The following is a 62,580-nucleotide window of genomic DNA, read 5'->3' as shown; positions in this document are numbered from 1 at the left end:
TGAATGTAGCTTGTTTAAAGCAGAGATCGGACCATTCCCTTTAAAAGGGCCATTCGAACCATGGTGGAGACACATTGTTAGTCTAAAACATGCATTTCAGCTCGAACCAAAAGATATTTGGCAAATTGTTATCAGCTCAATTCCAGATGTTCTGAACTATAAGATACCACAGGTTTTGATGACAGGCACCATTGTGCAGTCAATGCATCAAAATGAGCCTGAGAGCGAAATCTTGAATAGACTAAAACAATGCCTTCGCGAGCTGCGTGGTTGTAGTCCTGTTGGATGGGAATTGATTTTCAATCGGAAACAGAGTACTGAAGAATCGTTTGAGACATATGCAGAAAATATGTTTGAACTTTTTGAGGAGTATTCTGGAATTGAGGGTGTTAACCACAACAACTTAATTGTCCTTGAATTCCTGCTTACAAATGCAGGGCCGCGTGTACAGCAATCACTCATGTGTGGTGCTTCTCCAGCACAAAACACATTCGAAGGTATTGTTAGTTGGGCAACAAGAATTGAGTCACGAAAACAAATGCATGGTGAGGTAGCTGTGTTAGAATGTCATGAAGATCCTCCATCTGCAGGAGAATTCAGAAAGCCACACTGTGGCAAACTGAACAGATTTTGTAATTCCTGTCACAAAACAGGCCATACAGAGGAAAAGTGTTGGTCACTGGGCAGAGGCAGACCTCCACCCTATTTCATAAAACGCAGACAATCACAATCTAATGACAAAAACCAGCACTCTGCAAGTAACCAAAGCTCAAATGCATCTAAAACTCTTACTGACCTAACAACTTTGGACGCTCAAGGCCTTCAGCTATTAGCGTCATTTGCTAGTCGGGTAGCAGCCCAATAGCAAATAGCTTAAATGTTTAACATCTAAATTCATTGAACCTGTCTGCATTTTCAAATTTGAAATTGTGCTTAACGCATCGTGCCCTACACATCGTGCACATAGAACACAATTTGGTTGTTTGTGCTACAACATGCACATAGGCTAATTTAAAGTTTATTCTTTAAACACAGGATTACTTTACTGTAAGTGTAGTTGAAACACTTAGGCAAAGGTGATATAGATGTTGTATTCTATTGTTTTGCTGTGGGTGTATTTGGAACACTTAGGTAAAAGGGTTGTAGATGTTGTATTCTAGGCCATGTGTCCTGTGTAAACTGAAGTAAACGCGTGTGTCTGTGCTGAATTTGATGGCTATAATGTGATTCACAATGAATTTGAAAATCAGAAACAGCGAACACATCTCATATTTAAGGCTTCAGAGAACTAAATATTTTTATGTTTGAATGTATTCTGAATTACTCTGAGATTTGTTTTTTCCAAAATAGATTAACGGATTCGTATGTTTCCACAAGATTGTGTCAGAGATTGGCGACGGGACGGCTAATAGCTGATATCAGGAAGTGTGCGGGCGACTTGGATGAGACGATGGGTTAGTCCGACTAGGATCAGCTTTACGCTGGTTGATTAACCTAGCTTGGACGCTTCCGATGACTTCTGTTCTAATTTAATAGTTTTGGAAAACGGTTGAATTAAGTTCCTGAAGGGCATCCAAGGGGGCTATTGTATATATCTTTGGTTGTTGCGCGTGTACGGCAAAATCCCTAGATATTTAGCCAACTGCCTCAGCTTCTGATCTTCGGGGCTGACCACTTGTGTCGTGCATCCTTGGGAAGGACTGCAAAGCGATATAGTTTTCCTTATCTATAAATGGAAAAATATAAAGTAAGAGTAAATAGAAGAATCAAACGTTATAATGGCCATTTAAAAAGACTAAATGAGAAGAAAAGGTACTTGAAACCTAGCAAAGGGAAAAAGAAAAACAGCGAATGTACATCTTATCAGCCCTGAGCCAAAAGGCCTTTTAATATTCAAATGTATTGACATGAGAACCAGTAGAGATTTGACCACGCGTTAAGTTGTTCCAGAGACTCTTCAGAGACCGAAAACAATATAATTTGACTTGTATTGTTAAAGAATATAATTATATTATAACTTGAATTATAATAAACATTATATTACACTCGCCGAGCAGGACAATAATTGGAGAAGTGCGACTTTCGTCATTAAAATTGAATTTCTGAAACAGAATTTCATTTGTGTGCTACCCAGTGCCAAAAAGGGGCGGAGTATGCCTTTATTTTTCACCGTTAGAAAACACGGCTAGGAGTGTGGCACAGGTAATAGCACGCTAAATAATCCTTGACTGGGGTGCACCAACTGAATTGAATCTGATAAGATAAGTAAATTTACGAGGAGGGTGTGAAATGCTAAACAGCAGACAGAAGCACCACAGTTTTTTGCAGGTCAAAAAATATCTGCACAAATTAAAATGTGTGAATGCATTGCACATGCAGCAGACTGAAGGCTGAACTGAAAAAGCAGCTTCAGGTGTCACAACACACTGAGACAACAGCAACAATTCAGACGTGGTCAATGAAACTCGGTTTCATGTGACATCTGGAATTAAAATTGCTAACAAGTAAAAGAATTCTACGCGTCTGAATTTAATGCTTTTGAAATATTGGAATTATCTGTGGTTCGCTCTCCTCTGTTTTCTGTCTCAGGCTTAGGCTACTTCTGCAAAATGGTGGAGCCCACCTGGAGCAAATCCAGGACAGCGGAATTGTTCGAACATAACCTGAGACTCGGGAGATGGGTGAAAAGACATTATAAAAGGCCTTTTCACACGTCACACTATCACATTACTGCATAAATATGGCCTCCCAGTTTAGAACTGGATCGAAATTTGCAACACAATTGTTATAGATTAGATTCCACCCATCTCCTAGACATGAACACTGAACACACCCCTCCATCACTATACCCTCACAGCAACTTCACCTGGGGTAGATGGTCTATCCAGGCTGAACACTGCACATCAGACGAAGATGTGTCATCTTCACACTAACAGATCCAGATAGCTTCACACACACAGGGTGGAGCTGATCTCATGATCATGGTCTAACAGAGACACAGAGAATATTCACAACAAACTGCTAACTTATGTAACACACATGAACAACTGAATGGCTACAGTCACAAATCAAGACAAATTCTAAGGCAGACCTGCCATTACATTTCAAACTATATGATTGTTGGTGGGAGTTGGAAGATCAGAGGGCCCCTGATTTCTCAACTTACCACTAATAACAGAAACATAATTAAAATGGATAAATCTGAAGTGAGACCAATTCAATCAAGTACAAAAATGTACAATTCAACTCTGTCATCGACTGTGACTTAGCCAGATCAATACACACACTCTCAAACACACTCTCTCACACACACACACACACACACACACACACACACACACACACACACACACACACACACACACACACACACACACACACACACACACACACACACACACACACACACACACACACACACACACACACACACACACACACACACACACACACACACACACACAAAAACACTCACAGACAAAAACACACTCTGACATTCTAAAAAATTCACACACAAAACCATTGATTGGTTTACACCGACCTCTTGCTGCACTTCTGAAAATTATTTTGATTTCTGCATTTTTTCCTTTGAGTAATTCAGAAAAACATTTCTGAAACTTATTTTGATTTTAATATCTGAAACTTATTTTGATTTCCTTTGAGTAATTCAGAAAAACATTTCTGAAACTTATTTTGATTTTAATTTCTGAAACTTATTTTGATTTCCTTTGAGTAATTCAGAAAAACATTTCTGAAACTTATTTTGATTTTAATTTCTGAAACTTATTTTGATTTCCTTTGAGTAATTCAGAAAAACATTTCTGAAACTTATCTGCATATTTGTATATTGTCCATTTTACTTGCAACAATGTATTTGGACATTAATTCAATTGAATCTCTATGTTTGGTTACACCAAAATAGCACTGGTTGTTTTGTTAGAATGCCATTTATTTAAATGTTTCTAGAAACAGGGTAAGAGCTTGTAAGATCTTCCTTTGTCCTTCCTTGACCCTCTATAGGAGTACTATTGACGTGGTAATTAAAAATCAGGTAATTAATGAGACCAAACGTACCACTCACAATTGCTGACATGAACATGGTATTTTACATTGAACATGACATGATTTTTCCTTATTGCATTATGCGTTCCTATGCATTTCCTTACGACTGTAAGTTCATATGTGCTCAATCGTGAAGCGGACATTTAAGATGCTTTTCAGGTGTCTCACACAAAGCCGTGTGGACCAAAGGAGAAGCCCTTCATCCACTGAGGTCTGCCCAGACAACCGTACCGCTGGAGGTGACAGGGTTGGTCAAGAAGGGTCAGATCATCATCGTGGAGAAGGTGCCAGGGAAGCGGAAGTTTCTCCATGAAGGAATGACACGTCAACTGAACAAGTCACAAAAGGTCCAGATTGACTCTATGAACTTTGCTCACGTCACAGGATTACAGGAAGAGAACCTGAATGCATTCATCCACCCGCTGGACTCAAGCTATACACCTGGTGAGAACAGGTGTTCTGCAGGTGAACACAGCCCACTGAGCTTCTACAGATGCCAACATTGCAAAGACAATTTTTGTGCTACATCTTCAAGGATTATAACAAACGTCTTACTGTGACCCCGTAAGTGTTCATCGGAATGTGACCCACGGGATCAAGGAGGGAAACTGTAAGACTGAAAATACTGGTTGAGGCCTGATTTATGGGACAAAAGGGCCCGGCTGGCTAATTAACATTTGAACTCACAGAAGCACGAACTAACAACAAAGAACCCACACAAGAGCATGGTTTAATGTGAATGTTTATCATTGACTGTTATGCTTTTGGTGTCATTTGAAATGTCTCAAAGTGAGTGGTACAGATATCTCATATCCAGATAGATAAAATAAAAGGAAATAAGGTTTATAGAAGTTCATAGGAAACTGGTTTAGAGATAATGCCAGATAAGGCAACCCCCCTTCTGTGGGATAGAAGCCATTTGAGGGTGGTCTCACCCCATCCCCCTTCTCACCTGCTCAGAGGATAAAGGAAGGTGTTCTGGCTCTCTCTGTCTCTTCTTCTTGGCTGGACGTGGAATTGGATAGGTGGTTTCTCTCTCTCTCTCTCTCCCTCTCTCTCTCTCTCTCTCTCTCTCTCTCTATCTCAGGTACAAGCTGGGTAAGATTCTTTGGTGTAACCAATGTATAACCATGTTCTAGATATTTGAATTGATTGTGGAATTGATCTCTGATATCTGAAATATTAAATTGCTACAATGTGATTATTCCTACTGGGTTTGACATTGTTTATTTAATGGTTAAAAGGAATAGTCAAACATTCACTCACTTTTAGTAAGGCACAGATATTATTAAAACCTTTCATTTATGGAGTCAGATGAATTAACGAGTAAATACATATGATTAATGTATTGCAAATTTAACCAACAAATACTTTGCATGAGTGAGGACAGAACACGTGACAACCTTCCCCGTGTATTGGCGAACCGGAGATTGGGCCGAATATAGCGGGCCTTACAATTGTAACTGTACGGTGTTATTTGCTATTTTATTAAAACATATTTTTAATGTACTAAGTTTTAACTTCATCATTACAAATGTGCAATTACATATATTTTTAAATACATAGCATATACATTTCTATAGAAATGACATGAAAGTATATTTCAGTTAACCTTAATATATACTGTGCGTATCAAAAGGTGGTGGTAGCGCAATGGATAAGACACATGCCTTTGGTGTGAGAGACCCGGGTTCGAATCCACTGTGAGACACCAATGTGTCCCTGAGCAAGACACTTAACCCCTAGTTGCTCCAGAGGCGTGCGACCTCTGACATATATAGCAATTGTAAGTCGCTTTGTATAAAAGCGTCAGCTAAATGAATAAATGTAAATGTAAATGTAAAAGCACTCAAAAGTTCAGCTAATTGCATTTAATATAAATTTAAACTACAACACATTTTCATTTAATAGCAATTAACATGCTATTAAGTGTCCAAAAGCATTACATTCATCTTGCACTAAAGTACATTCTTTAAAAGTGTATTATTTCTGTAATAAGAACTCTTTTTTTAAAAAGTATGTTACACTGGAATAAAATTGTGTGAATTAAGAAAATAGTTAAAGAGAAATGTTGCAGTGCTCCTCCTCACCAGTGGGGGTCCCTATGCATTTAGAACATAATGCATATAAATGCATATAAAATGTAAGTAAAGACACTGACTATTTTTATTGATCACTCCATCATAATAAATAAATGGTAGCAATATGATCATGGTCATGAAGTAAGACCATGCAAACAATGACCAGTGAGTCACTTCTGACCTGCTCTCAGCCTCATTCGACACACCCAGACCACACACAGTCTGTTCAATAACGCCTGATGTGTACTCTGCTTTGTTCTGTGAGTATTTCTGTTAGATAACCTGTACCTTTTAACGTTTTGATGGACAGAATGCACGTTATTTTTCAGTTTCACAGTTGACCAGACTTTATGCCTACAAAGTCTGGCTGTATGAGGCTACTTCTGGTCTTCTATACCTCAAAGTTACCACAGAATCCTATCAAACGTGTGTGTGTGTGTGTGTGTGTGTGTGTGTGTGTGTGTGTGTGTGTGTGTGTGTGTGTGTTTCAACATCGCTCCTAAAGCACACAAAAACACAATTTTATGTATTGCATCAAATGTCATTCCTACCTTTCCAGTTGTACGCCCCTGGCGCTCCAAAGATGACATAATGGTAGTCTTTAGTGAAGGTGGCAGCCAAGCCTTGCTGACAGGCGCCGAATCGTTCATGACCCCGAGTGTGGCCGTCACAGAACTTCCAGTTCCCCCCATCCTCGTCTGATTGGCTGTCGATGCTCAGGTCTTGACTGAGCATGTAGCAGCGTCCAGTGATGTCACGCGCCTCCTGGGGTGTGTTCGGGAACAACAGACGCTGGTAGCGATGGGCACATGTCTGACACAGAAAGAAAGATAAGTACGTGTCATTGTGACATTGTGTGACACAAATAATAAATCTAAAATGTCAAAATGATGACAATGTAACTGAAAGTCAATTAATGGTCCATTAGCATTCAACTCTGTTCTTGACGTACCACAATCTTGCCTCCAGGTCCTTGGCTCTGAACCGTTACACCCTGTTATGTTCTTCACTTACATTAACAGCAATAAATGATGACTTGAATCACGAGATACAGTGAACAACTTCTTTACTGTTCAAGTGCAAATCCAATCATATCAATGCGCCAAAGCTGCACTCAACCGGTAACTCTTAGTATAATGACAGTTAACTCAAATACAGAAAGTAGTGCCATTAAACTTATATAAGTTTAGGTGTACTTCAGACATTTTGTATTATGGTTCCAAATACATAACAATTCCTCCCTTCCAGCTTTGAAGTACTGTACGTCAACAGTGAACAAAATATTCCTGCATGTCAAACATAAATAGGCACTTTTACCATTATCCAATGTAAACAAAACCAAGTTACTAAATAATAAAAAAAAATTTTTTTTCTTATTTCCAAACAAGTAACAGTTCCATCATCTGTTTTGGAGTCAACAATCAACATTCTCCTTTTAAGCAACTATAAGTCAAGTCTCTCAGGAGGTCTATGGCTCCTCTGAGGGTAACGCCGTTCTGGCGCTGCAGAGACATTTACATTCTGACTTGTACAGTCTATAGTCTCTGTGTTCTGAGTGTCACTGATACCAGCAGCATAACCTGGTGCTATGGCAATGTCCTCTGAGTCAGGGAGAGCATCTGACTCTTTTGGTTCTGTGATAACTTCGCCATCTGATATGTCCAAAAGTTGGTCAACGTGTCTACGCCAGACCATGGTAGGACCTACACTCACAGTGTATGATAGTGGTCCTGTCTTTGAGAGTATCTCACCAGTCTGCCATTTCTGGGTGGTACTGCGATAGTCTCTGGCAAGTACTTTCTGTCCAACATCAAAGGTTCTTAGTTTCCTTTGTAGCTGACTGGGAGAACACTGTTTCTCTTGAACATGTTTACGTATGTCCGGTTTTAATAAATCCAAGCGTGACCTCAAGCTCCTTCCTATGAACAACATTGCAGGTGTCTGTCCTGTTGTAGCATGTATGGTGTTTCTGTATGCCAGAAGGAAGTTGGCTAGTTTATGTTGCAAAGGTACATCCTCCCTCCTGCTTGCTTTCATGGACTGTTTAAATGTCTGCACAAAGCGTTCTGCTAGTCCATTTGTAGCTGGGTGGTGAGGAGCTGAGGTGATGTGCTTTATGCCATTCCTCTTGAGAAACTGTTGAAACTCCTCCCCCATGAATTGACTGCCATTGTCACTCACCAACTGTAGGGGTAAGCCCGTGCGAGCGAAGAGCATCCGTAGGAGGTTCACAGTCTTCGCGGCAGTGGCTGTCTTGACTGGAAAGATCTCAGGCCACTTTGAGTGTGCATCGACCACAACGAGGAACATGTGATCTAAGAATGGGCCTGCATAGTCAACATGTATGCGTTGCCATGGTGTGGAAGGCCACTCCCATGTGTGAACAGGTGCAGGCTGCGGTTGGCGCTGGTTTTGCTGACAACCCTCGCAGGATTTAGCAAGGCATTCAATTTGACTGTCCAAGCCAGGCCACCATACATAACTTCTGGCGAGGCTTTTCATTTTAACCACACCAAGATGGCCTTCATGCAGTGCAGTTAGTACTCTGGAGCGAAGCCTCGGCGGCACAACAACGCGTGACCCCCACATGATACAACCCTGGCACACAGAGAGCTGGTCTCGCCGGTTGGCATAGTCATGGAGTGGAATGTCTGTGTTTGCTGGCCATCCATTCACTGTGAAGTCATAAACTTTAGCTAGGAGAGGGTCATTTCTTGTCTCAGTTTGAACCTGTGCACTGGTAACAGGAAGCGGTTCCATCTGTGACAGGTGCATTACCAACGCAGGATCAATAACCTCCTCAGGAGTAGGCTGTGGAAGGCGTGAGAGCCCATCAGCGTTTCCATGACACTTAGTTCCTTTATATTGGATGGTGTAAGTGTGTGCTCCCAAGAACAAAGCCCATCGTTGCAAACGTGCAGCTGCCATGGCTGGAACACCTTTTTGGGGGCTAAAGATGGAAAGAAGGGGTTGGTGATCGGTAATCAGGGTGAAATGTCTGCCATAAAGATATTGATTGAACTTTTTTACACCCCACACTAAGCTCAAAGCTTCCCTGTCAATTTGCGCATAGTTTCGTTCAGCAGGTGTTAAGGATCGGGATGCGAAAGCAACAGGTCTCTCTGATCCATCAGTCATTCTATGTGATAAAACAGCTCCAATTCCATATGGAGATGCATCACATGCTAGACACAAAGGGAGGTTTGAGTCATAGTGTGTTAACACTTTATCTGAGATTATCAGCTGCTTGGCTGCTATGAAGGCCTGTTCACAGTCCTTAGACCACCTCCATTTGGTGTCTTGTTGCAGCAGTGCATTCAGTGGGTGTAACACAGTTGACAGGTGTGGCAGAAATTTGTGGTAATAATTGACAAGGCCCAAGAATGAGCGCAGCTGACTCACATTTTCTGGCGATGGAGCCCTCAGGACGGCATCAATCTTTTCCTGTGTCTTGTGCAATCCATGTTTATCAATCTTGTGTCCACAGTACTCAATGGAGTCTTCGAAAAACTCACATTTGCTCCTCTTAGCTCTCAGTCCATACTCCTCTAATCTTGTCAGAACTGCATCCAGGTTTGCCAAATGTGTGTCATCATCTGGCCCGGTAACAATAATGTCATCCAAGTAGCATTGTGTACCTGGTAGCCCTTGTAGCACCTGGTCCATAGCCCGTTGCCAGATCGCTGTGGCACTAGTGATGCCAAACACAAGCCGACTATACTGGTATAGGCCCTTATGAGTGTTTATGGTCAGATATTTCCGTGATGATTCCTCCATTTCCATCTGCAGGTACGCCTGAGCAAGATCAATCTTTGAGAAGCGCTCACCATGTGATAACGATGCGAAGATGTCATCTATACGCGGAAGTGGATATTGGTCTGGATGTATGACAGGGTTAACTGTCACCTTGAAGTCACCACAGATGCGTATTCTTTCAGTGTCCTTTTTGCCTACAGGAACTATAGGCGTCGCCCATTCCGACCAATCTACCTTTGACAATATTCCTTGGTCCACCAGGTGCTGGAGCTCTGCATCCACTTTGGGGCGTAAGGAATAGGGAACAGGGCGTGCCTTGTGGAATCGTGGCTTTGCATTGTCCTCGAGTTCAATCCGTGCTTTTATGTGTCTCAGGGTGCCGATGCCCTCATTGAACACTTGTGCATGTTTTTCCAGAATTTGAGTCAGACGTTCATCTGCACACTGTCCGTTCTGTTTTTTAGCAATTTGCATTGCTTTAATCTCATGCCAGTTGAGATGGATGTGCCTCAGCCACTGTCGTCCAAATAGTGGTACGCCACCATCCTTCAGTACATATAGCTCCAAGTTGCATCTCTGATTTTCATATTTCACATTTACTTTCAGTTTTCCCAATGGAGTGACCCTCTCGCCTGTGTACGTTCTCAGTTTCACATTTGTGTGCTTCAGTTTCAGTTTTGGGAAATTTTCATTGTAGTCTTTGAAGGATATGATAGACAGTGCTGAACCAGTGTCTAGTTCCATTTTTAATGGTACTCCATTTACTTTAGGTTTCAGCCATATCACACTGCTGCTGTCATCATCCTCTGTTGAGTACAACTCTAAGCATGACAGATTTTCTTCATTTGAGTCATCAGAGTCCATTTCTGCAACTCCATATACTCTTCTGTCCTTCTTTCCCATGTACTGTCCCTTTTTGTCACTGTATTTTGATTTACACATTTTCTGTATGTGTCCTCTTTTGTTACACTGTCTGCAGTCTTTATCTTTAAACCAGCAATCTGCAGGGTCATGTGACTTTTTACCACATCTGTAGCATGGCTGTGTTTTATCCTTTTTCTTTGTGTGTAACTTGTGCACAGAGCACATTTCAGTGTTTTTACCTTGTAACTCGCCTGCATCCTTTGCTGCAGTTTCCACTGATATGGCGATCTCCAGTGCACGAGTTAATGTTAGATTTTCCTCTGTGAGAAGCCGCCTCTGAGTGCCCTCGTTGTGCAGCCCACACACGAGCCTGTCTCTGAGTGCGTCCGACAGCCCCTCCCCAAACTGACAATGCTCTGCCAGTCTCCGGAGTTCTGCCATATACTCCGACACGGATTCAGTCTTCAGCTGATTTCTTTTATGAAAGCGGAAACGCTCCGCAATAACCAGCGGCTTTGGATTTAAATGCTTCTGTAAAAGTTCCGTTATCTCTGTGAACGTTTTATTAGCCGGTTTTGCCGGTACGATGAGGCTGCGCAGCAAGTTGTACGTTTTAGCACCCATAACACTGAGGAGGACGGCCACTTTCCTCTCATCCTCTATTTCGTTTGCCACACAATACTGTTCAACTCGTTCCACATAAGTTGTCCAGTCTTCTACGGTGGTATCAAAACTGTCCATATGTCCCACACTCGCGAACATTTTGACTTTGTGCCAGGTGATTTACTCTCGTCACGTCCTCTTTTTACCTTGGCGTTGTGTGTACATACGCCCCCACCTCCCGGGTAGCTAGTCCAGCAGACACGCGGGCAGGCCGACGATATTCCACAAAAAACAGGACAATAGAGTTGACTTTCTCCACATGTAGTCCGTCCGGACACGTAATGGGTCGATATAACCTCGTCGCCAATTCTGTTATGTTCTTCACTTACATTAACAGCAATAAATGATGACTTGAATCACGAGATACAGTGAACAACTTCTTTACTGTTCAAGTGCAAATCCAATCATATCAATGCGCCAAAGCTGCACTCAACCGGTAACTCTTAGTATAATGACAGTTAACTCAAATACAGAAAGTAGTGCCATTAAACTTATATAAGTTTAGGTGTACTTCAGACATTTTGTATTATGGTTCCAAATACATAACACACCCATCCACTGGTTCTCCTTATTCTCCACAAGAACATCAACTGTGAGAGTCACCGTGAACAGAAACCAAGTCACGATTAGAATTTCAAGATCTATCAGAAAATCCTGGCACTGCTGACTAGATGAGCATTTAAACCAATAAAACAAGAAATGATATTCACGATAGCAGTCATCTACTGCGCCTGGATTCTCATGTGATATTGTTCAATCTCGGGTACACAGATTTTTTGAAGCTATAAGATGATTTTTCTGCTCACCATCATTGTCAAAGTCCACTCGAGTACAGTCATCAGGATGGGTGGTGATGTCACAGCTGTACAACCCACCTGTGATGTTTGCTCCCTGATTGGATAAAGCCCTGGCAGTGGGAGCACCAATCAACAATATGTGCAAAGAAAGAAAGCAAGAATATATGAATATATATATTTATTGAAAAATATTGACTATAAAGATAAAAATATAATTAAAACAGACTATTTATGATATACATTTTTTGCACTTGCTAGAATATTGCATCATGCTAATACAGTATATGTCTACTGGAATTAAGGGTGTTGCAATATACTGGTACTGACAAAAACTGAGATATTTAAAACTTAATTACTGATACATCACATATTCTAATATCATAAATAAACCAGCGACAAGTAACTATCTACTTGATCCTCCAACACAGTAGGTGGCGGTATTGCACATGTCGCTGGTTGTCACTCATCATAAAATAACAAAAAAGTCGACAACGCAGTGGCTGCATCCGAAATCGCATTTCCCTACTTTATAGTAGGTGAAAAACAGTATGTGACAAAATAAGAATGTCCAATTTCACCATACTCACAAAAGAGAAGCAAAAAAGTACCCTGATGACTAGGCTGAACGATTTTGGAAAATAATCTAATTGCGATTTAGTTTTACCAATATTGCGATTGCGATTTAATATGTGATTATTTTTTAAGCTCTTTATCTTTTCTATTAATCAACAAAAACAAGCAATAAATCATTGTAAAATAGGGAAGGGAATCTTTAGGCACCTCATGAGCCCATCACATTTTCTTTTCTTTAACTGATCTTATTAATAAAACTTAAAATATTTAATTACATAATTATAAGTAGGCCTGCTTATAATAATTACACATTAAAAAACTAAATTAATACAATTCTTAATAATTTTAACAAATATAGCTTCAAAACAAATAACAAGGAGGGGAAAAAAATATTACAAGCAATAAACAAAGAGTGCTTTCAGTATTTAAGAGTAGGCTGTCGGAACGTTTTCATCTCTTTTGAAATGATAAGATGTGGTTTGTCCTGTCTGTTTAATAACTGACTGTGTCACATTAATTTCGCATCATAAAAGCATTTTGAGATGCAAGTACATTTAACCACGTAGACGGAGTCGCTCACAGCCGCATGATCTAACGCTCTTCGTAAAGCGCGCGTGAGTATTTGAAATTGAAAGCAGCTTCTGTCTGTGATTTTATTTTTTTAATAAACCAAATTTTAATTAAGCCAACTGCATTCCAAGATATATGATGCCTTCGTAGAACATTTGTAAGTAAAATACCGGCGGGCGAGACTGCGCATTACAAAAGTAACATCACGCAGACCGCGCGTCTCTCATATCTTGTGCAATGAAGCCCGCGAATGTCCTTGTAATTCGCTTCAACTTTTCCGAACTTTATTAAAGATTCACGAGTTCACACTTACAAATAAGTCAGATAGAATAAATGCGTATTTGGCGTGCTGTCCGAGGAGAGGGCTCCGGGCTCGGTATTCGGCCCAAACCCAGAGTGCTCCCCCCGTATTCCTGGCTGTGAAGAAAGAGCCAAGAGTGAGGAGTCGGGATGGTGGAGGGATGCTGGAAAACTGTCAAGGAATGTTAGGTGAGTTGACAGAGTGGATATATATATATATACTTCTTGTCTAGTGATGGCAAAATCGAGGCCTCGTGAACCAATGAAACAGTTGAACCAAATGTGCCATATTGTTTCGAGGCTTCGAATCAATCCGACACCCGTCTCAACGGTGACACCTAGTGGTCACTTGCAGGTGTTGATCTGAAACAACCTTGACGAGCCATTTAAAAAATGTGTTGTTTTTTTATTATTATAATGTTCTAATATGTGAAGCTTGTAACCTATAGGCTCCTCACTGTGCATAATGTTATTTTGGTCATGAAAAATGAATATTAATAAAAGAAATCAAGCCACAATGTCTCACTTTTTTAGAGATTTTTATTCAAAAATATTAATTTATCTGCTGTGGAAGGACTTAGCCTACTTCTTTTTTTACAGATAATTTCTCCAGCCTTTGAAAAAATCCTCTCACAAGGGACACTTGTTGCTGGCATACAAAGATATTTTTTTGCAAGGACATACAAATGAGGAAAGATTACTGCTCTCTCTTTCCAGTAAGTTAGTGGATCATGAGTTCTGGGCAAATACGCATCGTTGATGTATTTTTTCACTTCCACTGTGGCATCAGCTGTAGCATTGTGTATCATCTTGGTTTGATGGATGCGAGTATCAAAAAGTTCCCATAAACTGTCCTGTGTTTCTACTGGTGTTGATGGTGATGGTGATGATGATGATGATGATGGGTGTGATGTTGACATTTCTGGGTCTGAATAAAAATGAAAACAGCAATTAGTAACAAATCCTAAACTGACGGCATATATGAAGGATATATTATATTACATGATTCAGATTACATAACATAACACAGACTGAAACTGTCACCACCATGTTTATAAGAGCCTCATCCAATTCCCTCTGTCTGACTTTTAAAAGAGAAGATAAAACATACTTTCAGACAAATACATTGGAAAAATACAGCTTCAATTAGTGCACATCTATTAAAAGTATAGCCTACTGGTTCATTATTTGGAAACCTTCCAGTGTTTATAATCAGTGCTTTATATAACTTATAAACTTTATAAACAGTGTCCCAAAAGGTTGTAATTATATTTCAATTATAATTATATTTCAAACAATGCATACCTTGCTTAGATGGCCCAGCAGAGTCAGTAGCAGGCCGAGGTACAGGGGGAATGCCATCCTCTGCACTCTGCAAAATGGCAGGATGAGTGCTGCTCAAATGGCGCATCATGGATGATGTATTGTTGCAGTAGGCTAGCTGCCGATCACAATACACACATCTCACTTTATTTGGGGTTTCTAAATGGAAATGCTCCCACACCACTGATGTACGGCATCTCTTCTGGGGAGCCTCCATTTTATCTATCTATCCAAATCTATCTATCTATATATGAATCGATCTATGTATCTAGATATGTATCTATAATCTATGTATCTATATATGTATCGATCTATAATATATGTATTTATGTATCTATAATCTATCTATATATGTATCTATTAATCTAGCTGTCTATATATATTTATATCTATGTATCTATTAATGTGTCACTATATGTATACTCTGTCTGTCTCTAGCCTATCAGTCAATGTGTTGTGTAAATTTAAATGTAAGTCTAAATTGCCTATAACTTAACAAATCGCACTATGTCACTATATCACCAAAAATCCGCTATCTCAAAGTCAAACAAAAACCCACGAGGTCAAAATGCGTTTATTTAACTTTTATACAGATGTGCGATTGTGTGGTCTGTTCCCGACCGTTCCAATCAAACGCTGATTCGGCGGACCACACCTGATGAAACACTTAGTGAAACACTTCGAGGCTTCGTTTGGTCATAGTCACGTGACATGGGTGTTTCGAATCACGCTTCGGATCAGTGTTTCGACACATCTGCGCTTCGGGATCTCGCAAAGCTTCGGAACGACTGTTTCGCTTCAGCCATCCTTATTCTTGTCATGCTGATTAGGGTCGACGTAATTGTTTGATGACAAGTAGATTTGGATTGATTATCTGAACGTGCACCTCCCGAACTTTGTTTATAAAAAATCATTTATTTCTCGTAAGGTTCGAGTGGTGTCGTGTGTGTGTGTGTGTGTGTGTGAGAGAGAGAGACAGAGGAATTAGAAGCAAGCAGAATACGGTTGTTTATAAAGCACACGCGTCATCACGTATCTGTGTTTAAAACTATTAAGCTCAGACATAAATCTGAAATTATCTTAATCGATACAGAATCGTTGGAGAGAATCTATAACACAATATCACATAAATTGAACAAACTGTTATTTCCTGTAGCCAGGCCTATATGCGTAGCGTGCCAAGTTGATGCTTCATCTGCAATACCCAGGGGGGCAGGGTTTCATATTATTTTGAAGTAGCCCCGGGCGCCGCCATTGGCTAGCTGACCATCACCTGCTGTTAGCATCCCATTGACTCCCATTCATTTTGGCGTCACTTTGACAGCGAATAACTTCACATCTGAGGCGTTTAAAGACTCCATTTGTCCATTATTTATTTCTAAAGAAACACGAAAATGTATAAAAGGCTCCATTACCTTGTATCTTACGTTATGGCCCCGTAGAAGCAGTTTTTGTAAAAATAGGCTAACGATTGCGTCATAACATGCGACTCTCTGTCGCACAGTAGAGAGATTACCGTATGGGCAGGAGGAGAAGCTCGCGGGCAGTCGGGGGGACGTGGAGGCAAAATGACAAAGTAATTAATCAGAATACTTAGCAAAAGTTTCTCCTGCTTCTAGCTCATAGACACCTCCTACTCACAATCTCCGTCTCTGCAAGTTTCGGAAGGGAATGATTCAGATTTCTCTTGGTACAGCTACTAGTAGATAGACGGGTTGCTCACGTCACATCTACGTCGTCAAGCTCAGTTTGAGTCTGCGCAGTACGCTCAGCCATCAGGAAGTTAGTGCTTCTAATTGACTTCACTTGTCTCCGTTGAATCCAATGGGGTCGCTGTGTCCAGTTTATATACTGTCTATGGCAATACCGACGCGTGTCACGTGACCAGACTGTAATCGCAGCTTTGCTGTTAAAAAATCGCATTTCATCATATCGCAATATTATCGCAAATGCAATTAATCGTTCAGCCCTACTGATGCCCTCTCACTATTTCGAGTGAGATTCTGAAGTGTGCATACGATGGACACGTTACTTTCCCATGAGGCCACAGGAGAGGATTTATGATTGGAGGAAAAACGAATACAAACATTTCGGACTCAGTGTGCAACCTTAAGCTACGCATCTTAAGATCCTTGCACACTGAGTCCGAAATGTTTGTATGCGTTTTTTCGTATTCGTCATTCGGTGGCTCTGAATTGTCAAAACACCTCTCAAAATGCTTGCATTTTGAATGCGAATCCAATTATTTTTATGATGGACAAAAGTGCACCCAAATATGCATACCATTTATTATCTGACTTATTTGTAAGTGTGAACTTGTGAAATGGTTATCAGGAGGTCGGGTCAAGGAACAGTTCAGGAGTGTGGGAGGCGTGCGTCCGTGACCTTGGTCTGGTTCTTGCCTGTTCGAAGTGGTCAGTGGACAGATGGTCTTTCGATTTTTTTATTCCCTTACCAGCCCGTGCGTCCGACTAAGAGCTTCGGGCTGGCTCGGTTCGGTCTTTGGTTGCGGCGCACGCTAGCCTGGGAAAACCCAGACAACTTCCGGCAAATTTAGATTTGCTCTGCAAGTAGTCTGGCAAAGAGCTCATTCAAGGCCATTTCCATGCCGTGGAAATCGCGGCACCAATCAGAAACGTTGAGGCGGACTTTACACGATGACGATCGCTCTGATTGGTTTTAGGTCTAGCCTATCCAATTGCGCCCAGAGGCATTTGAGCGACGTCCACTCCGTTGGTGAAGCGCACCAACTTTTAAATGCATTATTATATTCAAATTGCAAACACATGAGGACAGTCTCCATGAAAGACCCACTGGCAGATCAACGTGCTACTACATTTCTCTCCGAAACGGTAGGAAATTAAATTCGATTTAATAGAGGATTTTATCTGTGACAAGATGATTGACAGGGCAGTTTACATGACGGGATGCACGTGACAGATCCGTCCGATAAAGATGACGAAGTAGTATGTCCAAAAGTTGCCTACTTTTTTGCTACACATTCAAAAGTAAATACATTTTCTTCACAAAAAGAGTATACTTTTATGGCGTAGTGTAACAAGGCGAATTGGGACGCAGCATATGGCTTTACACATGACGATCGCTCTGATTGGTTTTTGGAGTTTTAGGTCTATCCAATTGCGCCGAGAGGCATTTGAGCGACGTCCGTTGGTGACGCCCCTTTGGAAATGATTTGTCTATGGAGCTTTGCCAGACCATAACTCAGTTACTACTGAGAATGGTCTGGTTTTAACCAGGCTAGGCGCACGCCCTTCTCACCTTCAAATGTATGTATGTACCGTACGTATATATATACAAATACAAAATCATAATTACATTACATTTTACATTACCATAATTACATTTTCACTCTGGAAATGTAAAAAGACAGACATAAAGATAAAACATAATTTGGTTAATTTCTGACATGTGCAATAGATGGACTAACATAGAAATTATATCATAGCCTAACCCAAAGCTTTGGTACACAAAATAAATAAATAAGTAGATATATTATACATAAATATGTTCATATATACCATCCAATACATGTGGTCTTAACAACAAATATTCATAAAAACTTTATTAAGTTAACACTCATGATAGATTGATGAAGTATCTCATAACCCAGAGCTTTGGCACAAAAGATAAATATATTAGTGAATTGTGTATTTTATTTTATATTCATGTCAACCTCACATCATTCAATACACTGCCTAGCCCTAGAGTAATGGATTAAAGGAACTGTTTGTGCTCCTTACTTTCACAATGATATATTTCTTCAATTTCTCATTAAAAAGGATCAGGATATTTCTATTTCAAACAACATTCCACACGACGATCGATGGACGTGACGTTATCGATATCGTACCCCACCAGGGAAACACATTCTTTTCAAATGTAAAATATAATTGATTTATAACACTCACATACGATCTTGGTTTCATATTCAGGCTGATTATATACATTTATACCCAGTAATTTATTTTTACATAATAATTTTCCCTCTTGAGGCACTTCCATCGGAAAACAACATTCCACACGACGATCGATGGCCGTGACGTCATCCGATGTCGTCGCCTCGAGGGAAGTAGGCCTACATCATTTTTTTTTTTTTTTTAACTAGGCTACATATCAAATTCAAAACAGTATTTAAAATTAAATACACTTTTTCTCACACTAACATTGTTAAACACGATCCTGGGTACATGTTCAAGTTACTATTTCACAATTGTAACCAGAAATCGATTTTATATTAGCATTTTCCCTCGTGAAATGTTGTTTCATGGTCTCTCCAGTCGAGGAGAGAGTGACCTACTTACACAAAAACTTCGAGTAACTCATAAATTAATTTTCATCAAACATCTTTTACACATCTGTTACTGATCATATACTTACAATTCGCTGATTAATATTGTTGGATTTGACTGTTTTAAGCAGAGTGCGAATTACCCCACCATAATTGGGGGGTACTGGCTGCTCCTTCACTTCTTCTATGACCATCATGGTCCACTACCCAGAGCCATAGAGAGAGAGAGTTGCGACACTCCCATAGACCTCCGTTGTAAATAATGGCGGCGCTTTTAACCGCCTACTTCCGGGATATGGAGATCGGAATAGTTCCAAACACTGTCATTTGGGCGTTGGACACCATTCACTTACATTGCTGCGCGTTGAGTTGTTCCAGAGTTAAGTTGCCGAAATATCGACCTCTTTTGAATTGTCAACTGTCTATATTGTATCAGAGGCCCTTTGCGATGCTTATACTGGTCTTCATTTGTACATGCACAGCGTAATTATGTATATTTTATGTTGGTTGTTTCAACCAATTTTCAAGCACTGCCTGCTAGCTAACGTTAGTTAGCTAGCGCGACTTCGTCAGCTAAGAGTTCGGTAATGAGTCGCTACCACCTTTATAGCAACTTTTATTTAATTAAATTTTTTGGGATATACTAACTTTTCATTATGTTATTATTGTCTTGAGTGAAGCGGCTTGTGAGAACAATGCTGGACCTTTAGGATTGTTATGGCCATCACCAGTCCTGTCTGTTTCATGGATCACCTGCCCCTGGTTTTTGTTTTTCTTGTTCACACACACAAGCACACATTTTTGTTGTCTGTCATTGTTTAATAAAAAATATTTTATTTGAAAACCTTCATTGGTATCAGCCATGCTTAAATTCGTTTTTAATCTGTTATAGTTTTGATAATGTGTATGGCCTTAATCTTAAAATAATATTCTTAGTCTTAACATGATCATGTTTCACGTTGTGGTCCTGGGGGTGGCCACTTTCATCAGAAGAAGTGAGCTAGCTTCTAAGCGAATTCTGAACGGACCGCCACGGCAGACCTCTTTGCGTGATCACGAAGGTAGGCTAATGGCTGAATCAAAATTTATAAGCAAAATCACGGGAATCAATAGCCTAATACAGCCCAGTTTTGCTAAAATAAATATCATGAGACGTCCATCATCAGATATGGAAAAGTTAAGTTAGAGCCGCTAAAGCCAGTGCTACTACCCATGCGAACATGAACACTAAGCTTTTCCCTCCAAAAATATAGCCTAAAACTTATCTCCAAATGCAAAACTGACATTAACAAAATGCAATAACAGCTGAAAAAGTACTTGGGTGTGTGTTTTATTTTATATTTACCGTTCAATAATGCAATCGCTGCTGTCTGTCCCATAGAAGAACATGACAGCCAGCGTACGTTTTGGAACTATTGGGGCTTACATGAACCACGTGACAGCCATAGCGGCGACATCAAAGAGTGTCGCAACTCTCTCTCTCTATGGCTCTGCCACTACCATATCAATCCCCACCGTGATCGCCAAGTGCAACATGTGTTGTGCAACACACATACAAGGTCTAAACATGCGACAAACTGATAATCAGTAGGCTACAGAATATCTCATTGTTATTATATATCCAAAAGAGAACTGTTTTGATCAACTCCCAAAAGTTAGAAGTTAAGTGCACTGAAACACCATTCTAATTACTAGTAAATAGTAATACCTTTACAAGAAGCCTATTGCCTATTTCAGGGTTTTTCCAGGCTCAAAAGGAGGCGGAGATGGTAAAATCATAATAATGTATTTTAATAATAAGATAATTAAATGTGTATTTTTTTGTAGATCATCATATAGCCTAATGTGTTTTCCACCATTTTTTCTGTTGGTGGAGCTTGGTACCTCTAGGGGGTCAGGGGGCATGCCCCCCCGGAAGAAAATGTTGTACATTTTAAAGATAAATTCATTAATCTGGTGCACTTTGAGTCACCCGAATCCACTATTAAAAACAAATAATCCACCCGCAAACCGCCTATATTTAGATATCTGCATCTGATCATCACATTACAATTATTCAAATTCTCAATGTTAAGCATGATAATATGGTAACATATCACACTGAAGTGGCGGCCGAAATGAGCTTTCTCGGCAGGGTGGCTGGGCGATCCCTTAGAGATAGGGTGAGAAGCTCGGTCACTCGGGAGGAGCTCAGAGTAGAGCCGCTGCTCCTCCACATCGAGAGGGGTCAGCTGAGGGGTCTGAAATTGCTTTACATTAAAATGTTCCTACAGTGAAAATAGTATCCTATATGACAGATTATTTTAGCATGATGTATTTCCCATTGATAAATACAGTGCAAATAGTTCCGTCTCTTTGGATAAAAGTGAAGTGGAAATAAAAACCAATAATAGGATGAACTGTATCATGATAATATGTCTGTAACATTAGATGTCCGTAGATGACCTACCGTACCCATAACTGTTACATTAGAATTAGGGGATTATACAGTTTGTAGGCTACAGTATAAAAATCATTATGTCTATAAAGTTCCCATTAAAGGTAGGGTAGGTAGGAATTGTCTAAAAAACTTCTTTTCCAAATTTGTTTAAACTGTATTTATATATCAATACATAATTAAAATGTAAGTACTCTGAAAAAGAAAGTATAAAAATCGAGTGTCTGTAGACCTCTCACGACTGTTTTAAAGACAGCTCATTATTTCCATTCACTCCACCCCCTCCCTTCTGGGCTCCTTCCAAAGCCACGCCCCCAAAACACATGAACGCGCGACTCCGACCGCTGAACTGGAAGACGCATTATTTACCTGAGACGAGCGGAGAGGAAGGAGCACAGTGCACAAGGGCGCCGTAAAGGGGTGGAAGGTTAGGACGATTCTAAGGGCCCAGGCTGATTTAGGGCCCAGAAGAGCAGACCCCCTTTTTCTTTTCTTATTTCTTTTCTCTTTTTTATACATACATTAAATGTGCTAGGGCCCCTCATCCACTAAATGTGTATTTTGTCCATTTTGACCATAGATTTAATATTTAAAAAACAAATAATGTATTTACTGTTTCAGTCACACCCCTCCCCCTACAATGGTTTATTCCACCTGCGCTGTCCGAGCTACGATCGCTAGTGTAACGTCTCTTGCTTATTGCACTTGCTATGGCTGTATGACTTCTTATTTTCCTTTTTGAAGTAGCCTACTCTTTGAACTCCATTATTGAGCCGAGTTTTGACTGAAAATAGAATCCATCTTGCAGTCATCAACAGTAGACTGAGTCAGGCTTGACTGAGCATGCTTCAGAATCGTGGTGTGCGCGGAGCGGAATTGGAGCGGGAAATAGGGCGACGCTCCATCCTTTTAAAAATGCCGCTCTGCGCTCTTGTCCAAGATCCGCCCGCTCGCTCCCGCTCCACTCCGCTCACATGCAATTTTCTATGAAATACATAGGCCTACACTTTATTGGCTGAATAACTGGCGCGAAGATGACGCACGAGCTCAGTCTGCAGGTAGAGATGGAGGCGGCAAGAGAAAAGGTGAAGACTGGGGAGTGGAAGCTCCGCAAATACACAAACAGAAAGAGCAAAGTGTGGGAGACATTTGCCGAAATAATGAAAGATGATGACCAAAGTGCTGGCTTTGTCATGTGTACTTCTTGCTATGCATTTACTACTTTTAAAAAATGCGGGCCAGGAAGCGGGTCGGGTACAATATTTTCTTCTTTTTTTTTTTGCGGTCCGAGTTGCGGGCGGGTTAGTTGAAAACGTCGGTCGGGTGCGGATTGTTTATACATTGACCCGCGCATCACTGTTAAATACATAGAGAGGCTTTTTGATTCCCATTGTTTTTTTAGACATGATTTCTCTATCTCGTTTTTTTTATTTAGATATATATTTAGATATTCTAAAAGACTACTTTTTGATATTTTTTTTGATCGATGCGCACGGCTAATATTGCCCACAACCCATCGCGCGTCGGACGAGGATTCAGTTAGAACTACAAACACGAGTGAAAAGTGTTAAAAAACTACAGACATGGAGGACGCGCGAGTCCGGCGTTTATGTAGAGAGGTTTAGATAAAGGGGTTTGAGTGATTAAAGATCAGTATCTAACCTGACGAAAATGTATTTTTTCAATGTTGTCCACATTATATTGCATCTGCAGCGGCATTGTGAACTTTTGTAAAGATATGTTTAGCCATAACTTTTAAATGCATCATTATATTCAAATTGCAAACACACGAGGAGAGTCTCCGCATGAAAGACCCACGACCGGCAGATCAACGTGCAACTACATTTCTCTCCGAAACGATAAGAAATTAAATTAGATTGAATGGAGGATTTTAACTGTGACAAGATGATTGACAGGGCAGTTTACGGTGACAGGACGCACGCGACACAGGTCTGTCCGTTAAAGATGACGAAGTAGTATGTCCCAAAGCTTGCCTACTCTTTTGCTACACACTCAAAAGTATGCACTTTTTCTTCACAAAAAGAGTACATACTTATAGGGCGGAGTATAAGTAGGCGAATTGGGACAGGGAGGTTGCCGCTTGGTTTTTGACTTTAACATGCTATATAAATATATCTGTGGGGTATTTTGAGCTAAAACGTCACATACACACTCTGGGGACATCAGAGACTTATTTTACATCTTGTGAAAAGGCCATTATACCACGCCTTTAAGCTGTTTTCCTCATGGGGACCAAAAAATGGTTCTAGAAGGAAAAGGATTTCCGAAACTGTCATCTTTGTAGGGATATTTTGTTGAAACTAAATATAAAAAAAGTGTATAAAATATAAAAGTGAAACTCATCCAATGCCAATCTGTGTGTGGGCACGAGTAGCCAGTTGTGTAACGCTTATTTTTATTAATATGATTCTTATCATGAACTGCACTAATGACTTAAGATAATAGTTTATTATGTGATATAATAGTGTTGTCCAGTTATGTCCTCTTCAGTGTCTGTTTAGCACCAAAAACACTCATATTTCAGAGTCCTTTCCTGATTCCTCTTCTCCTCTCTGTTCCATCATTACACCAGTAGATGGCGATGAGTGAGTGAGTCAATATATCACAAGGATGGACAAATAAACCATCATAAATGTTTAACAAATGTCACAATATACATAAATGTCAGACATGTAAACAGTGTGAAAGATGTGCCATTTTTCTGCCTGTGATATTGTTTTCATTTAATTTGTATCTATTTTGTCTATTATTGTTTGTTACTGTTTTGTATTTGTTATTGTTGCATAATAATAAATCCATATTAATAATAAAAAAAATACATCCAAATTAATAGAGGATCCCAAAACAAGTCCAACTGAAAAAGGCCATTTACAATTTTCTTTAACATTTATTACAAATATACATGCAACATTTCCAATTCAAGAGATACAAATGTGAAATAAAATATAAACAAAATAAACACATTCTTGCTCAGACGTGGAGGCTCTGAGTTTCTGTCAGGTTGGTGTTGGACTTCTGGCTTCGGGTCAAGTCTCCAGCTCAGAGCTCTCAGCAAGTGTGTTATTTCCTATCCAAAACAAAGATTATAAGAACAAGTCAACTCATGAATGTTTTTTTAAGAGCTAGAACAGAATTGAATTCTGTTTGGTTTACTGATTCTGTTATTTTCCTGTTTACTACAGGGATGCGGCTTTAAAACAATCTGTATAGTATCAAGCGCTATATAAATGAAGGTGATTTGACTATAACAAGAACATTACAATGAACACAAATTTGAAAATCTCACTACAAATAATCCAGAATCTAAGACAAAAGATAATAATCCTACTCTGCCTGTTACACTTCCACACACCTGAAACTGATCGTGTGAATCTCCTCAGCTTCTCCAGTCTAGTGTAGATCACGATCAAACCATTGATGTTGTAACATCTGCTCTAAGCTGGGGCGTTTTGTTGGATCCCGGGATAGACACTGTCCAATCAAATCCCTGCAGTCTGTACACATTTTAATAAGGAGAGAGCTGGTTAGTCATGACCATGTGACCTGGCATTTTCGCTATACGCTGAGCTATATATAAAAATTCTGACACACTTCAACCGTTAAACTTTCTATACAAATCGTTTGCTTTATGTGTGTGTTTATCAATGTTCTCATCATTATTCACTCACATTTGGAAAAGTTGCGGTTCTCAAATGTTACTTTGGCTTGTGTGATTTCCGTTCTATTAAGAAAAGGAAGACATCCGTTCGACACCTCGTACATCAACACTCCTAGAGACCAGACATTTGCAGGGACGGCGTGGAATCGAGGTTCTGTCAAGACTTCAGGTGGGCAGTAATCCGGAACTCCTGTAAGAAACACATTTGCACATCGTTGAGCTTTTTTTTTTTAAGCATCATCAAATAATTAGTAAGTCACTAGCTTCAGGTTTCCACACTCCCAAAATGCTCACCCTTGTATATGTTGCTCTCGTAGCCTTCACTACTAAATAGCTGACCGCAGCCAAAGTCTATCAGCTTGAGTTCTAGCGTGTCTTTCTTCAACAGGAAATTCTGTGAATGAATGTCATTATGGAAAACACCATGATGGATGCAGTGTTGCACTGCTTGCACAGCCTGTCTCATGACGACCTGTGAGAACCTGTCATTCCAAGGATCACGAGTGATTGAGTCCAGCAATCTCTCGCAGGGCTCCGGATACTCCATAACCAGAGTGAATCCTCTAGGCTCTTCAAACCACTGGTACAGTTGTATGACGAAGGGGCTTATGGATTCTCGCCTCATCATCATCAGCAGCGCCACTTCTGTAACGAGAGGTTCGGGATTCCCAGGCTAGAGAGAAGAAGCAGACAGAAGGTTAGCTGGGTAAAAATCTGAAGAAAACATCATTTTGAAATGTACTTTTCTTTGATCTTTTTAGATGCGTTCAAAAGAGCCTTTTCAGCTCAAAGTTATTTGGTGCCTCTAGGCTTATTTGTTGATCACATTTATACCTAATGCTTCCTACGGGTGTATTAACTACAGTAATCTGCACTTAAACAACTCCATACACATTCAGGTTTTGGCCAACTTACAATATTAAGATAAAGATCGTTGTCAATCTTGCGCATCCGCTTGATGGCAACCTGCACACACAAAAAAAACATCTTATTAAACCATCTGTAAATTGTTTTAAATGTGTTTTGATGCATGCAAGAGCAAAATGTTTGTACAATTCAGTAAGATTTACCTTTTTGCCATCAAATTTGCGTGTTCCCAGGAACACCTTGCCATATCCTCCGGATCCAATCATCTTTTCCACGTTATAGAAAGACTCAAAGGACTCTGAAAAACAAACAGAAAAATGTGAGACAATTATTAGCTTGCTAGATCCATTGTTTTATTGTTATTTGTATTGTTTTAACTTGACTCAGTTATGCATGAAATAGCTAAATCTCTATCTGTAGACTTTACACTGCCCGGCCTTATTTCAGTCTCACCTATTGAGCTCTTGTTCACTGGAGAAGCCTCCACGGCACCCTGAGCAGTTCGGCACCCTGTTGGCTCGACAGGAACTTGACCCGGCAGCGGAGGACACAGAAACCCTTCGAGGCTGTCGGACCTGGACAAACCCTGTTGCTTTGGGCTCTGCGATCCATCGCCACTCCACCTCCACTCGGAGCAGTACGAGCCTCGGCTGCTCAGACTCAGCGACTCTCTACACATCCTCTCGACATGGGTCTCAGGGCGGGGTGAGGACCAGGGTGAGGTCCAAGCTGAGGATGACGTGAAGCACGGAGAAGAATCTCTGGAAGCAGTTCTCCAGGATCTGGACCAGCCTGAGGATGGAACATTTCAGACATCAAAAACTGTTGCTAGATCCATTGTTTTATTTAAAAATTGTCAGCGCAGGTCGAGAAAATAATATTATAATGGGGGAAATCATTTTAATATTCTGTAAAAACAAGCCTTATTTTGAGTGGAAAACAAGATAATACTGTTTAAAATAATGTTGGAGAAATAATGATTTACCATTATGATCTGGAGAGGGTGATGATGGTTCAGGAACAGGATCAGCTGGAGGAATAAAAGGCTCCACAACATTCCTGGAACAGCAGCAGAAAACAGCCTTAAAAGCCTTCCAGAACCTGAGGAAACAATCAGGCCTCTTCCAACGTCCTGGTGAAATGAAGAAAAAACAAATGAAAACAACTATTAGACCCGTCTGTAGTTGCAAAGTTACTTATAGTCGACAGAATGTTCAAAAGGGACCATCAAAATAAAGTGTTACCGTTACTTTAGTTGACAAATCAGACATTGAAAATAGAAATACAAACTAAGCCATTAAACTTCTTTATTAAAAGCCTATTCTGACCTCTGCGAGTGTGTTTAGATGAAGTGGACGGACGTCCATCATCTGGGTTCCCCTTCGCCTTCGTCCCGTGAGCCTGACCTGTGGACACAGAAACAGAAAACTCAGATATCCAGGAAGATCCTGACTCTGTGTCTGGGTCGGGTCTGGCAGAGGTGGACAGTAACAAAGCACATTTATTTGAGTACTGTACTTAAGTACACTTTTTGAGCATCTGTACTTTACTTGAGTATTATTTTTTCTGGAAACATTTTACTTTAACTTCACTACACTTGAAAGTCAAGTATCGTACTTTTTACTCCACTACATTTCTGTCAAGGTCCTTGAGTAGAAAGTAGTTGGATTCTGACATCAATCTGATTTTCATTTTCAACGTTGGGTTTGGTCTTCTAAATGTCATTGTTTTGGAGCACACTAGCTTATAACAGTGGCTGACATATTCATACTAAAAGCCAAAAAACTTTAAATAGGGCACTATTTGAGGGAACAGCCCGAAACTGGGTGTCCGAAACTATTGTGGACGTTATTGAGAGCACTTATTCAATCTCTCATTCAATCCCACTACAGGAACTGTGTTCTAGAAATACATTTCATATTGATATGAGGGCAGGCAGGCATAGATTCAGAGGCATAAGGTACTGTAAGTATTACAAACAACAATAATAAAACAATGCATTGACATTTACTTTTTACTTTTGATACTTAAGTACTTTTAAAAACAAGTACTTCTGTACTTTTACTTGAGTAAAAATCAGTCTTTTCAACTTTTACTTGTAACTGAGTAATATTACTTTCACTCAATAAGGAAATTGTGTAACTTACTTTGTCCATCCCGGGGCAGCGGATCCTGATCACGGTCATCAGAATCGGGTCTCCAAACCTCCTGACCACCAGCCGTCTGAGGGAAAGCAGCTCTCCTGGATCTGGAGTGATCTTAGGATGGATATTTCACATATCACATAGTTAGTTATATTTTAATAATAATAATCAGTAATCAATGTCTGTGGTCAATTACAAATTTTTACTTCAGTTAAGTTACTCAAATTCAAAACTTAATTTCGCATGCAAGGAATCAGATAAATGTGATCAAATGGGTTCTTCAAATTAATGTAACGTCAGTCATTGTACAACATCATACCATAAACCATAAATGAACAATTAAAGCACTCACCTCCTTCGCCCATCATGTGAGCCATCTAACGTATATCCTCCTCCAAACTGCAATACAACACAACACAACACAACACAACACAACACAACACAACACAACACAACACAACACAATAGTAATCTCCTCAGAAATAAAAAATTTCACCCCTGAAAAAAATATTAAACAAACAAATAAAAATATTCTCCGAAATTATATAACGCTTTCAAAAATGTAACTCTATATAAAGGATATATCCCCCGATGTCCTTCTACAATAAAAGTCTCCTCAGAAATCCAGAAAATAGCTTTGAAAGATCAAGTTTTATGTCAGCAAAAAGTCTGTTAATTCTCCTCGTCTCTCAATCAACAGACAGCGGTCGATCGTGAAATCCGGATACATGCAGATTGCAGAATTCATAAAATGCGTTACTATTAGCAACTAAAATTCGAATCACGCACGCGCACATCGATCGACTCTGATTTATAAAAATTTAATGTTGACGTTTTCTTTAATATGATATTCATTCTTTCAGACCAGTTTTATTATTAAAACCCGTGGAAAAAGCCACAAGGGAGAATAAATCGGACATCATATAAATTAATTAAATTGGCCCTTTTCCGCATATATAACCATCAAGGCCAATCAGCTTTCAGTATCACTAATGCGTCATCCAACCGGTTAGTAGTAGTGGTGAAGAAATCCAAATTAATTCTCTATTAAAATTGTTCACAATTGCTACCCTGTTAACTATAAACTTACTAAATTTGCCCCCATTAAATATCAAACTAAAACGACAGATTGCATTGTGGGTTTAACCTGATGCAGCAAAAGATTTGTTGATTACACAGGGTTCTTGCAGGTTTCAGCAAGTCAAATTTAAGACCTTTTTAAGACATTTTACGACCATAAAGTTTGAAATTTAAGACCTACCAAAAAAAAAATTCAAATCAAAGAATTCATTTTATTTCAATGAATTAAGTAATTGAAAAAACATTAATTTAATTTACAGATAAAACGATTAGTAACCTTCCACACCCAACAACGTGTGTCAAATTGTACTATGCATATTATACTGTAAAAAAACACATAATTAGTTGATTTTAGTTGATCATAGTTGATCATAACTAGAGATGAAATGGCATGAACATTTCATTTCAATGATTATAGTGACAAAAATGACCACGGTGATCACAGAATCCTGTTCAAAAAGTACTAATACTACACAATGTCGAAAACCAGCAAATAACAAATAAAATTAGCATCAATATGCACTTTTTGTTTACATAAACATTAAAATAATACCATTAAAAATGATAGCCAGATTTTAAAAGTGTCTTGCAACATGTTATATACTAACATGTACAAGTTCAAATAAAGTTTAGACAAAAAAGTTGTTTTTATAAAAAGATAAACCTCACATATTTCAGACTTTAAATAATTTTTTATAAAAAGATAAATTACTGACATTTACAATGCACTTTAGCTTATCTTTTATTATTAATAGTAAAATTCGGTCGGATTTTCCCGTGGCGTCTGTCGTTGCAATGCAACCATGCACTGCGCTCTCCACAATGCAGGCATGAAAACAGGTCAGGGGTAAAAAAAGGTGAGAAGGATGCGGCAGCAAAAAATCCAATCCAATCAACTTATAATAACAATATATATATAGTGCTTTTTAAATGTTAAATTCATCAATCTGGTGCAAATTAAACAAAGAAAAATTATTTTAGTTACAGTGTCTGTCTACATTACTACTACATAATAATAGTTATAATATTAATCCCATGATAGTAATAGCCATATATTGTAAAACAAATGCACTGAAATATAAAGGAAACTTTCATAATTAGTTTTGTACTAATTTCTATACTTGAAAGAGTATATTTCTATACTTCACATTAAAGGTGTGATTGGGCTAGCCCAGTGTCAATCAAGAAAAGAACCAAATGGGCCGCTGATCTACGTGTTTCATGGGGTGTCAGAAAAAAAAAAACTAACGCTGACTTTTTATTGACCAATGCATTACACACTAATTACGCACTAACCCAGCGCCGCCAATTAAGTAAAACAAAACGAATGTCCCGGTAGTTCCGATGGCATGGCATTAGCCTACATGCCTGGACACAAAACAAAATCCTACCTGTAGCCTTTCACCATCCACTTATTTAGCTGCTGTTGCATCAATTGACATGCCATCTCCTTTTCTCTCTTTCTTTTTCAATGTTTAGCAGTGATGCGCGGGTCAATGTATAAACAATCCGCACCCGACCGACGTTTTCAACTAACCCGCCCGCAACTCGGACCGCAAAAAAAAAAAGAAGAAAATATTGTACCCGACCCGCTTCCTGGCCCGCATTTTTTAAAAGTAGTAAATGCATAGCAAGAAGTACACATGACAAAGCCAGCACTTTGGTCATCATCTTTCATTATTTCGGCAAATGTCTCCCACACTTTGCTCTTTCTGTTTGTGTATTTGCGGAGCTTCCACTCCCCAGTCTTCACCTTTTCTCTTGCCGCCTCCATCTCTACCTGCAGACTGAGCTCGTGCGTCATCTTCGCGCCAGTTATTCAGCCAATAAAGTGTAGGCCTATGTATTTCATAGAAAATTGCATGTGAGCGGAGTGGAGCGGGAGCGAGCGGGCGGATCTTGGACAAGAGCGCAGAGCGGCATTTTTAAAAGGATGGAGCGTCGCCCTATTACCCGCTCCAATTCCGCTCCGCGCACACCACGATTCTGAAGCATGCTCAGTCAAGCCTGACTCAGTCTACTGTTGATGACTGCAAGATGGATTCTATTTTCAGTCAAAACTCGGCTCAATAATGGAGTTCAAAGAGTAGGCTACTTCAAAAAGGAAAATAAGAAGTCATACAGGTGTACTATAATATAAAACTAACTATAATGTGGTAGAAGAAAACGAATGTGGAGACATCGTTTCAGTCAGTAAAGATTCATTTTGGAATCTAAAAAGACATCTCTCGAAAACATGCAGTGTGCTATGTGAACACGCTGGGAAGAAAGCAAAACGTTAGCAAATTGAATAGGCCTACGGTAACTTGTAACAAAGTGTAAATTAAATATAGCGTAATATTCAAACAATTTATACAAGCCCATTTAAATTTTAATCCTGCGCGCTGCGCAAAAGTTCAGTTATAAGAATGTTGGCCTAATAGTTAATTTAGCCTACTTTTAAACTTTTTTTTTTTTTTACTTTTTTACGTTTCTTATAAAACGTTTATGTATATTTTTTTATATTTTTGTTTATATACATTTTATTTATATTATTAGGCCCATTTATTCGTTATATTTTACAACAGTTTGTGTGTACAATGGATATACGCCCATTTCAATTTTAATCGTGCGCGTTGCGCAAAAGTTAACTTATCAAAATTCTGGCCTAATAGTAAATTTACTTTTAAAATTTTTATGTAGGCTATATTTTTGTTTATATAATTGTTATTTATATTATTAGGCCCATTTATTCGTTTAATTTTACAGGACTTTGTGTAGGCTATATTCCTTCTTACACAGGCCTAATTTTTAATTTGAAATAAAACATTTCTATTTGAAAAATGTTGTTGTTGCTCATTAGTTCTTTAGGAGGTAAGGCTGTGGTCTAAGCTACAGTGATATAGGCTACATGTAGATTTTTTTTCCTTTTTTGGAGCGAGCGGGGGGCGATTTGAGCGGAGCGGCCTGATGTAGCTTTGAGCGGGGGAGCGGAGGGGTGGACAGTTCCGTGAGCGATGAGCGGAGATTCTCACCGCTCCACTCCGCTCATATGCTCTCTAGTACTATATAAATTACAAAGGTTTAATTGGCATCTTTATTTCAAACGACCCGACCGACCGCGACCCGAATATCATTAAAAATATTTGTGGATGACTCGTAACCGCGGGTGACCGCGGGTGACCGCAGGCACCCGCTCATTTAGGATCAACCCGCGCATCACTGGTATTTAAATAGGGAGCTGTAGTATAGCCCACAGGCGCTTACAGGACATTACACACATTTATATTTTTTAAAGCCACTGGATGGCGCTTTGCTCACTTGAAAATTTATTTTTTAAAGGCCTGCACTCTATTTTAGTGTGAAATGTTGCATTTATAAAATAAATACAAAAAATATATATATATATATATATATATATATATATATATATATATATATATATATATATATATTCTAAAGGGAAAAAAAGCTCATACAATTTTTGTAATTAATGCAAAGTAACATAAAAACCTTTAAAAATTCTAAATAATTATTGATTATATTATAATATAATTGAAAAAATATTATTGAACAAAAATATATTACATTGGTTTTCCTGGGAGGAAAAAAGTAAAATTTTAAGGCTTTGGTCACTTTAGACCGGAAAGAAGCCAGTGTGACTCCTAAACGAAGAAGCCCAGAGGGTTAACCCTTCAGGTGCTCTTCGTCATTTCTGACCGGAAAATATTCTGTTTTGAATTTTTAAAAATCACAGCTTCATCAGAATGTTACGAAACTTGGTGACTTTTATGGCATTAGATATGTGAGAAAAATTTGAGGTCATGATCCGAGCATGCTAAGTGGTCGTAAAAAAAAAATTGTGCCTTTTGTGCTCTTCAGTCAAAAATGACCGACCATATAAGAAATGAATGGGAAATTGACAGAAAGTTTCTGAGAATTTTTGCAGCACAGTTTACTTAAGCACAGCACAGATCGCGCGCTCACTCACACTTAACTTCGGAGAATGTGCTGGCACACGGAAATCACTCTGCTGTATTACAAACCAAAGAAACACTATAAAAATATAATAAACATAAAACTATTACATATATTACATATATCTTCTTATTAATAAATATATATTACATTTTCTTTATCTTTTTATAAGCCTGCCTGAAGAAGGTAGGCTATTATAAATACCGAAACGTCGCAAAAGGCTTGTTTGATCATTTTATTTGTAATTTATTTTTCATTCACATTATTATTTTCTCATTGCACTTACAGGATGGATGTCTTTAGAGGCTGTGTGAGACAAATAAACACTCCACTAAATAGACTCAGACTCTCCAGTAGTTCTCCAGTTTTCAACAGAAATAATTATTGACCTTTTAACCCAAACGCACACTTCCGTGCTAGAGAGCCAGAAGAGAGCTCAAGAGAAAGGAGAAGAGATAGAGTCAAGGCTACACACATGGATGACCGAAGAGATGGTCATGACATGCGTGAGTTCACAAGCAGATCTAAAGGGCCCAGGCCTGGCTCCTCTCATAGACTCACTGCTTTCCACAAGGATTAATTCAGACTGGTCAGAGGTCCAAACAGATCTCCAGTGGTTTTGACCATCGTGCAGTGGTCGCAGGCCCATACAGGCCTCCCACAAAAAATAGGGGGCAACGAAATAAGAAGAAACGAGGGGGAAAACAACACAATAGAACTCCTTATTTTGACCACAATCTCCACAACCACGCAGAGTGTGAATTTTTTGAGGACGTTGTTGGGTCCTCCTCCTCAACAACAAAACCACTTCACTGCCCAGCACTCGGTGCCCAACCAACACTTTCAAGAAAGGAGTTCCTTGTACAGTTTCCCCTCACGTTCCTTTTCCAACCAGGGAAACAAAAAGGTTTCCTTTATAAACCATGGGGGTAGATTTAGAGACATAGACATCTCTATAGACAGGGAAACACCAATACAAAAGAAGAAAAGGGACAGGACTCCTCGCTAATTCCCTCGGGAAAAGACAGATTCGAGGGAAGGCTCAACTCCCGTAGGATCACACAGAGTAATGAGTAGGCTACATACCCGCACAACCAGCACTCAAAAGCACGATCAAATCATTTTACGATATCATCAGATTAGGACCACAAAAGTGACCAACAACCAACCAATCACTTTCCAGAGACTCACGCTGCTCACAAACACGGTTAGGCCAGCGTTCCCCGGAGAGCAGGTTGGCTTGATGCTCGAAGGCAATGCCAAAAACTGGTCATTCACCACTCAGCTGATTCTAGAACAGCACTATGAAACCCTGATAGAAGAGGCTTTGCAGAACATCCGCAAACAAAACAATCACACAGAATGGCCAAAGGCCTTTGAGATCGCTGCTGGTTGAGCGGGTAGAAATTTTCAGAGCCAAGTTAGTACGGAGGCAATCGAGCAGGCAGAAGCCTTAATCATGGCAGAAATGCAGAGCACTTCAACAGCACAGGTGGTTGAAGTTACACGCACACCGACTTGTGCGGAAATAGTAACATTGGGCGGACATATATCCACCTCCAATGTTGCTACCACCACACAGGTGGCGTGCACAACACCACCACACACAGCCTGCACTGCCCCATCAGTTCGGCCCAGGGACAACGTGCAACACATTGAGAGACAGACTTCACCGGGAAGTGTTAAATCATCACATATAAAATGTCGTTTCACGAGTTCACACGTACATGAAATCTAATGTAGTATTTATGCGTATTTGGCTTGCTGTCCAGGGGAGGGCTCCGAGCTCGGAATTTTGCCCGAACCCAGAGTACTCCCCCCTATACTGGGGTAGACCCAGCCGAGTGTGAGGTGATGGGGTGGTGGAGGGATGCTGAGAAACTTGTCGTGAGACAGAAGGTGAGGAAAAGCTTTATTTATACCGGCTTCCTCTTGAGCTGATTGGTTGATTACCTGAACGTGCTCCTCCGGAACTTTGTTACATAAAACTTCATTTAGGATGCAGGCGTTCATGTTTTTGAATGAGCCGGAATTGGATATTTCTTTCAGAGTATGGCATGAAGGAAAGGCGTACATGGTGTCTGCAAACTCTGGAAGTATGAAGTGTTTTGAGTGTGGAGATGTGGGCGATAAAAGGATGGCGTGTCCACATAAAGCTCAGAACAGTGAGGAGGCTGCAGGCCATGGCCGCCTGAAGGTCCTGCTCCGCCATGCCGCCTGAACCAGCACTGCCCTGGAGGCTACATGCTCCATATGGGCCACGGCCTCATCAGCCTCCAGGACGCCCCCCCTCCCAGACACTTTTACATTTACGGATTTGGCAGACGCTTTTATCCAAAATGCACTTATTAGATTGATGACCCTCCTGGAGCAACCTGGAGAAAAAGTGCCTTGCTCAAGGACACACTGTGTCACAGATCACCCTAGCCACCATCCTCTTCACTACACTTTCCAGCATCCCTCCTGATCCCCACCTGCACATCATCTACAATCACACACACCTGCACCTCATCATCACCCTTATCCAACCTTACCCTTACCACTGTAAAGGCACACTCCTCACCACAGCTCCTTTTCCGACCTTGTTTGTTTGTGTTATGTAGACTCATCTCCCTGTCTCCAGCGATCTACCTCAATCACAATTTGGACTTTCCCTACCTGCTCACCTCATCCCTGCACCTTTATTGTCAATAAATTCACTATTCACCATCATTCTTCCTCTCCTGTGTCTGTATCCATAACACACTGGTGGTGGCGACTGCAGAGATCGAACCAGCAACCTTCTCCTCACCAGTTCAGAGGTTTAACCCACTACACCTGTGAAGGCCCTTGAGGTTAGCGGAGAAGTCTCTCCCTATACACATTTCCATAAAGCACACACGGAGATGCAGTTGTAACAACAACAAAAAACGTGGTTTATTAATCACAATCTCAGGTTTACATTCTTGGAAGTTTAATTTTGTATTTTTGCTTGGAAAACTGCCACTGTGAAATGCGATACCATTGCATGCAATTGAAGAAATGTCTAATTTCTGAAAGAGGGAATGGAGACGTTATGTCAGAGCGACTGATGAATTGGGATCTAGCCAATGCACACTGGTGTGCGAGATTTGCATCACCCACTCTGCCCTGCGATCCCACTTCAAGTTTTCCGCTGAGGAGCCGAGACGGTGTGTCCCGGCCGTTCAGCGGTGGTACAGCAATTGTGGCAACGGGACGTAATGTCTCCGTTCCCTCCTTCAGGGAACGAGGGTAACAATAGTAACCTAGATGTTCCCTTTCAGTCAGTCACGTTTGACGTTATGTCAGAACGACTGACAAATTGGGATCCCTACTAAAGCGCCACTATTGCTGCCTCTTCCAGCGCTCTGCATAAGCCACCTGATACCCCGCACCTACTGGGGGGGAAGATGGGCCGGGGCTTTACGCATAGAAGATCGAACACTGCTGCTCCTCTGAGACTATTGGATAACACTGGGAAAGCCTGCCTCTTCCAAGCGGAAAGGAACGCTACAGAGACTACATCTGCCCGCAGGGAGGTAACATGTGGAGATTAGGGGGATTCAAGAGATGGCAGAGTGGACTCTGCTAGGGAAAGATAAATAAATACATTTTCTTCTAACTGTGATTTTGTATGTACATTTCTGAAATGCATAACTTGGACAATTACCTCTGAGAACAGATCACTCTAAATTTGAATGTGGACTCATGTATGTTCCGTAAAGCTGCTTTGAAACAATGTGTATTGTAAAAAGCGCTATACAAATAAATGTGAATTGAATTATGCAAGTATAGTCCATTGAGCTAGCTGAGCCATCACTCACAATGCACTCTTGCAGCAAGGCATACAGAGTGTGTTGTGAATGTGACAGAAAATCCTGTGTGTGTGTGTGTGTGTCATTAGGTGGGAAAATGTGTGCACTTTAGCATTTAAGCTGACTTTTGGTAAAAGTCGTCAAACAAATTGTAAAAAGTAGCTCAATTTGTTGCTAGGTGCTTTTTAAAAAATCAGTTGATAGTCTGAAAAGTTGCTAGCAATTTTGTTAAATTTAGCAACTTTTCAGACTAAGTTGGTATCACTGCTTTCACGTTTAACGCCAACCAGCAGGGGGCAACAAAGCTAAAACATGCTGATTAGCAAGAAAATGGTTGGTTTTGTGAGCATTCTAGAGTTGAGAAATGACATGATAATAGTCATCATCCCATGCTGATATGTTGTCATGGGTTTTATTATGTGTGTCTGCTCATATCTATAACTGCTCCAGTGGCATAACTGATACATTCGGTCATCAACATTTTTCAGTAGTAATGGTTTATTTTCCCGCCTGAGATTCATCTGACAGACCTCAAAACATTCAATCTAATTTACAGTTACCGAAAGACATGAAAAATGATCTTTGGGCAGTTCATGCACAGTAGGCATCTTAGTACAAAATTACAAGACAAAATAAATAAACTGCATTGTAAAATATTTACAAAGAAAATCAAGACAATCCATTCTTGGCATCTCATGCATCTTCCAAAAATATACAAACGCTTTTTTTAAGGGGTGTCATTGCAAACAAAAAGCCCAGAGATATCCAGGCGTTAACAGTCAGTCTTTACCCTTTAGTTACCAGAAACACACGGATGTGTAAAGGCATCTTCATGTCAAACGCCTCACGGCTCACAGACCGTATAGAGTTAGACTTCCTCTGAAACTTTTCACAACCGAAGACGCCCGATGGTGCAGATTGTCCACATCAGATGCAGAGACAGTCTCATGAGTAGCTCTCGTTCTCATCCCATGTGGTCATCCATTGCTTCTTCTCAAAGGGATCTAACATGACCTTTCCGTCTTTCAAGAGACGCGTCTCCTTACGAATCCTCACCGCATGATATTTCGGAACGCTGTCCTCATATTTGGAACGTTTGAAAAATCCACACTGACAGAGAAAGAAGAAAACCTCATTAAGAATAAAAAAAAAAATGGGTACATTTAAAAAAAAATCACTCTGAGTGTGTATGCTTTGGAGAACACTGAGAGACGGGACATGCTTGACAAAACAGGACACGTAGAAGCACATCCATCGACACAATACGAAACAAAACTGAGCTTCACACGGAAAGAGCGAAGCACGCTGAGCAACATGAGTCTTTCCCTTGCTTTGGTCAGAGCAAAGGATGAGTTAGTGAGTTAGGCCACACGTCATGCAGACACCAATCTGCTGCAGCGATCGTGTTTTACCCGGGTAAGGAGAGCTAGGCCTCAGTGGACAGTTTGTCTGAGGGCTGAGTGTGAATCTCAGCTTTGTGAATTGCGGCATCATACTCGTCCTTCTTGGCCCGCTTGAAGAAACCGCACTACAGAGGGGGCAAATTCACGGGTCATTGCAAACATGTCATGAGAAGGTTTGTACTACATTTGTACTGACACAAATGTTCATGGAATTAATATGCAGTGGCCACAAAAAGCATTTGGGCAGTAAAACCTGAATAAAAATGTGTGAATGTCATTGAAATTAAAATATTAAAGCCAGTGTCATCTGCGTCTCACTCATCATTTTTCCTTCATGTCTTTAATTGTGTGATTTTTTGTAGATGTAAGAAGATCGTTCTCAAGTTTACACACTATCAGCATGATCCACAACTAACCCCTTGTGAAAAAGAAGTGCATTTAATTGTTTTAAATGTGCACTTGTGACGTACTTCAAATCCTAAAAGTAAAAAAACTTGCAGATAATACAAAATTAGTTCAATAAAAGGTCAATTACATTTTAATAATGTCAAAGTAAACCTTTTACTTTAAAATAATTTGTTGTCATGTTTTAAAGAAGTATATATTTTGATGTGTTGACTAAAGCACATGTAAGGAACTTGATTATATATATATTTTAACTGTAGTGTTATTTGATATTACAAATGTACTACATTGCAACATCATCATTGCAAATGTCTAATTGTAAATATTTTTAAATATGACCAGTTTCAATAGAAAGGGCATTAAAGTATGACATGCAAATAACATACAAATGGCAATAAAGTATAGGGGAGAGCGGGGCACAAAGTAACGCTTTTTGACTTTCTCAGTTTGTGTAAATCTACTTATGGTTCAGAGTATTTATTTTTTCCCACATTAATTTCCCACATGTCTAGTACAATTATGTGTTTTTGTTTTATTAATACAGTATATACTTTTTTCTTGACATACCCAGAAAGAATGGAAGTGAAATGTGACAACATGCCCCATAGGTGGGGTACATTGTAACATGTGTGGGGCACATTGTAACATAACATATGACAGCTTAAAATGTTATCTGATCTAATAAAAAAAAAATACAAAACAAACTAAAATATTTTCTAAATAAAATACAATTAAAAAAAATTTTCATATAAAATAATGGCAATTTTTAATAATTAACACGAACACATGAAAACACAGCTATACAACATAGTTCAAAACAAATAAATAATTAGTAATTTCTGAACATTGACTCTCAGTCTTTATTCACCTTTTTCTCACGTTTTCCCAATAAAATGAATAAAAGTATAGAATATAATAGCATATTTCTAATAGGGGCTCATTGTAAGGCAGTGTTACAACATGCCCCCGCCTGCACAACTGGGGTTTAAACCCTGCTAGTGTCTTCTGCTAGTTAGCGAAGCATTAAATAACTATCTCAACTGTTAAATAACATCTTGGAGATTAAAATAATATCAGATTTGTCTTATTTTAAATAAACACAAAAAATTGAGATGAAAAATTAACTTAAGTAAGAAATTTACTTTTGCTATGGTTTAATAAATGTCTATGGATATCTTCCAAAAAAAAAAAATTGGGGCGGATTTTGTTTTCTATATAGTGTTGATATGGCAACTAGTAAATACACAAAGTTTCGTCATCCAAGCATGTGCGGAAGTATTTAAAACAAGCGCGTTACAACTAGCCCCGCGTTAGGTTGTGCCCCGCGCTCCCCTATTTTAGTTTAGATGCTTGGCAGTACACTTTACCATATTTCAAAGACAGTATTAAATATATAAAGATGTACTTTATGTCTTACTTAAGTGGCTCAAAAGCACTCTAAAGTTCAGCTAACTGCATCTAATATAAATTTAAACTATAACGCATTTTGATATAATTGCAATTAACGTGCAATTAAGTGTCCGAAAACATTACATTACATTTTTTTTAAGTATATTATTTTACAGTATATTATTTCTGTAATAAGTAGCCTACTCTTTTAAAAGTATGTGGTACTTCTTTTTCACAAAGGACACCTGATAAATCAATGTCACAATATGATTTATATCCATTGTTTTGTCTTTTAAAACTTTATCTATCTCCTGCCTTCCTATCTATCTTGGAACATGACCATGACTATATATATATAAGTAGATAGATAAGATAGATAGATATCAAGGCCATAAATTAAGAATTATTTATCTTGTTTTAAGTAAATATTGCACACAATACAATATGTTGTTCCCTCGATTTTATACATCGTTTTTTCACGCATGTCTTGTGCGGTGCTACGTATTTTTAGGTATCTATCTTGAATAAAAAAAAAAATATATATATATTCTATTTGATTTTAGTTTTATTTAATGAAATGACATTCATTCAAGTGTACAGTACAGGCCCGTTCGCACCAAGAGCGATAACTATAGAGATAACTATATTAGCGTCCACACCTGTGATGATATCATTGTGTTTTTCTAAGTGTGTGCTTGACTGTCACTTTAAATCCTCGAGCTCATTACATCAGGATGGATTCTGATTGGCTGTCAATGAAGTTTTTATAATTCATGAGCTGGGTAACATCATTCTGAAAGTGATTCCAACGATATTGTTTCTCTGTGCCGTTATCGTTATAGTTGTGCTGTGAACTCTGCTATTCTTTAATATTGAGAACTATATCTTTATCGTTCTCTTTATAGTTATCGTCCCTTGGTGTGAACGGGTCTTAAGTCTCCAAATTCTTTTTAGGGCCATTAAAATAGTAAATACCAGAATAAATAACAGTATAGTATTAGAAAACAAAAACAAATTCAGAACAGAGAAGTCCACATACAATATGAGCTTTCTACCAGAAATACTCCTTAAGGAACTCTTGTCCATGTGGCTGATGCCCTTGGGTTTTTGTTAGCTTTATGTTTGGGTGTGTGAGTGTTTTATTACCTTCCAGAGTAACAGAACTAGGAGAGCCAGCATCAGAATCCCAGCTAAAACCGCCACAAGAATGATCCACCAGGGAACTCCTCCGAACGGAGTCGCTGTCGTCTCTGGGAACACGGTCAGCCTCACCTGGGCATCAGACGTACAGGTGTTCAACAAATGTCTTTAATGTCACAGACTTAAATGTGTTACACTTTAGGAAACTGTGTTACCTGGGTCTCAGCATTTTTAAGGACAATGTTATTGGCGGAGACATCCAGACTTATGGAGGCTTTCACTATTATATCAAGGTAATTGTAGGACGCATAATCCTGTTGTTGAGAGGAAAACAAAACAGATTGCTTTAACAACCTCAGGCATTATTTCAAGGGAACAAAATAAGCCCTCGTCATTGTCCTTACTTCAAGGAAAGTGGAATTCCACAGCCGGGATTTTAAAACGATGACTGCAGTGCTGTCCAAGCCCTGAAGGGGGCACTTCATCTCCACACATCTGGCATCGCCACTGCATGACTATGAGAAATAATAAAGTTCAAGTTGTTTTGGTCCAATCATTCCTAAAAATGAAAGTTCACTACAAATATAAATAACTAAATCTCATTACCAGAATCTTGTGCTTGCGTTTGTCAGTGAAGAGGGATACTTTACTCCCGTCAGATGGTCTCCTCTCCTCCAGCTCACGCTTTCTCCTGGTTGACGTCGACTCCTAAAAGAGTCACAGATGTGTCTACTTTTTGTCCATGTTTTCAGCATCAATCTCAGCCAGAAAGGTTAACTCTAAAAAATGTTTTCTTGATCTAGCATTATTTTATATCAGGGGTCATTTTGACCCCATTTTTTAATTTTTTTATTGAGTGTTCATCAGAGGGGTCCGAGGCCCTAGGACTTTTGTCGCACTTGAATCATGAATACACACACAAACATTTTTTGAAAGGATTCGAGGAGTTTTGTGGTTGAAATTTAAAAAAGTAACAAATCCTTCCCTTGTGGGTCAATTTGACCCCCTTAGGAATTAATGGAATGTGAGGAATTCTTCTGAAAATTCAAACAAAAAAATGCTAAACCTTTACCAAAATCTTTTTCATAATGTCTGTATCTGAATGCATACTGAAAGTAACTGACTTTAGGACCCAGCGGAACAGCTCATTCGCTCCATGTAGAGCTATAAGGCCATCAAGTGGCAAGAATCATGAAATATTGTGTTATATATATATATTTTTTTTTTCCACAAGAGGTCGGCAAAGACAAAGACCCAATGTAAGATATTTTGAGCTGAATTAAAAAGGTCAAGCATGAAATTGTGAGTTATTTTGAATTTAAGTTGAAAGAATGTGGGGAATATGCTTAAATTACCATTTATTTATTATGTATTGATCAAATCTAGTAATTTAAAGGTAAATAAAAAAAAATTAAAAATAAAACAATATGTGGAATCTATGTGTACCAGATGCGTTATGTTGCTGTCTGGGTCAGATGTAAACTAAGACAGGAATATATCTGGTACCTCACTCAGTCTGAGAGGGTTTATCTCTCTCTCAGGTGAACAGGTGACTAACTGCAGGCCCTTGGTGTTGATCTTCATCAGATACAGCAGCCATTTTCCCACAGAACTTTCTTTAGGCCACTGGATGTTTAGGGATGCAGTGCCAAAAGACTTCAGAGGCTTTCCCAAATTAATCACCTGCAAAAAAAAGAAAAAGAAAAAAAAATCTTAGGCTAGAAGTAGTGCTTTGCAAAAATGGCTGAAGTGATATCTATAAAGGTGTATAATTCTTTAAAGTTATCTTGGCATTTACTCTGAATTCATATTCGATCAAGCTGCCGACTTCCTCCTCTGTCTTCATGGCACTCATGCCTCTGATTCGACCTCCAAAATAGACCTGAGACGGCTTGGCAACCCTGATACACAACAATCAGCAATCAGACACTGTATAAACATATCGGCTGACATGTGACAGGACGTTACACAACTAAGACTGAAAAAGAAGGGTGCTTAATTGTGTTGAATGTGCACTTGTGTACTTACATTTTAAGTATATTTAAAAAAAAACACTTGCATGAAATAAAAGGACACTTTCATGATTGTTTCTTAACAATTAAGTACACTTTTAAAAAGTGTGCTTTGTAATATTGTCAAATTCAATGTTTTATTTTAAAGTGCATTTTAAATCATTGTTTTACTGATCTTTTGTTAAGCTTTAAAGTGCACTTATTTTGATGAGTTGACTAACATACTAAAGAACATGTAAGGTACTTGATTATAATTTTAACCTTAGTGTGTTATTTTGATTTTACATTTAAAGCCAATATATTTTAAATGTACTAAATTGCAACTTCATTACAGATGTGTTTTCAAATATATAAAAATATGACAACTTTCAATAGAAAGGACATACTTTGCCATAAATGCCTGTCAGCCATACACTTTAACCATATTAAATACTGTATTTCACAAAAGTAATTATGAAATTGCATAAATATATATTTAAGTCCAAGCACTCTAAAATCCAGCTAATTATATGTAATACAAATATAAACAATAATACATAATTATAATTCATTTTGCACTTTTCTTTTATATTCTTTTAAAGTATATTATTTCTGTAATAAGTGCGCTTTTTATCAGTATCCTAATGTGTTCTTTTTCAAAGGGGAGTCATTCTACTAAGTTTATGATGGCAGAGATACAGTACACTAGTAGTTATTAGCAGCTGCTTTTAACCTGGGGTTAAGTGCTTTTCTCAAGCGTACAGTGCTGACATATTGATTTCTGTATTTCTACAGCTTCATGGTAAACCCTGCTTTAGACTTCGCCTTTGAAACAGAAGCCTTGACCCTTAAACATAAGAGTCCCAGAGGCTCTGCATGTTCTGCACAAAACCTGATGTTTAATATTACTTTAAAATGCAATGGAAGTCAGAAAAGATCTCCTTAATGTCTCTGCTCACATCTGCAGCTTCTGTTACTGCTGAAAAAAGACCCTAAAAATCTTGTGTATCTCCTTTCGAGATTCAAAAGAGATCTCAAAAATGTCTCAAACTGTGCTTAGATATGCAACGATCCCACATGAGATGAGAAATAAAGTGATGATACGCACCCTTGTACAGAAAGAAGAAGTTCAATCACCACTTTGGCTTTGGCCTTCACTTTGGTCAGGCCCTCCTGTGAACTCGTTCTGTATGTGGATGTCATAAACATCATATATACATTAATCATACAATTAGTTCATATAAACATGCTTAAATCAAGAGTGTTTTTGATAGTTTTAATATTTCATACGTTTCCAGCTGAAGGTTGATCTCAACTTCTTTGGTGTCGAGTGATATCTTGCCAGTGCTCAATATAATATAGAATTTTACCTACAATACAATCATTTTTATTAAAATGACAATTCATGAAATAGATTAATACGGCATCGTTGAAGTATTACTGACCTCTGAATCCCGTTTAAAAGGGTTTCCCAGCTCACAGTCTGCCAGAGAGCCATTCTGATTGGCAGCACAGATCACATGTTTATCCTATAGGATATAAAGTAGAATTAGCATTATTATTGAAATGTAAAGTTTATGCATTTAGTCTACTGACAGAACCAACTGAACAACAATAAGAGAGAAAGAAAGATAAAGAGTTCATAGAAATATAGCAACACTATTTTTATATCAATGGTGAAATAATGAATAAAGCCTTAAAAAATTGTTAAATGAAATTCAGACGAATGCCACAACGGAAAGGTTCAGGTCACGTGACTCAGATATAGACTTTAGACGTGTGATACACTTACAGTAGTTCTCAGAGATCTGAATCCAGAGTATGAGAGAGATTCATCAAACTGCCCCACCAATTTGGCTTCATGAGCATCATCTCCATTTCTGTTCCTCACTGTGACCTCCAGAGCAATGTCCTTCTGATCACTCAGAGAAATCACCGGCACACCATTCTCCCTGAGAGACGGATTTGAGCATTTAACACACTGCACACCAACAAAGAAACCTTTTATACTGATATATGCTCCTTAAATGACAAGCAATCTAGTCAGTAGTCATTTAATGTAATCAACAATCTAATTATATGTATTGCTATTTGATACATTAAGATTTCTCAATTTCCACTTGTGATCGGCTCATATTTATATATCGATGTAAAGAGAGCTAGTGTGTGTTGGGTTTATGTTGCATGTATTGCTGGTACACACAGAGGTAGAGGAGGGAACACATCTTGTTTGGACTCCCTGTAGCAGAACCTGTACTGCAGATGTAGGTTACTCTGACAGATGTTGTCCGTGCCACAACCCTCCTTCAGGAAGTTCACCTACAGGCCAGGAAACAAGGTTTATTATATCACTTCATTTATCAGCCTTTTACAATTTTTGCCTATGCAAAAATTATTGTTGATATTGATTATATAATATTACATTTACTATATTGTATTATATTATATTATATAAGTTATAAAAAGTACTGTTTTATAAGGTACTACAATACACTGAGGTGCAAATAATATCTGCCACTAAGTGCAAATATAGTGATAGATCCGATTTACACTAATTGAAAATAGCAGTATTTTATTTGCACTAAGTGTAAATAGTAGTTAGATGCTATTTATACTAATAGCTATTTATGCAAATAGTGGCAGATATATTGTATTGTAGTACATTATAAAACAATATGCAATAATAACATATTCAGTGTCTATTAAAATAAAAAAATGTATGCTTCTTTATTGGGACATTATTTGTCCCTGTGCCAAACCCTATAAACACTTTATTCCCTTCCACTTTTTGAACATTTTCTTTATTTTTATTTAAAATCAACACCTCTCTGAACTGATTTATGATGGGAAAAAGGAAGAATGAGTTTGGAAAAAGGTGGATTCAAGCTCGGTTCGGTCAGCACATCCTGATTTTGCAGAGTTAGACGCGTTCCTGGGTCAACATATTTTGTTGATCCTAGAACAACATTCCTGTCCGAAACTTTAGTCCTAACCCTATCTCTACCCCTAACCTAACCCTACCCATAACTAATGAGGGGAATGATAGGTGAATAACACTGATGTAGAAGCACCTAACCTGTGGTTGTAAGCCTAAACTTGACATAAACTGTAAACTTGTCCCTCAAATCTGATTGGATGATTGGAATGTTGTTCCAGGATCAACAAAGAGGTTGATCCAGGAACATGTTGTACTTGTTCTGCGGTTGGTTGCGCTAAAAGCTAAGGCCACTTGCTTTACTCTTCACGACAGTGATCTGTTATCAGACAGGTTTCTTTTGTAATCTTGTCAGGCTCATCTAGACAGTGCTGGGCAGAGTGAGTGTAAAAGCCTCTGCCAACAAGGCAAGTAAATAGACACTCCGTCATGTTTACAGTGAAGGATCTAAAGATGCATTGACTCTTCATTAGATTTCTGTGTAGTAAACTGTGAATATACCTCAATGTGAATATACCTCAGTGATGGTCTTGTTGGGTACAGTGGAGTCCAGTATTGGCACTAGTTGTGGCAGCGAGCTCTGCCGTTTGCCTCTCTTAGCACTCTGAATGGCCACAGACACCTCGATAGGAATCGCTCTGAGCTTATCCCTGATGCCTTCCTGAAAACCAGAGCACAGAAGATCCCACTCAGTCAGTGTATCGACATAACATTTCATTAATGAGAGCTTAGACAGAGGCTGAATGTCATAATAAAAGTCCCTAAATCCAAAAGGAGAATTATAGGAATAGTGTGCATCCAGAAATTAAAATCTTTTCACTATACTTTTATGGTGTAACTTTTGAAGCTTGAAAGATCCAGTCCCACATTCATTGTAGTTGTACAGAAAAGCACAACCATTACAAAATCCGTTATAATTTCTCATTTTGTGTTCCACAGAAGAAAGAAAGTCATATGGGTTTGGAACAACATGAGGGTGAGTGACAGAATAAAACATTTTGACAAATTGTTACTTTAAAGTTGGTATGAAAATTAAAATTCATCCAATCTATTTTCTAAGTGCATGTTATAACATATTGTGAACGATTAATCCGTGCATATGTTTCATTTTTTTAAAGTGTTTTGACCTTGTAATGTGACTTCTCTCAGGTGACGTATGCAGAATTTCTCCAATCATTTAGTCTGCTTAAAGAGGACCTATCATGCTTTTTTACAAGTTCAACTTTCTTTAGTGAGCACAAAAAGGTCTGCAAAGTTAAAAAGCACAAAGCCACTCCAAAGGGAGTTATTCTCTATATCATTGAACACTGTTGAACTCCCTGAAACATCTTGATTGTTGTCATGAGTTCCCTTTCAAGGGAACTCGCGTTGCGTCGAAATGACGCTATGGGGAACGCTTTGCGTGATGACGTCTTGAAGCACATGTAAAATCAGTCCAATGGTGTGGCGGAACGTCAGAGGCGGGTGACGTCACGTACCAGGAAGCTATAAAAGCCGGCCCGAAACAGAAAACGAAAGCTTTCTGAGTCTTCAGTTGCGCTCTGTGTTGAATCTGTCCTTGTTATTTGGTGTTGTCTGTCTATATTATATATATATATTCAGTATGGCGAGCAAGCAGCAGTTTAGAGTGTGTGTCCATCCCTGCCCGCGTTATTTAACGGGAGGTGATACTCACACTCTTTGTGTTGTTTGTTTGGGTGAGGAGCATGCCCAGTCAGCACTCGAGGGTGGTGACTGTGTGCATTGCGACGCGCTTCCATTGCGTTCGCTCCGATCCCGCTTGGCTCGGTTCAATCCCGATCGCGTTCCCCAGGGCTCGGGTCCCGCCGCTGCCGAGGCACGCCGGCAATCACAGACCTGGGGTTCGCAAATGGATCTATCAGTGGATGTTGAGACGGGCTCTGCCTTATCTCAGCCTCCTTCTGATAGATCCAGTGCCTCTCATCAGGGTGTGGAAGCACGCATTGCGGTTTCTTCCCCCCCGATGGAGGCACCAATACTGCAATTGTCCAGCTCTGAGGAGTTGGACGTTGTTAGTATTGACGCTGAGTCTGAGGATTCGCCACCTCAGTCTCATGCGTTTGAAGAATTGCTTGATGTTATCACTAGAGCTGTAGAGCGATTATCTATTGAGTGGCCAGAAGATAGGCAGGGCGCTCGTTCGAAAAGCAAGCTCGACGAACGTTTCCTGCCATCTCGTGCACAGCCTCAGTGCAGAAGCCTTCCGAAACCAGTGTCATACAGAGTATATACTGCACAAACATCCCACTACTCTTCTATACACAATTATAAAGAGCATGGTTATGGGGAGATGCCGAAGGTGGAAGAGACGCTTGCGAGCTATCTCTCTCCAGCGACGGCATCTTCTCTGAAGGCTCCTGCATTACCATCCAAACCAGTAAAATTCACTTCTTCCCTGGTTCATAAAGCTTATGCCGCCGCCGGCCAAGCTGCAGCATGTTTGCACACTATGTCATTAATGCAAGCATACCAGGCAGAATTATTGGGTGATTGTGAAGAGGGCGGGGGTATTGGTCCCGATACTGTGTCCGAACTGCGTAGAGCCACGGATTTATCTCTCAGGGCCACCAAGGAGACGGCTAAATCCATCGGCCGCTCTATGGCAGCCCTGGTGGCCACTGAGAGGCATCTGTGGCTCAATCTAAGTGATATAAAGGACAAAGAAAAACATGTTCTTTTGGATGCACCGGTTTCCACTGAAGGTTTATTTGGAGACGCAGTTAATAGTGCTGTAGTGAAGTCACAAGAAGCTTCAAAACAGGCAGCTGCACTTCAGAAACTTCTCCCCCGCCGTTCTTTCATTGAGGCTGCTGAGCGGGAGCAGCCTCACTCCTCCAAAAAGAGCGCTGAGCACCGTGCCACTCAGAAACAGAGCGTTTCCTCCCGTGCTCCCCCACAAAAATCTCGGGGACACGGAGGGCGCTCTCAAACCCAGCAGTCTTCGAGGGGTAAAACGGATCTGCGGACCATTATTACCGCCAAGAAGGCTGCTGGGAAAAAGTCCTGACGTCCGAGGGCTCAGGACAAATGAGGGTAGTCCCCCCCGAAGCAGAGCGGTTAACACCTCTTTTCACGGTGCCCGTCTCTCTTCGGTGCCCTCAGGGGACCGTTCTGCCAACCCTGCCGCCTCCGGTGTTACAGGGCGCAGCGGTCTCCGGCGAGCACATATCTCAAGGTCCACCCGGAAACGTAGTGGCCTCGGGATGCCCGCCCCCTCTGAGGAGGGTGTTAGAGCAGTCTGTTCGGTCGTTCCCTGCCGGTGCGCCGTTACAGGGCGACGAACCGACTACTCAACAGCAATACAATCCAGAAACCAGTCTCGAGAGGCTGGTACCTCTAGTAGAATCTTTGACAGCGTGGAAGCTACTGTCAAATGTTTCTCGTTGGGTCCTGCAGACCGTGGGAAAAGGGTATCAGATACAATTCTAGAAACGCCCACCTTGGTTTATGGGGGTCCTGCACACAGTGGTGGGCCCCGAGCAGGTTCTGGTTATGGAACAGGAAGTAAACACTCTGTTAGAGAAAGGGGCCATAGAATATGTACCTCCCTCCAACAGGGAAACCGGGTTTTACAGCCGGTACTTCATAGTTCCAAAGAAGGACGGGGGATTGCGTCCCATTTTAGATCTTCGAGTTCTGAACGAGTCATTCATTCAGCTCAAGTTCAAAATGTTAACATTGAGACAAATCGTGTCACAGATCAGGTCCGAGGACTGGTTTGTCACGATAGACCTCAAGGACGCATATTTCCATATTTCCATCCGTCCTTGTCATTGGAAGTTCCTGAGGTTTGCTTTCGGGGGCAAAGCATACCAATATCGAGTTCTTCCATTCGGCCTGGCTTTATCACCCCGCACTTTCACCAAATGCGTGGATGCAGCTCTGGCGCCTCTGCGCCTCCAGGGTATTCGCATCATGAACTACATCGACGATTGGTTGATTTTAGCTCAGTCGCATCAGTTGGCGGTTCAACATCGAGATGTTGTTCTCGCCCACATGAAAGAGCTGGGGTTACGGCTGAACGCCAAGAAGAGTGTGCTTTCTCCACTTCAGAGGACCACTTTTTTAGGCGTGGTTTGGGATTCAGTGTCGATGCAGGCGCGCCTGTCACCGCCACGTGTAGATTCCATCCTTGCAGCTGTGAAAAGTGTAAAGCTAGGCCAGCTACTCACTGTCAAACAGTTCCAGAGACTGTTGGGTCTCATGGCAGCAGCTTCCAACGGGATACCTTTTGGACTACTGCACATGAGACCCCTGCAGTGGTGGCTCAGGACCAGAGGGTTTTCCCCGAGGGGCAACCCATTTCGCACAATCAAGGTCACGCGGCGATGCCTACGTGCCTTGGTTATGTGGAAGAAACCTTGGTTCCTGTCCCAGGGCCCAGTGCTGGGAGCTCCTTGTCGTCGCAAACTGCTAACGACGGATGCTTCCCTCACGGGTTGGGGAGCGATCCTAGAGGGTCGCTCATCTCAAGGTCTGTGGGAAGACCATCATCGTTCCTGGCATATCAATCACCTAGAGATGTTAGCTGTCTTCCGGGCTCTGAGGAGCTTTATCACAGATCTCAGGGCAGACACTCTGTCGAGACAGGGGCCGAGGCCCGGGGAATGGAGGCTCCACCCCGAGGTGGTGGAGCTGATATGGAGGGAGTTTGGCCAAGCACAAGTGGATCTGTTTGCGTCTCGAGAGACGTCTCACTGTCCACTTTGGTTCTCCCTCACGCATCCAGCTCCTCTGGGACTGGATGTTATGGTACAGACGTGGCCGAGGCTACGTCTGTACGCCTTTCCCCCAGTTGCTCTGCTCCCGGGAGTTCTGGAGAGAGTTCGCAGGGACCGGGTTTGCCTGCTTCTTATAGCCCCGCGCTGGCCGGGCAGAGTATGGTTTCCCGATCTTGTGTCCCTCCTCGACGGGCCTCCTCTGGAGCTACCCGTCAGGAGGGACCTTCTGTCCCAAGCAGGGGGCTTGATTTTCACCCCCGACCGGAACTGTGGAACCTGTGGGCTTGGCCTCTGAGGGGGCCCAGCTCATAGAGTCAGGTCTCTCAACTGAGGTTGTTGAGACCATTCTACAGTCCAGAGCTCCCTCCACGAGGAAACTTTATGCCCTGAAGTGGAGAGTATTCACTTCTTGGTGTAGTGACCGTCGGTTGGATCCAGTCAACTGCCCAATTGGTACAGTTCTGGAGTTCCTGCAGGACCGGTTCACTGCAGGTCTGACCCCGTCCACTTTAAAGGTTTATGTGGCGGCCATAGGTGCTTACCACATTCCTTTGGGTGGAATGTCTGTGGGGAAAGACCCTTTTGGTATCTCGTTTCCCTCGTGGCACTTGGAGGTCCTCCTCCCTTTCGAAAAGCGGACCAGGAGGCGAATAATTTGCTTTGCCCTGTTTGGGCGTTAGACGCATATGTCCACAGAGCTGCCCTGTGGCGTAAGAGTGATCAATTGTTTGTTTGCTTTGGGTCCCCTAACAAAGGAGGTCCAGTGTCTAAGCAAAGGATGAGCAAGTGGGTGGTTGAGGCTATCTCACTTGCTTATGAGGCGGCTGGACAGCCTTCTCCTTTGGCTGTCCGGTCGCACTCTACTAGGAGTATGGCGGCCTCTAAGGCCCTTATATCAGGAGTATCTTTACAGGACGTTTGTGATGCGGCAGGCTGGTCCTTCGTCAGGTTCTACTCTTTAGACCTAGACTCTACTCCAGGGTCTCAGGTTTTGTCTTCCTAGTTCTGCTCACTTGATTACACACAGGACAGACATTTGTAGCTATGGTGGCGTTGGTATAGACGTTCCCCATAGCGTCATTTCGACGCAACGCGAGTTCCCTTGAAAGGGAACGCCTCGGTTACGACTGTAACCTCGGTTCCCTGAAGAGGGAACGAGCGTTGCGTCGCCTTGCCATATCTCCTTCATGCCTGTCAGCGCGACTTCAGACTTTACGAAGCTTTCGTTTTCTGTTTCGGGCCGGCTTTTATAGCTTCCTGGTACGTGACGTCACCCGCCTCTGACGTTCCGCCACACATTTCGACGCAACGCTCGTTCCCTCTTCAGGGAACCGAGGTTACAGTCGTAACCGAGGCGTTTTCTTCCGAGAACAAACACATCACAATATTCCCAATTTACATAATTCCCGCCCAAGGCATACTCAAAAAAAGGGAGCGAGGCCTGGTTGAGCTAAGCCGTGAGTTAAACTGTGCATCAAATCAAGGTCAAATTTGATAGCAATAGTTACTAATCGGGTGTCGGTGAACATGTCAAACTAGCGATCAAAGACTTCAGATTTTTAGCCTAGGATCATCAGAAGAATCTTTTAGGATTCAATAAATTAGTCTCAGACAGCTAAATCGTGGCCAAAATCATACAGTGTGCTTAAGTTTTTCCTTCGTACAGACGACACCATTGTCAAAATGATCCCCATTCATACGAATCCGTGAAAACAACTAAACGAGTAATTCTGCTGCCAGGCCATTAGATGGCGATGAAACACTATAGACTGAACACTTAATACGCATGTGCATGACATCATCGGCTTCAGAGATTCACGTTTTTGTTGTTCACATGGAGACCGTTTTCAAAAACTTGCACTTTGAAACCGGTTTTCAAAAGTTTGCGTTTTCAGGAACCCAAAACGCTGTTGTCGTGTAAATGAATGGCCAAAACGCATTAAAAGTTTTACGTTTTTAGTTGAAAACGGTGTCGTGTAAACCTTAGAAAAAGGGCATAATATGGCCTCTTTAAACTCGCCCCTGCAAGCATCCAATCAACAACCGATGAACCAAGCGCCCTATACCCACATTTTTTGTTTTTCGAAAAATCTGTTACACTCAGATATACCTCACAATATGGAATAAAACGTCTATCACTAAGACTTCAAAGCTTTATTTACTTGTAATCTGAGTTTGGTCTTGTAACAAGCTTTTTTGTTTTGTCCTCGTAGCTCCAGAGTGCCGGTCGACTGGAAGTCCTGATCCATCTCGTTCTTCTCCAGAAACACAACTCTAGATGGGAGACCCAGCTTCCTGCGGTGCCACTCTGCCTCCAATGTACAGGAAATGGCTGGAAAACAAACAAAAAATGTAAGCTTAGCGTTAAGTTCTGCCAGGAAGACTCAATCAGCGCGTCATGAATTAACTCACTTCTAACCAATCATGTGTTAACACTCTCAGTATAAAAGAATGGTACTTACATCCGTCTGAGTTCGCAGATACTGACGGCGCCAATTACCTCCATCCTCCCCAACCACCTCCAAGATGGTCCTTTCCCTCCATCCTCCCCACCACCACCAGGATGGTCCCTTCCTTTGCCTCCAGGGGGTCGGCTGCGCCCCTGCCTTCATCTTCAGGCGGGATTTGCAGATTCCGTTACCCTCGCATTGCTTGCTAAGGACGGGGCCTACGCCAAAGACTATGCTTGCTGAGCTATTAATAAATGTACTCGTTATATCATTTTATCTCCCGAGTCTTTCTGGTAGAACTGGTTTAGAATGTGTGAACCTTTAGACCTCAGAACAAAGAAATTCACTTATTTACTCCAGTGAGCATATATTGTCTTCCGTAACAGCATTATTAACACAGAATTTATTGGGATTAAATCTTAAAGTCCCCCTGTGGTGAAAATCAAGCTTTTAATGTTGTTTATGTCTATGTGGTATTTTTAATATGCTTTAAGACAAACCATGTGTAAATTCATAATTCAACACCATTGCTGTGTATTTTCTCCTTAAAACTGCAGTGAACCAAAGACAAAAACACGGTTTGAAACCACTGGTGTTTCTGACATCCCAAACTACCTTGTAACCAATCAGATCAACGTGTGATTGTCAACGAGTGGATCTCTGAGCTGCTGTGAGTGAGTGGAGGCGGGGCTCATTTGCATATTCATAGAGCCACATATACTAAATGAGGCAAGGGTGTAGACTTATATTCAAGCTATTTTAAAGGCAAGAAGACATTTTTTTCAAGGAAAAAACATTTAAATATGTCATTTTGGTAGATGAGTTTTAAGGGATAAAATGATTGACTACAGGGGGACTTTGAGGCACGTTCACACTACGAACATAAAGAAAATGATAACTATATCAGTGCCCACACCAATAGACGATAAAAATATATTACAGTATAAGCGCGCTCTACCGCTTTAAATGCTAGAGCTCTTTAAAGTCCCTTTGATTTCTGATCGACTGTCAATGTTTTTATGGTTCATCAGCTAGAAAAAAAACATAGTTGTAGACTGATTCCAACTTTATAGTTATCGTCCTTGGTGTGAACGGCCCTTTAGACTAAACAATAAAAAACTGTAATAGATAAGGAAAGTTTCTCATTTAAGAGCATAAACAGACTTACTGATCTTAGGGTTGTAGGTGTGAGGGTTTGCTCTATATGTGAAACAAGCTTCCACAGTCAAGCTGTGAAGAAACACAAAATTATCTCAAAATGTTCAAAATGTCAAGCACATCTATGAGCGATGCTTTCTAAGTTCTTGTTTTGTCAGTATCTCACCAAATACTATTGCCACACGTTTTCTTCATCAAGTCAATTTCCTTCGGTGTCACCTTGATGTCTTGCTTGATGCTAATAACCGCTTTGGACCTGAACACAAGACGGATGTTGTTATAGCATCTCAAAAATCTTCAGGTAACAACTTTGATATTAGAAGTGACCTATCAGCACCTGTAAATAAAAACTGTGTCAGAGAGCGACCCAACGGCGAGATCAGGGTACGAGTTCTGATCCAGGTCCATATTTCCGGCCAGAGAATAGCCAAACATCTTAATATTGTGCTGTTTGCCCTCCAGTATCTGCAAGATAACATTGGATGTCTTAGTGTTTGTTGATAAAGGCTTTATTAATTTGTAGAACACACTGTGTATAGACTAAAACCATATTTTGTTTTAAAGGTCACAGAGTTAGTACAAAGTTACATCAGAAGAATGTCAAAACTAAAGTACAATCAGATGTTAAAATATGTAAGTATCAATTTTTTTTCACCAATGTTTTATCCTGAAAATGGAAAACCTTTTAAACTGAATAACACTGGAAAATGAATCAATTTCTCACTGATGTGTTCCATTAAAATGGCAGACAGAAGAGAAAACGGAGAGAGACAGAAATTGGAGAGTGTCTAACCTGAGCTGGTTTGGTATTGATGCCGTCAGCAGACCCGTGGTAGATGTACACGCTACCAAACCCTGAGTCTGCATATGGAGCTCCTACTGCAATATCTGAGAAGCAAGCAGGAAGAATATTAAACAACCTTGAACCTGAACAAACCAAAACTAAAAAATCAACTCCTGCATCCAACCTTCAAAAGAATCCAGATTGATGTCTCCAATGTTCTCCACAGCCAGTCCAAACATGGAGTCTTTGGTTCCGTTCAGGCGAGTCGGAGTGACGTCCTTCCACCTTCCAGCTTTATTGATGTAAACGTACACAGCTCCACCCACCTCCTCGTCTCTCTGGTAGAACTGGGGTGCACCAACCACAACATCCTGCCAACTGGAGGGACAATACACATGATTTAGCTGCCCACCCTTGTGAAAAAGTACAGAGCCCCTAAATGTCAAGTCAAGTCAAGTCACCTTAATTTATATAGCGCTTTTAACAATATAGATTGTTTTTATAAAGCAGCTTTACAGTGATAATAGGACATTAAAGTAACAGAGATTGTTTTGGCTTTACAGCAGCTCTAGAATAAAGTTATTGTCCAGCTAAAGTTAGTTTTTGATTGATTCACTTCCATTGCAAAGATCATTAGTTATTAACTTAGGGGCCGCTTACACAACACCGTTTTAACTGAAAACAGAAAACTTTTAATGTGTTCTGGCCACTCAACTACTTACTTTGAAATAAGTAATAATAAATGGACCTTTTCAAAAATAAAAATAAATATATACAGACTTTTGTGTGCGCATGAGAAACATCCGTGAATTGTGAAAGAATGGTTGGGAGGAGCATGAAGAATCATTTTCACACATGAATTAGCACCTCTGAATCCAGACCTTAAAACCATTGAAAGTCTTTGTCTATAAAAGATAAAAAATTGATGCTTGTCTTGATGGAAATAAATGTTGTGATGTTATTTCCATCAAGAGGTGCATCAGTCTTTGGTCAAGATCTTGTATTGACAATGCAAGAGTCCAGCACTCTGTAAAGTCTCCTCCAGCACATCCCAAAAACTTTTAATGAATGGAAGGTCTGGACTCAGAGGAAATGAGTCATGTGTGAAAATGATTCTTCATGCTCCTCCCAACCATTCTTTCACACGTTGAGCCTGATGAATCCTGACATGGTCATCCTGGAATATGGCCATGATGTGTCTTCCTACATGGCTGTTTAAGAAATGAAAATCTACACACTCCATCAATTAGGGCTAGAAGAACTGTTGCCAAACATATAACATGCTAGAAACTTAATATTCACTGTAATAATGATCCAATCATAGACTGTTAAGCACTTGCCTATTTAAATCCAAACAATTACTTTTTTTTTAAAGAATATACTTAAGTGCAAACTGAGTGCAATGTTTTTAGACACTTATATAGTTTAAATGTATATTAAATTCAATTAGCTGAACTTCAGAGTTCTTTTGAGCCACTTAAGTTGGATTTAAGTACATCTTTTAATAATTTCAATTTAATAAAGTCTTTGAAAAAAGATTAAAGTGTACTGCCAAATGTACTGAGAAGCATTTATGGTAAACTAAGATATAGTTTAAAATACATACTAATTTCTTTTGAAACCTTTAGGTCAAGTATTTAATTATATTTTAGATGAAACATTTATAATCATGAATTTACAATCCAGCACATTTAAAATATATTAAAACACACACTAGTTAAATAACCAAGTACTTCACATGTGCTTTTGTATGTTAGTCAACACATCAAAATAAGTGTATACTTCTTTAAAACATGACAAAAGATGGTTAAAATAAATGATTTAAAATGTACTTTAATGTAAAACTTTTCATTTGACATGGCAAGGTGCACTTAATAAGTGTGTTAGGAGACACAGTCATGAAAGTGTACTCTCTTTAAGTACACTTAAGTGGCCTTTTATTTGATTAACATCATATTATCTGCAACTAAATATATATATTTTTAAAACTATACTTTTAAGATTTAAAGAGCACTACAAGTGCACATTCAATACAATTATTGGTAGGATTTTATTTTACAGTCCCATTTCGCATGAACATGTGTACTTATTGTAGTAATGACACTAACCGGGTAATAACTAGGTACTAACCCTGAACCTACACCTAAACCTTAACTTAACCCATGTAATTACCTTATATTACTCAATTCTTTCTTAGGTAAGAACACTGTAAGTACACATAAATAAAGTGCAACCCAATTATTGAGATTGAGCAGACTTCTTTTTCACATGGTCACTCACAATCTACCCACTCCTTTTCATAATAAACAACATTTATTTTCTACAGATCTTGTATCCCTCACCCATCTCCATTTAGGTCCACCACAGCAACATCATATCCAAACGAGGACGCGAGTCCTGGTCCTTCCAGAATGTGTTCAGACATGAGCATGGTGGAGGCTTCTTCTTGCTTGCGCAGAAACACCACTGCACCGCTGTGATTGGCTCTCGCCGCTCCGGACACGATGATGAGTTTCCCTTTTTCTGTGATACTGTGGCCGGAATCCAGAGAGAATCCTGTGCATATGCAAGATTCAGTGTCACAAAAAGCATGAGCATCAAAACACACATTCACATTCACATTCACGTTCACAGACACACACACACACACACACACACACACACACACACACACACACACACACACACACACACACACACACACACACACACACACACACACACACACACACACACACACACACACACACACACACTCACCTAAGTAACTGTTGGCTGGTACTGGCACTAGACTTGGATCAAGGCGGTTTTCATCCCCGACCTCATAAGGACCATCATCAAACAAGCCCATTTCCAGCAGAGTGTTGTTCTTCTGCTCGACGCGCACTATACCTAGAGAACAGATGTGATGGGGTGAGTGCTAAACGACAAGATTAATGTGACACAGAAAAACAAATGATTTGAGTTCTGGTTATAAGAAACATGTATTTAATTGTGCAAATTCCTGCGGAAAAAAAAAGTGGTTAATTGTATTGAATGTGCACTTGTAATACAAATCTTGAAGTATATATTTTTAAAAACTGTAATGTGGATATTGTAATATGTATGAAATTAAAGGCCATTTAAGTGTATTGAAAAAGAGAATAGTGTCATGACTGTTTCTGATCACACTTTTTTTTCTTATCACACTTTTAAACAGTGCACTTTGTAATAATGTCAAATTAAAAGTTTTATTTCAAAGTAATTTTTGAAAAGTAATTTTGTCATGCTTTAAAGAAGTACACTTATTTCAATGTGTTGACTAACACTACAGAACATGTTAAATACTTGATTGTAACTGTACGGTGTTATTTGCTATTTTATTAAAACATATTTTTAATGTACTAAGTTTTAACTTCATCATTACAAATGTGCAATTACATATATTTTTTAAATACATAGCATATACATTACATCGAAATGACATGAAAGTATATTTCAGTTAACCTTATAATATATACTGTGCGTATCAAAAGCACTCAAAAGTTCAGCTAATTGCATTTAATATAAATTTAAACTACAACACATTTTCATTTAATAGCAATTAACATGCTATTAAGTGTCCAAAAGCCTTACATTCATCTGGCACTAAAGTACATTCTTTAAAAGTGTATTATTTCTGTAATAAGAACAAGTTACACTGGAATAAAACTGTGTGAATTAAGAAAATAGTTAAAGAGAAATGTTGCAGTGCTCCTCCTCACCAGTGGGGGTCCCTATGCATTTAGAACATAATGCATATAAATGCATATAAAATGTAAGTAAAGACACTGACTATTTTTATTGATCACTCCATCATAATAAATAAATGGTAGCAATATGATCATGGTCATGAGGTAAGACCATGCAAACAATGACCAGTGAGTCACTTCTGACCTGCTCTCAGCCTCATTCGACACACCCAGACCACACACAGTCTGTTCAATAACGCCTGATGTGTACTCTGCTTTGTTCTGTGAGTATTTCTGTTAGATAACCTGTACCTTTTAACGTTTTGATGGACAGAATGCACGTTATTTTTCAGTTTCACAGTTGACCAGACTTTATGCCTACAAAGTCTGGATACATGAGGCTACTTCTGGTCTTCTATACCTCAAAGTTACCACAGAATCCTATCAAACGTGTGTGTGTGTGTGTGTGTGTGTGTGTGTGTGTGTGTGTGTGTGTGTGTGTGTGAGAGTGTTTCAACATCGCTCCTAAAGCACACAAAAACACAATTTTGAAATTTTTTGAAAAAACACATCAAGGCCCCTATTTTAACGATCTGAAACGCAAGTGTCAACTTTGTGGGCGGATCTCCGGCGCTGTTGCTATTTTCCCGGCGGGATAAATGCCTCTTGCGCCCGGCGCAAATCTAAAAGGGGTTGGTCTGAAGTAGCTTCATTATTCATAGGTGTGGTTTGGGCGTAACGTGAAATAAACCAATCAGAGCGACATCTCACATTCCCTTTAAGAGCAGGCGCGCTTGTTCTAAAGCGGATTCCTATTATAACGGCGGATTTGCCAGGCGCGCGCCGGCAGTGGTTCACAGCCAAGGAGACGTTGGACGTTGGGGATGGAGAAACCCACCCAAATTAACTTCGGTTAAACAGGCGTATGATAATTTGGGTAAATGTGTAAGTTAGATGTATGCTTTTATAATAAATTATCTATCTATCTATCTATCTATCTATCTATCTATCTATCGTAATAATGTATGATTTGCAAAAATGAAAACTGCTGCTTCTGTGTAGATGAGAGAATCAAAGTGCGCGTTGTGCACACGCTACATTGATTATGGCCAAGCATGCGCCCTTAAAATAGCATCTGAATAACATCCGCAACGCGCCACTGACTTTAAACTATTTTTTCCTGGTTAGTGGCGCAATTGTTTTCTAAACCTGCAAAATAGCATGAGGGAACGTTTGCGCCGGAACACTGAATACTGAACACACTCTTTGCACTGAACCGCCCTGGGGAGCGCAAGTGTATTTCTTAGTTAACCGACGTGCTTCTGTGGAGGGAAAAGTCCGCTTTGCGCGGGTGCAAAATAGGAATGATACATGCGTCGGTGTACAAAGTCAATTGCGCTGGGTGCAAGATAGGGCCCCAAATGTCATTCCTACCTTTCCAGTTGTACGCCCCTGGCGCTCCAAAGATGACATAATGGTAGTCTTTAGTGAAGGTGGCAGCCAAGCCTTGCTGACAGGCGCCGAATCGTTCATGACCCCGAGTGTGGCCGTCACAGAACTTCCAGTTCCCCCCATCCTCGTCTGATTGGCTGTCGATGCTCAGGTCTTGACTGAGCATGTAGCAGCGTCCAGTGATGTCACGCGCCTCCTGGGGTGTGTTCGGGAACAACAGACGCTGGTAGCGATGGGCACATGTCTGACACAGAAAGAAAGATAAAGTACGTGTCATTGTGACATTGTGTGACACAAATAATACATCTAAAATGTCAAAATGATGACAATGTAACTGGAAGTCAATTAATGGTCCATTAGCATTCAACTCTGTTCTTGACGCACCACAATCTTGCCTCCAGGTCCTTGGCTCTGAACCGTTACACCCATCCACTGGTTCTCCTTATTCTCCACAAGAACATCAACTGTGAGAGTCACCGTGAACAGAAACCAAATCACGATTAGAATTTCAAGATCTATCAGAAAATCCTGGCACTGCTGACTAGATGAGCATTTAAACCAATAAAACAACACATTATATTCACGATAGCAGTCATCTACTGCGCCTGGATTCTCATGTGATATTGTTAAATCTCGGGTACACAGACTTTTTGAAGCTATAAGATGATTTTTCTGCTCACCATCATTGTCAAAGTCCACTCGAGTACAGTCATCAGGATGGGTGGTGATGTCACAGCTGTACAACCCACCTGTGATGTTTGCTCCCTGATTGGATAAAGCCCTGGCTGTGGGAGCACCAATCAACAATCTGTACAAAAGAAAGAAAGCAAGAATATATGAATATATATATATATTTATTGAAAAATATTGACTATAAAGATAAAAATATAATTAAAACAGATTATTTATGATATGCATTTTTTGCACTTGCTAGAATATTGCATTATGCTAATACAGTATATGTCTACTGGAATTAAGGGTGTTGCAATATACTGGTACTGACAAAAACTGTGATATTTAAAACTTAATTACTGATACATCACATATTCTAATATCATAAATAAACCAGCGACAAGTAACTATCTACTTGATCCTCCAACACAGTAGGTGGCGGTATTGCACATGTCGCTGGTTGTCACTCATCATAAAATAACAAAAAAGTCGACGACGCAGTGGCTGCATCCGAAATCGCATTTCCCTACTTTATAGTAGGTGAAAAACAGTATGTGACAAAATAAGAATGTCCAATTTCACCATACTCACAAAAGAGAAGCAAAAAAGTACCCGGATGACTAGGGCTGAACGATTTTGGAAAATAATCTAATTGCGATTTAGTTTTACCAATATTGCGATTGCGATTTAATATGTGATTATTTTTTAAGCTCTTTATCTTTTCTATTAATCAACAAAAACAAGCAATAAATCATTGTAAATTAGGGAAGGGAATCTTTAGGCACCTCATGAGCCCATCACATTTTTTTTTCTTTAACTGATCTTATTAATAAAACTTAAAATATTTAATTACATAATTATAAGTAGGCCTGCTTATAATAATTACACATAAAAAAACTAAATTAATACAATTGTTAATAATTTTAACAAATATAGCTTCAAAACAAATAACAAGGAGGGGAAAAAAATATTACAAGCAATAAACAAATTGCTTTCAGTATTTAAGAGTAGGCTGTCGGAACGTTTTCATCTCTTTTGAAATTATAAGATGTGGTTTGTCCTGTCTGTTTAA

At 39.9% G+C, this 62,580-nt stretch overlaps 3 protein-coding genes across 3 annotated transcripts in view; all 3 read right to left on the bottom strand.

Annotated features, from left to right (window-relative positions):
* Nucleotides 1-12,356, bottom strand: part of LOC309502607 (integrin alpha-6-like) — a gene marked incomplete at its 5' end in the record, with an annotated part of 36,907 nt that extends 24,551 nt beyond the window's left edge. The window contains 4 exons of the mRNA XM_082175015.1: nucleotides 6,695-6,956; nucleotides 7,096-7,137; nucleotides 11,979-12,016; nucleotides 12,233-12,356. Coding sequence (XP_082031141.1) covers nucleotides 6,695-6,956; nucleotides 7,096-7,137; nucleotides 11,979-12,016; nucleotides 12,233-12,356 — 466 coding nt within the window. The remainder of the gene's footprint in view (nucleotides 1-6,694; nucleotides 6,957-7,095; nucleotides 7,138-11,978; nucleotides 12,017-12,232) is intronic.
* Nucleotides 12,357-25,146: 12,790 nt separating this feature from the next.
* Nucleotides 25,147-29,078, bottom strand: LOC309502605 (serine/threonine-protein kinase pim-2-like; the record flags this gene model as incomplete). The annotated part of the gene is made up of 10 exons (XM_082175005.1): nucleotides 28,778-29,078; nucleotides 28,429-28,539; nucleotides 27,610-27,687; nucleotides 27,267-27,413; nucleotides 26,735-27,073; nucleotides 26,485-26,579; nucleotides 26,330-26,380; nucleotides 25,709-26,087; nucleotides 25,425-25,604; nucleotides 25,147-25,250 (listed from the first exon to the last, which is right to left on the bottom strand). Exons 1-10 carry the CDS (start codon nucleotides 28,800-28,802, stop codon nucleotides 25,147-25,149), a joined length of 1,509 nt encoding a protein of 502 aa, XP_082031131.1. The 5' UTR covers nucleotides 28,803-29,078.
* Nucleotides 29,079-38,246: 9,168 nt separating this feature from the next.
* Nucleotides 38,247-61,663, bottom strand: LOC309503501 (integrin alpha-6-like). The gene is made up of 25 exons (XM_082176339.1): nucleotides 61,517-61,663; nucleotides 61,221-61,300; nucleotides 60,819-61,080; nucleotides 58,435-58,566; nucleotides 58,017-58,230; nucleotides 55,859-56,052; nucleotides 55,684-55,778; nucleotides 55,228-55,355; nucleotides 55,057-55,146; nucleotides 54,901-54,962; nucleotides 53,445-53,614; nucleotides 47,058-47,201; nucleotides 45,809-45,924; nucleotides 45,398-45,557; nucleotides 45,051-45,134; nucleotides 44,896-44,975; nucleotides 44,714-44,791; nucleotides 43,413-43,515; nucleotides 43,121-43,297; nucleotides 42,221-42,322; nucleotides 42,019-42,129; nucleotides 41,830-41,928; nucleotides 41,621-41,746; nucleotides 38,690-38,805; nucleotides 38,247-38,387 (listed from the first exon to the last, which is right to left on the bottom strand). The coding sequence occupies exons 2-24, from the start codon at nucleotides 61,263-61,265 to the stop codon at nucleotides 38,704-38,706; spliced, it is 2,874 nt and encodes a 957-aa protein (XP_082032465.1). The 5' UTR covers nucleotides 61,266-61,300; nucleotides 61,517-61,663; the 3' UTR covers nucleotides 38,247-38,387; nucleotides 38,690-38,703.
* Between the last annotated feature and the right edge of the window lie 917 nt (nucleotides 61,664-62,580).

The sequence above is a fragment of the Leuciscus leuciscus genome, assembly GCF_965113295.1.
Source record: "Leuciscus leuciscus genome assembly, chromosome: 7".
NCBI lineage: Eukaryota > Metazoa > Chordata > Actinopteri > Cypriniformes > Leuciscidae > Leuciscus > Leuciscus leuciscus.
This window is presented reverse-complemented; position numbering and strand designations above follow the sequence as displayed.

Bases quoted from the DNA above. Each gene is read 5' to 3' on its own strand.
- LOC309503501 (XM_082176339.1), bottom strand. From the start codon at position 61,265: ATGGGTGTAACGGTTCAGAGCCAAGGACCTGGAGGCAAGATTGTG. The intron at 44,976-45,050 runs GTCAGTAATACT...ATTGTATTGTAG, and splicing joins CTTTTAAACGGGATTCAGAG to GTAAAATTCTATATTATATT. The intron at 44,792-44,895 runs GTATGAAATATT...ATCCACATACAG, and splicing joins ATCAACCTTCAGCTGGAAAC to AACGAGTTCACAGGAGGGCC.